This window comes from Peromyscus californicus, unplaced genomic scaffold (genome assembly GCF_007827085.1).
Source record: "Peromyscus californicus insignis strain IS unplaced genomic scaffold, ASM782708v3 Scaffold_15__1_contigs__length_86483966, whole genome shotgun sequence".
In the NCBI taxonomy this organism is placed as follows: Eukaryota; Metazoa; Chordata; class Mammalia; order Rodentia; family Cricetidae; genus Peromyscus; species Peromyscus californicus.
The window spans coordinates 63175073-63247161 of NW_026294447.1; the positions used below are offsets into that span (position 1 = coordinate 63175073).

Consider the following 72089-nt stretch of genomic DNA (forward strand, 5'->3'; position numbering starts at 1 on the left):
TCTCCTCATGTGCATTTTTGACACAGTAATACTTGATTGTATCATAGACTTTCAGACTATCCATGATGAGATACAGAGTGCTCTTTGAATTGTCTATGGAGATGGTCAATTGGTCCTTGACAGGATTTGGATATTTTATTGAAATACCAGTCTCACACTTATGAGATCCACTCAGGCCCCTGCCCTGGAGCCCGGCAGACATAGTGCATGTAGTAATAACTTAAAGTGAATCCAGATGGTACACATGGAGAGTTATTGTGTTACCCAAGCCTGCAACAATCCTCCTCCAGACTCCACCAGCTGGACCTCTCACTTGACACCTGCAGACACTGAGGATTCTTGTCAGGAAATTGTCACACATGTCTACCTTCCCTCTCACTCATTTCCACTCACATACTCAGCATGACTTCTCTGTTGTAAATTGCCTTTTAAAAGAGCAACAAGGAAAACCCAGCTCAATCCAATTCCATGGTGAGTGGTCTCTGTTCAGTGTTTACCATTGAATGGGCAGACCTGCGAATTCAACACTGGGGTCCTCTGCTGGAGATGCAAGTCAAGTTTGGACTGGTTTACCTGAGCAGAATGAAGCCCTATGTGCATAGTTTCCATCTATATATGTTCTCTTCACGTGGGCGCAAAAGGGAGGCTATACTCAGGGCAGATCTCACAATCATGGTGGGCACTGTAGGAATGACAGAATTCAAGAAATTCTAACCTGTAATGTGGTTGTGTCCTGCAAATATTCAACACCCCAACATCCCAAGTCACATTCATATCATTATAGCTTGTTAGATAACAGAGTTACATGCTTACAGTTCAGTAAAGAAGTTTGTGTCTTGGACAATAATGTTTATGGTTATGTAAAGTACAACAATGTTATGTTTCTTCAGAAGAATGTCTGAGACATGGGAGCATCATTTTCTGTTACTCTTCTCTAGAAAACAAAGGACGTAACAGGCATTCCTGCATTCCTTCCCACTGTTTTGACATTTCGAATTTCTCCCTTGAAAAATATAAACATCAAATATTCCCATGCCAAGTCTTTATCTCACTATACCCTACCATAGTTGGCTAACATCATATTGAGCCTGCTGCTTTCAGATCTGCAGAATCCTATGGTAAAAGTTGGTTAGCACATGACCTCAGAGTGTGGCCACATCAGAAGACTCCTTCATCACACCCATGCATCTGTCCTTGGATGTACATCTTTGGGTATACAGAAGACACTAAGGAGCAAGGAAAAGTATACAATATAGTTCATCACTCACAGATCTCTAAACCTGCAAAACAATCTCTTGGACTGTTCATTTAGATCAAGTAGCCTTTTGTGACATGAAACTACGTTGGTGATTCTTCTATCTACAAATAGGACAATGTGAGAAGTGTCCTAGGAGCCTGGGATTACCACTGGGAAGCATCAGGGAGGTACACATTTGTGAAAACCACACATTCTGGGACATCTTTCACTAAAAATTTGGCTCAGGGAGACAGGATCAAGACAAGGAGATGGTGTCTGTGATGAGAACCTGTGCCTTATGGACATCTCAGCCTCATTATTGTATATGTCATGGAAACATGGGAAATTAGTAATATTTAACGCCTCTCTTCATTTACTTTAGAGTAGCGATCTTCCATCCAGTGCTCTCAGCTCCCTCTCTCTCCTCCCTCTAAGGATTCCCATCTACTTTATAATCATAAAGAAAATACAAGAACTGTGGTGCTTGGATCTCAGGACACATCCATTAACACAGATTATAAAAGGAGTTAAACAAAGTCTCTTGGAAATAAGAGGCAATCACAACAATGGCCAGTCTCAGGCATCAGCCTGGCTGGACCACATTTCCAGTCACTGAGCTATTCACTAGTACACTTGTGGCTGTGAATCTGTTGTGGGCACGATGCTAACAGTCTCAGCTTCCTCTTAGTCAGGAACATAGTCCTCATGTAAGTATATTGACCTGGTGATGGAAGGGCAGGACAGAGAAGACAAAATTGTTTTGCAGAAGCCGCCTTGACTCCTCTCTGCAGTTTCCAGATGCTCCGTCTAATGGCTGAACTTATGAATACCCAGCCCCTTTTCTGCCATTTCCCCAGAGCTCATAGGAGATCATAGCATCCCAGCCTCTGTTATAACATCAGCACAGGTGAGACAAGTTTGAGGGAATCTGAGCACGCCTAGATCAGTTCTCAGGTGTCATCACTCTTTCACTGAAAAAAAAAAAGAACATTACCTGGTTTCCAATACTTAGCTGTTCTTTCATAGTGGTACCATCCATAGGATCTTAACAAGTCTGTGAGGAATCATTATTTTTTCCCAGGGACCTGATTTCAAACTTGAGTATACTTGACCTTCAGATAAAGAACCCAGTCTTGGATTTCGGTACAAGGACTACATATCTTGTTTGCTGGGGAAGAGTGTACATAAACCATAGGAAGGCTTCGGGAGGAAAGACAATGGATGAGCATGTTAAAAGAAAATTCCTTAGGCTCATTAAATTCAGGGAAACTATATGAGCAAAACATAACAAATAGATATTAAAGAAGAAAACTAAAGACCTGTCACCTCATTGTTGTGATTGCCTCTTATTTCCAAGAGACTTTGGTTAACTCCTTTTATAATCTGTGTTAATGGATGTGTCCTGAGATCCAAGCACCGCAGTTCTTGTATTTTCTTTATGATTATAAAGTAGATGGGAATCCTTAGAGGGAGGAGAGAGAGGGACAGGTTGAGTGGATTATGAGGTTCCTGCAGCTGCTGAAGCTCAGTGGGTGTCACTGCTGCGTTGCCCTCAGAGTCTCAATGATGGAGCTTCACACACATTTTCTTACCAGTTCCTCACCTGTGTCTGATGTGCACTTATCTTGTAATAATGAAGGTGAGAGTGAAGGTCACCAGGGTTCTTGGGTCTCTGACCCTGCCTTATTTCCTTGTTGGCTCTAACTTGAATCCCACACAGTGCTCTCACCATGGCATATATTGAGACTCTGCCCTGAGTTAGGGCTCCCTAATTTTCCGTCCCTTTGACTTTTAGAAGAGCTGAGGGAATCACTCCTTCCCTTTGTGATGCTTTGCATTTTGTTCAGATCAGAGTATATCATATATTTTTAAAAGTAACCCATAATGAGGCTGTGGAGATAGCTCTGTGGTTCAAGCTTTCACCACACACGGATTCTTGAGTAGAATCCGTACTTCTAGTTCTCCATAACTATAAAAACCTGAGTGGCAGCTAACAACTTCTCCACCGCTGAGATGTGGAGACAGTGTTTTCAATGTAGAACACTGGCCAACCCGAATAGCCAATGGTGAGATCTGGGGTCAGTGAATCATTTTGTCTCAAAAATATGGTGTAGGCTTCTAGAGAAAAATATTTCATTTCAACATGTACAGAAATATATTCACACACACATACACAGGAAATACACAAACACACACAGAGTGGGGTAAGAGTGAGAGAGGAACATAATAAATTATCACAGCACATCACAGTGGAAAACAGAAATTTGAATAAAAAATTTTGACATTTCCAGGATTACTACAGACTATACCCGCAGAGAGAATTCTTGACAGGATTACAAGAGGCAGCTCAGACTCAGAGGAGTCCAGCCCTCTATGCCTCTCTGAATAGGTTTTTCTATAGCCCAGATCTCTGTGTGACATCTGCGCCCCCTGCTGGTCCTGATCACCCTGCAGGGAGGCTTGTGTCTGAGCTCACAGTAGCATTGTATCACTGTGACTCTGGTACAGTAATACATGGCTGTGTCCTCAGACCTCAGACTGCTCATTTCCAGGTACAGGGTGTTCTTGGCATTGTCTCTGGAGATGGTGAATCGGCCCTTCACGGCATCGGCATATTTGATGTAACTACTATCACCACTAATGTATGCGACCCACTCCAGTCCCTTTCCTGGAGCCTGGCGGACCCAGGCCATGTAATAGCTACTGAAGGTGAATCCAGAGGCTGCACAGGAGAGTTTCAGGGACTTTCCAGGCTGCACTAGGCCTCCCCCAGACTCCACCAGCTGCACCTCACACTGGATACCTGCAAACAGAGAGAATTCTGGTCAGAAAACTGTCACAGAAGCCAAATCTTCTCTTTTTCATGTCCACACAGTGCACAGCATCTTTTCTCTACTAATTACCTTTTAAAATAAAGATAAGGAAGTACCAGCCGAGCCTCAAGTCCATGGTGAGTGTTCTGTGTTCAGTGCTAATCACTGAGTGGGAGGACTTGGAATCCAGAGCTGGGCTCCTCTGCCTGAGCTGCAGGGTCAGGGCTGGATTTCATGAGCACAGAGAAGCCTTATTTGCATATTGTCCGGCTATAGCAAGCACTGGAGGTGAACCTGGGGAGAAGGCAGTGCTGTCCCTGTGTGTCAAGACACAGGTGTGTGGGTTCACGCTGGTCCGAGGAAAGAAGACTAAGAGGCATCTTAAGAATGAATCTAGCCTTTCTTGGCTGCACCAGTGTCCAGCCTCGAAGGACCAAAGCACTGTCGCATCACCTAAGGCATTTTTATTTCTTCTAATTACAGTTTAGACAGTTAATTTCCATACTTTCAAAGCAACCTCAAAAGAGCTCCCATAGATAAAATGCCAAGTGCAAATTACTAGCTTTCTCAGGTACCACGGTTTTCCGGGTTTCCTAAACCAAGTATTGCATAGGCTTTTGATTCTTGGGAGACTCTGTGAACTTTGACTCTCAGACAAGATTCACATAGGGCAATAAGAGAAACAATTGGGATGGTTAAACAAAAGAAGGATTAGGGCTAGGTACTACTTTTTGGTGCCAGGGTAGGAGCTCAGTAGGAATGCAGCCGCATAGCCCTCAGAGATTATATAAGACATCAAAGACAATGATGACAGACATAGAAATGGTATTGTAGTTGTGTATGGAACCTTTCCTCACTTCATATAGCTATCTTTTGTGCAGGTGTTCAGAACATGCTGTGTTTCTACAATGTCTTGTCTTTTTAGAGAAATTAAAAGCACCACACACAGGTGTGTGTCTATCTAGGAGCTCAGTCTTTCCCACTGTCTGAGCTGGACACGGCTTCTCTCATATGTGGATCTTGGACATGGTCACACCTGTCTGGAGAGGTTAGAACTCCTTGCTTGTAACAGGAACACTTTGGAATTATCTGAATTTCACATATTTATGTGACACTGCTGTCATCAGGACATAAGAGGACTACAGATGTGATATCACTTGTCACTGCCTCTCTCCTGCCTTGTGGTTGCTATGAAGACATTCCTATCTACAGCAAACTCACTTGTTCTGCACCCCGAAATTCTCTCTGTGGTTCCTTTAAACTCCGAGTTTCCATTATCTTCTCCCATCTTTACACCAGGAAACACATGATTGTCTTATGTTGTGTTAGGAAAATTTTCATTCCCCAATTAATATAATTAGCATACCTGGGGCTTTTAATTAATTTTTAGAATGATGTTGTTCTCATTTAATCAGTTCTTTTGTTTCCTTCCTACTCATTCTCATTCTCTCCCCACACCCCACTTTTGCTTTCCCAGTCCAGCACTACCCTGGGCAAGTTCCCAGTGCCCCTCATTTAAGATGGCTTCCCTTCCTAGGGTTCCTGTTCTAGTTCCAAAACCTACACAACAGAAGCCAGATCACCTAACACATACAATCTACATTCTGTATATGACAGAAAAAGGCAGTGTTTGTCTTTCCCAATCTTGTTATATTGTTGGCACATTGATTTCCAGTTCCATTTGTGTTCTTCAAAGTCTCAGAGAACACTGAAGAAGAGGAGTCAGAAAGATTGTAAGAGATGGAGCATGAGGAAGAGTGCTGTGAAATTCTGTACTGGACATGACATGGTTCTCACATTCATGAACTCATCGTGGCTGTTGTTTTCCATGTAAGCTGTACGAAGAACAAAATCCTATTATAGATTAATTCCAGATCTTACCTTTTACTGAGGGTCTGTTGTATGTAGAGAGTTACTAGAGAGTCTCCATGCAGGAGCCTTCCCATGATAAATAACTTTTCACATATCTTATGACAAGCTAGACAATGTGGTCAGTGTTTGGTCTGATGTGCACACCTTGTGTGAGGTCTATGGTGAGTGTGAAGCTCATCCAAGACTCACTGACTATGCCTGATCTTCCTGTTTTACATGAATCCTATAATGTTTCAACTATGAAACCCAAATGAGACTCTGCCTTGAGTCTAGGGGAGCCCATTTTTTAGAGTCCCTAAGTTATTTCAGAATCTGTTCCTGGTGCCCACATTAGAGTTAGTTCTTCCCTGCATGATAGTTCCCATCTTGTTTGGGTCAGAGTACATGCTACATTTAAACATATGCACCCAGTTGAAAATATCCTTCTATACTTGAATAATTTAAATATGACCATACAACATACTTGTAGAGAGATTTTCTGAGAAACATTCCTGTGAAGTGGAGAGGCAGCCCAGATGTCGGGAGTCCAGCCCTTCATGCCCCTCTCCCTTGCTTAGGGGGATTCTGACGTCTCTTCTTTCCTACTGGCTCCTTATGGCCATAAGTACATCCTCCTCGTGTCTAGGCTCATACTAATATGTCCTCGGTGTGTACTGTTGATATACTAATACAGGGTTGTGTCATCAACTTTCAGACTGTCCATTATGAGCTAGCTACAGAGTGTTCTTGGAATTATCTCTGGGTATGGTCAGTTGGTCTTTGACAGAGTTTACATGTTTTTTTCTGAACCCCATTCTTACAAATGTGAGATCCACCTCAGACCCAGTGCATGTAGTAATTACTGAATGTAAATCCAGATGGCAAAGAGAAGAATAAAAAGGTCACCCCAGGCTGTAACAATCCTCCCCCAGATTCTACCAGCTATACCTGTCACTGGACAGCTGCAAATACCAAGGATTCTGATCAGGAAATTGTCACACATGTCCACCTTCCCTCTTACTCATGACCACTCACACCCCCAGAATTTCTTCTTTGTCATAAATTGTCCTTTATAAAAACAACAAGAAAAATCTAGCTCATCCCCAATTCCATTGTGAACGTTCTGTGTCTAGTGTTTGTCAATGAATGGGCAGATCTGGGAATCCTAGGGTACACTCCTCTACCAGAGCTGCAGGGTCAGGACTTGGCTGGTTTCCATGAGCACAATGATGTCCTGTTTGCATATTTTCCTGCCTGTGTATGTTCTCTTGTCCTGGGCTCAAAGGAGCCTATGCTCAGTGCAGATCTCACAATCATGTTGGACACTGTATGAATGATGGAATTCAAGAAAACCTAACCAGTAATATGGTTGTACTCTATAAATATTCAACACTCAAGCATCCCTAGGCTCATTTATATCACTGTTTCTCCTTACTTAACAGAGTTGTGTGTTTGTAATTCAGTAAGGAAGGCTGGTTCTCAGAAAGGCAGGTTTGAGGTTATATGTTGTGGTGGATTTGATTGCAATGTCAGTCTAACATTGGCAATAAAGTTAAACCTTGATTCAGAGGTCAATCAAAGTAGATACTGCATCTGGCACCCAGTGCATGCCCTTAGATCACACCAGTGCTGCAAAGCTGACACCACTGTGGCCAGGTTCACCCCTCACCCCAGACCCTTCCAGTCAGTCATGGGCCTTTCCTGCTGCGGTCTCTTTGAGGCAGTCTCTGGCCACAACCCACCCTCCTGGCTTTAAACACTACAGTCTACTGGGACAGAATGAGCAGTCCACCGCCAGCTGGCTCTGTCATTCAGGTCCCCCTGTGCCCTTGCACACCTTGTGCCTAAGCCTGGCCTTGCACTGCCTGTGCCCTCTGCCCAGTTGTGCAGTGCAGTGACAGCCAGCAGAGGTCTCCTTGAACTCCCTGGGCAGCTGTCCACCACTACTCATGGCAGGTGGCCTGGGAGCCTCCTGTACTGCATCCCAGCTCCATGGGCTTTTCCTACCCGTTTCCCTAAGTCTGCATTTCAGGAGGTCACTGCACCTCCCTGCACAGAGGAGCATCCTGCCCTCCCTGCCCACATGCTGAGCATCCCCACAGCAGCTGGTTACCCCTGCACAGTTCTTCCTATGCTGTCATCATGAGCAGCTCCTTTTTCTGAGACTTGGGCATTGGTAGGTTTCCTATGTTGCACTGTTTGGTAGTTATCAAACCACTTTTTAAAGGATAAAATATGAATTACCAAACTGACCATAATTATGATCAACATTATGTCAATCCCAGCTAAAATGGTTATCACTTCATTTAATTTTTGCATTTTCAAAGCATCCATTGTGGAACCATACAGAGTCTTAACTCTCTGTACCACAATATTGCTGCCAATTTTTAACATGAGAAAAGTTCTTTCTTTTTTGTATCCTAATTCCTCCTTTTAGTATTCTTACGTGTCTCTCCAGATCTGCTGTTTTCTACAGACATATAAGAAAAACGGTCATTTTGTAGTTCCAATTCAATTAAAAGTTCAAGCTAGCTTTGGCGTTGGAATGTGGTTTTCCCCTTCTTTAACTCCTAGCATGCTTGTCATAGGAAAAACCAAAGTCTCTGTCTCATTTCAGAAGATCCAAATGGTATGGAACAGAAGAAAACGAAAATTAAATGGCTAATCTATTGTCACTAATTTCCTTAGATTATATTTTGACTCTTTAAAACTTTTCTTAAAGCCTAAGTATCTTCTCAATTTATACAGTTAACATGCACACACACACACACACACACACACACACACACACACACACACATATGAACTTTATTTCATTATATTAATGGTTATTTAGAATACTCACTAATTCTAGAATAAGCTTTCTCTAAATTCATGTAAATGATTTCCGGCTTGAGTCTGAAGTAGGTTAATATGATAAATCCACATGAGTCTGTTTAAGGAGCATTAGGGAAATTTATTATGAAGAAGTATACTCATGAATACAGAATGGAGTAGATAGCTGAAGTTATCCTCTGATCTGACTGGGAGCTAATCCACCTTTCAGGCATTAGGGAGAAGGGACTCCTGACCCTTCTCCCATCCTTTTAAGAAGTCACATACAACAGCAAGAAACACCGCCTCTTTCAGGCCCTATAGCCCAAGGTCATGGGTGGAGCAAATATTGCTACATTTCCCCTTTTTGTCGAAATAAGAAGGTTCTAGACCTAATACAAATTATCTACAATAAGAATGATTATGAAATATTGTTCAGGAAAAACAAAAGGTAATAACATAAACAAAAATGGGACTACAAACCAACAATAACAACATCAAACCAGAAACCCATGATAAATGTCCAGAAATGTCCAAATCATAGGTAGAGGGTAAATTACTGAGATTACTCCAATAGCTGTCCTATCCTGGAGCTTATAACTTTAGTATCTGAAATAGTCTTTGCTAAGATATAAGAGGATTATAACTGTAACTATCTATTCTTCAACCCCATCAAAGACCTGAGAAGGAAAATAATATTACCTGTGAATACAGGAAGTGCAAGCAAGCAATTTCCAAAATTCTTGCAAGAATAGACAGAGATGGCAGCCTGAACAATCACCTAAAGTTTCTCAGCATTGGTGAGGCATCCAATTTGGCTACAGGCCTAGAATATCTAACAGACCATTTGCAGAAGCAGGAATTTTGAAAAATCTTCTTACCTTGTCTTGGCAGATTTCAGTAGTCGCTTTTCCATATTTCCTATTTGTCTGGAAAGGACAGTGTTCACACTGTGAGCAGTTGAGGTTAAAATGATGGCTGCTGATGAGACCATCACTCTTCAAGTACAAATCCCCTGAGCTATGTGTTATCCTGATGACTCAAATCTCTGGCAAGTGATAGAAATGAGTTCTACTTGAGAAGAATAATGAAACTGATCTCTTGGATGAGACAAACAGTATCCTAACCTTTAACAGGAGTAGTGATGATTCAAACAGAATGTTTATTAATCAAAATGAGGAATGTATTTCTGAAATATTAACATTTGAATCAAAGCCTCATTTATACTACAGAAATTCTCACACTGAGTTAGCTCCCAGCACTGGAAGTGAATATTTCAAATATTTTATTTTTAATTATGTGTATATGCTTCTGTGTATTTTAGTGCTAATGAAGGCCAAAGAGGGTCTCAGTCCTTTGTATTTACAGGTGGAATGAGGTGACCAATTTGAGTGTAAGGAACAATAATCATTCTTAACTACTGAGCTGCTTCTCCAGCACCTGGATTATCAATCATAACCTCACCTCTCATGTTTGCTGCAGCTATGTTCACAAAGTGCTGAATATCACAGGAATCTGGATAAACACGGAGGACATTTTATAAATGACAGCCAGAAAGCAAGAGAACAAAAGGACCTCTTATCAAGTGGAACCTAAAAAACTGGTCTCAGGTAAAGTTGTATTTAGGGCAGGGTGACCTTGGCTTGAATATTTTAGAGAGAAGCATAATCGGTTTCATGGGAAGGATTATTACAAATGTTAATAATGGATGAGTCATAACAACAAATTTTGTTTTTCAAAAAGGGAGAGAATAGATCTTACTAAGTATGCCCTCAAACAATAAAGCTAAGGTCATTCAACACTGGACATGCATTTGAAAACATCCTGTAAGACAGGGTGAATACAGACAATTTCAACTTCAATTAAATTAAAAAAGAAGCAGTTCATGTTATCATAAATGCAGGCCAGAAAGGAATGAACCCATTACCAAAACCTTGTTGGTTGTCCTAACTCATACAGTGCTCCACTGAGATTTCTTGAAAAATATCAACTCAAACCCATGTTTTTTATTTTACACCATTAGATTATGGAGACATTTAATTACTATATTTAAACTTTCTAAATTGTAAAAAAAATTATTACATTATTGTTTGTCACACCATGTGTTTCATAACTATAATGTGAATCTATGATTTACTAAATTTCTGGGGTCCTTTAATTACTTAGAATAATGTAGAAGTCTCAAAAATTTATAATTTGCCTGATGTGTAAATAATGAATAAGTTTATAAATCACTCAAACAATTAATTAATAAAAATGCTAATAATCTGATTTTAAGTGGGAAAAGACCATAGCAGATTTGAAGCTACAAGGAACTGTTAAATTTCATTTTTACATCTTCTGTGTCTGAATTAAGATCAGGTACTTTATCTGGAACCACTATCCTGACCAACTGAGAACTGGTGGGGTCTATCACTTATTTACATAAAATCTTTCACAGGATAATCTAGACATGTTTTGTAAAATAATTATTTATTATTTATTTAGTTGGCACTTCTTACTGAGGTGACATTTTCTTATGTGTCAAAATTAGGAAAAGGATGGAAGATGAATTGCTAGTCAGTCTTATTAATAAAAATCCAGGAGCCAGATATTGGGGGGAAAGTTGAGAGATCAGAGGAGCAGAAAGAAGTCAGCCACATTATTGCTGCTAGGAAATTCTCAATCAAAGGGAGAACTACTTCCTGTATACCCAAGCACATATGCCTTTCTGTGCTTTGCCCTTTTCATTGCTGGTGACTCTGGGTCCAAACTATTTTTTAAGGGTTACTTATTTATTTAAAGATTTTTTAAATTTTACCTGCTGCCCACTGTTCCCCCTCCTTCCCCTTCTCTCTCTCCCACTGCACCTCTCCCCATCCTACCCTCCACTCACTCCTCCTAGTGGGTAAGGGCTCCCTTAGATATTCAACACAAGCTGGCTTATCAAGTGGAGCAGGCCCAAGCCCCCTACTCTGCATCAAGGCTGAGTAAGTCGTGGCACCGTAGGGAATGGGCTCTGAAACATCCAGTTCATGCACTCTGGAAGAGTCCTGGTCCCATTGCCAGGGTACCCACAAACACTTCAAGCCACAAAACTGTCACCCTCCTTCAGAGGGCCTAGTGTGGTCCCATGCAGGCTTCCCAGCTGTAAGTCTAGTGTCTGTGAGCTCCCACTAGCTTGGATCAGCCGTCTCTGTGGTTTTTCCCATCAAGATCCTGACCCCCCCCTGCTCCTATAATCCCTCCTCCCTCTCTTCAAATGAACTCCAGGAGCTTCGCCAAATGCTTGGCTGTGGGTCTCTACATCTGCTTCCATCAGTCACTGGATGCAAGTTCTACGATGACAATTAGGTTAGTCACTGATCTGAGTGCAAGGGAAAGCTAGTTCAAGTGCCTTATTCACCATTGCTATGAAACTTAGCTGGGGACATCCTTGTGGGTTCCTGGGGATTTCCTTAGCAGCAGATTTCTCCCTAAACCCATAATGGCTCACTTTCTCAAGATCTCTCTTTCATTTCTCTCCCTCTCTGTCCCTCCCTTAACTCTGCCATCTCTAACCCTACTCCCCATCTCCTCCCCTCCATTCCTCTTCACAGGTAACAAAAGAGATCTTAAAACTCTCCCCTTCGTGGGGTGATCCATGTGTTAGCCTTTCAGAGTCCTCCTCTTTATCTAGCTTCTCTAGGACTGTGGGTTGTGGCCTGTTTATCCTTTTCTTTGTTTGTCTTTCTGGGTCTGAGTTACCTCACTCAGGATGAATTTTTTCTAGTTCCATCCATTTACCTACAAATTTCATGATGACATTGTTTTGTAACTCTGTGTAATAGTCCATTGCATAAATGTACTACATTTTCTTTATCCATTCTTCAGTTGAGAGGCATCTAGGCTGGAGAAATGTCTCAGAAGTTTAGAACACTGACTGCTCTTCCAGAGGTCCTGAGTTCAGTTCCCAGCAACCACATGGTGACTCACAACCACCTAGAATGAGATCTGGTGCCCTCTTCTGGCCTGCAAGCATACATGCAGGCAGAACACTGTATACAAAATATGCATATCTTTAAAAAATGTCAAAACCACTCTGAGATACCGTCTTACGCCTGTCAGAATGGCTAAGATCAAAAACACTGGTGACAGCTTATGTTGAGGAGGATGTGGAGAAAGGGAACTCTCCTCCACTGCTGGTGAGAGTGTAACCTTCCACAGCCACTCTGGAAATCAGTAGAGCAGGTCTCAGAAAACTGGAAATCAACCTACCTCCAGAACCAGGAATAACTCTTGAACATATACTCAAAATATGCTCAACCACACCACAAGGACGTTTGCTCAACTATGTTCATACCAGCACTATTCATAATAGCAAACTAATTTTTACCAAGATGAAAATTTTTGAAAATAGAATTTTTCACAAATGATAACCAAGTATACTCTTTTAAGTTCTCTTGGTTTAGAAGAAGGAAATAATGGATATTTATGTTTCAAATCTACTTTTGGAAAATGATAATATTTTTGGGAAGCTGTAGTTTCTCCATCACATGTTCATAAACAAAGAGGATAAATTACAAATTACTAAAAATTTCCAAGCTTCCTCAGTGGACTTAAAGTCAACAAGTGTCGTAATTTCAGACTCCTTTTAAAATATTAATTGATACACACACACACACACACACACACACACACACACACACAGAATATATAAAATTAGGTGCCATTCTGTCTGGTAATCAGAAGCAATTGGATAGCTTAGAGGGTGTGTGGGAAAAAATGTTCTAATATGTGCACACATAGAAGATTGAATAGGATATGAGAGTCCAGAGGGACCTCTAGAGGATATCCTTGGCTTGAAGAGGAAACCACAGGTTGTGACATTAAAACACATGCTCATTCAGCAGAGTCCAGAACTTAATAGCTTCTGAAGTGAACCTCACTGGTGGTCCTCAGAAGTCTCTGCTGGTCCTTGGTGCCCCCTATTGGTATCAGAGGTCTCCATAGGGAGGTTTTTGTGCAGGCTCACACTAGAGTTCCCTCACGGTGTCTCTGGCACAGTAATAAGTGGCTGTGTCCTCAGTTTGCAGATTGTTCAGTTTTAAGAAAACTTGGCTCTTGGAGGTGTCCCTGCTGATGGTGATCCGGGATTTAAGGGCTGAATTATACGCTGTGTTTCCATTATATCGTATTATTCCCATCCACTGCAGACCCTTTCCTGGAGGCTGGCGGACCCAGTGTACACCATAGTTAGTTAATGAGAACCCAGAGACCGTGCAGGTGAGAGACAGGGTCTGTGAGGGCTGCACCAGGCCAGGTCCTGACTCCTTCAGCTGCGCCTGGGACAGGGCACCTGGGGACAAACAACATCACCATCAGTCATACGTACCATAGATGACATGTATGGTCCCTCTCCTGAAACCCTGACCCACTTACAGCTTGGAAAGGTCACCAGGCAGAGGAGCAGCACCAGGACAGCCATGCTCTGCTGGAGGCTCTAGTGAGAAGAAGATGGGGCTTCTCAGCTGGGCCTGGGCTTTCATCCTGAGCCTGAGGGCTGCTTTGCATTGTGGGAGGTTCCTGAGAGGATAAAAGGAAGTGCAGGACAAGGCTTCCACTCTTCCCTCAGGTGACTGAGATTTGCCTCGTGTTTCCTAGATGAACTGGACATGGAAACTCAGGAACATTTTCCTGTTATTTTTCTGAATTTGCAATAACTGAGAAATGGGAAATAGTATGAATTACACTGTGCAGACCTGACAAACAAATTATGAGATTGTTTATACTAAGTGAATCCTTATTCACACAGTGCAGGCAGAACTGGGTACCGTGTCCTAAATGCATTTGTACATCTCTATAAATACCTGAAGTGGATTCAGGATGGAGTTGGACCTCTTAGTGATTAGAAACTTTGCTTAAGGAACAACTGAAAATTTATTATCTTGGTGTCAGTGGGATCAATCTTGTTCTCATACCTCATCTAGATAATAGCTTGTGAGGAAACACCTCACTAACATTATTACATCATGTGTTTATCTGTGAGGATACCCAAGAAACTGATTTCAACCTCTTCACCTGCTCACTTGTGAACACTATACCTGGAGATTAGATTTAATGTCTCTTGATTTATGTCAGTCTATCCTTCTCTATGTACTTTATACCTCTTTTTAGCATGTAACACAGAAAATCCCACGTTTCTAAATATGATTATTGCATTGGTAATGGGTGGGAAGATCAGCTGTTCATAATACTTCATAAAGCACTATAGTATTCAACTAGGCTTGAGGTTTATGTTAACTAAAGCAGAAAATAAGCCAGAGAAGCTGAAGTCAAAACAAGAAGTAGAGAAGAAGTAGACATGATCATGGGGACCCTGTGCCTTGAAGTGCTGATCATCATAGAGAACATGAGTGTGTAGATCTTTCCTCCATGCTTTGCTAACCTACATCACAGGGGATGTGAAGTTCAGAACTGGAGTCCACCTGTTCAGTTAGCACTCAGAGGATGTCTGTATTGGTACTGGAGATCTCAAATTTTGTGTCCCTTATTTCTGTGTGCATAGTCTTTGTACTCAGAGTGGCAGTAGTAGAGACAGGTCCTAACCTTAGGGAGTCAGCCATCCTGTGCAAGCTCTGATGGTCACCCACACTATGAGTGCTGTCTTCCCACATTCTTGATGCTCTGAGTGTTAGATGAATATTTTCAGACATTATTCTCAGTATGTCTCATGGTGGTCTATCTGATAATTTCATTGAGGTAACAAAAATTTGGGTAGGAGTATTACAGAAATAAATGTACATCTCTCATACCATATTAGAGAACTTGGTATAAGTCTTATCATTCAAGTATTTTTGTCTTTCGTGACTTCAGAGATCGTTTGTATCCATATTCTGTACTCCCTTGCGCCTTGGATTTCCCTTTTCCATGAGTTCCCTAAAGAAATTCACTAAGCAAAAGTTATTTACAAAGGGAAAGAGTTCGTGATAAATCCACCCATTAAGTATAATTACATCCTCTTTGAGAGGTGGATTCTTATTTCTAAGTGTTTGTTCAGTCATTTGTTTACTTATGTCTGGTGGATGCAGGGATACTCACTTAATGAGTCATGTTTTCATGACAGTATCCTGTTGTACATTTGTGTTGTGGTTGGAATTTCATCAACATAATACAAACTAGGTCATCAGGGAACAAGGAACCTCAGTTGAATAACAAGGCCTCCATCAGGTTGTTCTGAGAGAACAAATGTGGGGTCATGTTCTTGAGCAATGATTGGTGTGGGAGGGTCCAGGCTGATGGGGGTGGTGCCGTCCATGGGAGGTGTTCCTGGGTTGTGTAAGAAAGCATGCTGAACAACCATGGAGTGCAAGCCAGTAAGCAGAGTTCCTTCATGGTTCCTGATTCAGTTTTCACCTTCACGTTCCTCCTTTGATTTCATGTCCTGATTTTCCTACATGATGGCTGTAAGATTTAAGATGACATAACCCATTTCCTTCCCTCCTTGGTTTGATCATAATGTTGGTCACATCTGTAGAGAAAACACTAGGATAATTTCAAAGTCTTCTGATGAGAAGTTGGATGTGGGGTCTGCACAACTACAACCACAGCCACACATGCAGTTACACATCCAAATACACACACACACACACACACACACACACACACACACACATACACAGAGAGAGAGAGAGAGAGAGAGAGAGAGAGAGAGAGAGAGAGAGAGAGAGAGAGAGAGACTCCTGTTCACATGCAGAAACATATTCACAGGTAGATGGACTGACTTTCTGTCTTTCTTCATTTTTTTATTTTATTTTATTTTTATTTTGCAGTACAATTCAGTTCTACATATCAGCCACGGATTCCCTTGTTCTCCCCCCTCTGGCCCCCCTCCCCTTCCCCCAGCCCACCCCCTTCATTTTATAGGTTCACTCTGCTTGGCCTGGATTCACTAGGTAGACCACGTTGATATTGAACTGTGAGAGATTCTCTTGCCACAGTCTCCCTAGTGACTGGTTTAAAGGTGTGCACAACCATTCTCAACCATCACATACAGAGTTAAAAATATTAATTTTGTGAAAAATATTTTTCCATGCAAAATATTCTGATCATTATTTCCTTTATGTCATCTTTTCCTAGATCCTTCCTCTCTACAAATTGCCAATTCCACAACCAGCAGAGTTTTAAGGACATTTAAGAGATTGTCTTTGTGACATTAATTTTTGTATAGACAATGATTGGTTTAAAAACCCATAATTGCCAATACATTTTCTCTTTTAAAAATCGTTTGCTTTTGTCCCTACCCAGTACATGACTTGCATGTGTGGTTTGGCTGTTAGTCTGACATTCCAGGAGCCTCTGTTTACACACCTGTCTCCAGTGACTCTAAAATCAGCCCTAATTCTGTAGTCATGCCAGACCAAGGTAATAGAGCTCAAGTTTCTCTGATGTTAATTGCTATGTCTCCATGTGAAGTACTGTCTTGGAGCACAATAAGGACTTCACATACATCTTTGAAAACCAGAGGTGTAATCACATTTGAAGAGAGTAATATGTGGGTGTTTTAAGAGTCAATTTATCTAAAAAAAAGATCCCCATCAAGCTAAAGCATCTCCATCTAGGTCAATTATTCTGAATATATGTTTTACAAGAACTTTTGAACAAATATCTACACCACTATTTTTGTTTTCATTATGAGAATTAATATCAATATAATATAAAATTATATATTCTAGGTGGGCTTGTAAATGCTTCCGTAATATGTAATATCATTATTGTAAACTTTTGGAATATACAATATTTTATATATCATAAATATAATCAATTCTCATGTACCAAACGCCATTATAATTTAAATGAAAATTTCTCTGACTAAAATATACTTCAGTATTAAAAATAATCATGTAATTTATGTATTTCTTTTGTAGGTTAATATTTTTATTAATGTATAGAATGTGTTACGATAAAATTCAGGGCTGAGGAGATGGCTCAGGGTGAGGTGCCTGCCTCCCAGTATGAGTATCTCAGTTTGATTCTCAGCACTTAACTACAAAGCTGGGTGTGATGGTTTATTCTTTAGTCCCAGCACTGGGGAGGTAGTGACTGGAGGTTCTCTGAGTATTGACATCCAACCCTTCTATCTGAACATGTGAGCTCCAGGTTCTGTGTGAGACCCTGTCTCAATAAATAAGCTAGAGATCAATAGAGGAAGACACTCAGAATCTGCTTGTGACTTCCACATACAAGTGCAAACATACATATATGCACACACAGTCTCACCAATTAGCATTCCCATTCATTCAAACGTTGCCCTTCCCTGTGTTGAACACATAGTTTGTTGTTATTTAGAAGCCTGTCATGGATGCTGCAGACCTTAGCTGAATTGTTTCTTATGAACACAAGAGCAGAACTTTTGTAACTCACTTCATCATTGTTCCCTTTCCATTAAACACCACTTTCCATCTGCAATTCCCACCCTAGTTACTGCTGTTCCCCATCTGCCCATGAGATTGCCTCTTCTATGTCTAAGAATGTGAGAAATGACATTTTTCTGTGTAAAATTCTGATTTCTTTTTAAAAATTAGAATGGGTTCTTAAAGTTAATAACTTGCAGATAAAAGGCAAACAGTAACATAGATCTGTTTGCCTAGCCTTCCTATCTTTCAAAATATCACCTTTTTTTCCTACAGCTAATGTTTTAATTATAGCAGTGGGTTATGTAATCCTAAAACAAACACAAACCTCCCCACGTTCCTCTCCTTATGTCCAGCACTTATGACTTACTGTAACACAGCAGAGAAAGAGAGTGTAAATGATTGACATTCTGAGCATCAATCTCAAGAAAGTAGGGAGGACCAATGAAATCAACCAACCAAGCCGACAAGCAAAAAGAGAGAGGAGGAAGAGGAGAAGGAGGAAGAAACTGCATCCCTAGATGATGACTCCTACCAAGAGTCTGGTCAGGCTACTGAGATGTGTCTCAACCACTGGTTTTCTGAGAGTCACTGGGGTCTTAGACAGGAAGGGAAGTTAGGCTGTCTACAGAGGCTTGTTCAGGGGAATGGAGACCCAGTCCCTGAAGTCAATCACCTACTCACAGCCTCCCTGGGTGCCTGACCCTTAAAATTGGCTTTGTGGACAGATGGTGCTGTGATAACTTCTGAAATGTAAACAATGCATATTATGAGAAAATATGCATCTCTCAAGCAAACACACAAACATCCAAACATAGACACTCAGACAGACATACAAAAACAGAGACACACCTACACAGAGACACACATACAAGGACAGACAGGTATACATATATTAACATCCTATGACCTTAAGAACATTCTCTTATGATATCTGTCATTCATTCTACTTAAAAACAAAATACCCTGCTAGTTTATGATGTACTGTGATTATATTAGTTCATCCCACTACACTCTCTCTTTTCCCTTTCACTCCTGATGACCCTTCTGACTCTGCCTTCTCTCATGTCTCTCCCTTCCTTTCTTTCTTCATTCCTTCCTTCTTTCCATCCTTCCCTGCTTCCCTGCCTACCTCTCTTCTTCCTTTGTCCACTCACCCAGCATTGAGATTGCTGGGTCAGGTGGTCTTGTGTGTGTGATTCTCTCAGGGACCACCACAATATCTGCTAATATCATACCAGGACCATGTTCCTATGGACATTACACAGGGACCCCTTCCTCTCCATCCTAAGACTTGATTGCTTTCTCTCTTTGGGGAAATGGCATCCATTCCCTTGGTTACAAGGAAAATTTATTCATTTGGCTTTAATATCCATTTCTCTGGTGATTAGAGAAGTTGGCCTTATGCAATCTTTTCTTCCTACATGGATTGGTCAAGATGAAGGAGCCCAACCAGGGAATGGAGTGCAGGACGGTAATGAGAAGACATTACCTCTCAACTCCATGTTCCCTGAGATATCTGTTATCCTTCTGACTCAGATTAAGTGATAGAAATGAGTTGCCCTTGAGAAGAAAAATGAGAATGATCTATTGGTTGAGACAGTGTTCTAACCTTTAACAAGTAGTAATGATGTTTCAAAAAAACTAGTAAGCAATCTAAATGAGGAATATGTTTTTGAAATAGAAACATTTGAATCAAGGCCTTGTTTATACTACTCAAAAACTCTTAAATCATAATGCCTTCTGTGCTGGATGTCAAAAAAATTAAAGACATACTTTATTTTTAATTATGTGTATATGTTGCTGTATGGGTAGTTTAGTGCTCATGGAGACAAATTAAGCAAGAGTCTTCTGTGCTTACAGGTGCTTATGAGGTACTAAATACTAAATACTAAATACTAAATACTAAATTCTAAATACTAAATACTAAATACAGTGTGTCAGGAACTGAACATAAATACCCAGTTGTTTCCCCAGCACCTGGATGACTTACCAACCTTTTTTCTCTTGTTTTCTGTAGCTCTCTTCACAAGAGTCTACATACCACACTGAGTTTAATGAATCTGGAGGGCATTTTCTAAATTGCAGACAGACAACAAGAGAACAAAAGGACCTCTTATCAAGTGTAACCTAGGAAACAGTTCTTGGGTAAAGTAAAACTATGTCAGGGTATTCCTGGTTTGGACAATGAAAGTGTGAAGATTAATTAGTTAGATGGTAGGGATTGTCTCAAATAATGAGTTGTATGGATGTGATGACAGCTAATAACTACATATCCTGTTCTTCATATATGGCAAGAGTAGATTTTATGAGTTATCCCCCAAAAACAAAAACTGGACATTCAGCATGTAGAGGAATCATTGCTTAGAACTTTGAGTGAAAACTTATTTTCAACAAGACACAAATGTATAAAATAAGATCTGTCAAAAATGATAACCAAGTGTAAACTTTTCTGTGGTTCTTGTGGCTTAGAAAAACGGAACCATGGATATTAGTGTTTCCATGGTGTCTTTGGAAAATGACAGTAGGTCAGGGAAGCTGTGGTTTCTCTACTACAAGTGCAAAAGTAAAGAGGATGAATTAAAGATTTTTCAAAATTCCCAAGATTACTTACTGAACTTAACAGTCAACACATTTCAGCACTGTTTCATCCTTTTCAAATATCTGCATATATAAAGAAATCTATCTATCTATCTATCGAATGTATAAAACTATGTGCCCGTCTCTGGGATAACAAGAAGCAACTGGATAGCTTAGAGGGTTTGTAGGGAAAACGATTTGTTCTACTGTGTGAACAAATAGGATTTTATTAGAATATGACACTGGAGAGGGGCTGCTAGAGGATTTCCTTGGCTGGAGGTGAATCACAGGTTCTAAAACATGTGTGTAGCTAGAACTTTTCCTGTGTCCCACCTAGTCCGCAGCTGCTCAGACCCAAGTAAACACACAGAAGTTTATATTAATGAAAACTGCTAGGCCCTTAGCTCAGACCTACCACTGACTAATCCTTACATTTAAACTCAGCTCATTTCTGTTAATCTATATGTTCGCACATGTTTAGCGGCTTTATGTGTGTGTTCAGTTACATGCTGCTCCCTGGATGATGGGCTGGCATCTCCCCTTTTCTTTTCTAATGACACCCTCTGTTAGTAAAATAAGTTAGGAAGTGATTCAGGGACATTTTGGACTTACCAAAATAGAATAGATAATAGAATATTTTCTTTGAATTTGCCAAATGCAAATGTACTAGACATTGTTGATGTATTTATTGCTTGTATATATTGTATACAGTTATTGTACTTAATGTATATAGCTTTTCTTATATGAGTTATAACTATATTATTTTATTTTTTTATTAGAAAAGAAAGGAGAAATGTGGTGATATGTCATTTGTGCTGAAATGTGATATTTTATTTGTATGTTAATAAATAAAGTTTGCCTGGAGATCAGAGGTCATAGCCATAAACAGAAGTCAGGTAGTGGTAGTGGTAGCACATGCCCTTAATCCAATCACGTGACAGGCTGAGTCTCTGTGTGTTCAAGGGCACAGCCAAGAGTGTTGACACACGCCTTTAGTCCCAATGCCAACCATAGAGACCTGGAGGTCTGTATAGGCAGCCAGTGACAAAGAAGTGATGTGGCTGGGCTTAGAGCCAATGAGAAGGCACAATAGGAAAGCAATAAAAGTGCAGGTTAGACAGGAAGAGGTTCTCTTGGAAGCTACTGGTGGTGAGCTAAGGTTAGCTGGTGGCTATTGCTCTGATCTCTACAGCTTGCACCCTGTATTTGACTGTGTGTTTCTTATTTAATAAGACTGTTTAGAGATTCATATACACATGTGCACATGTCCAATAGTCCAGAACTTCCTAGATTCTGAAGTGACTTGACACTGGTCCTGGGAAGTCTTTGCTGGTCCTCAGCGCCTACTGCAGGTCCTGAGTGTGTCTCTAGGGAACTTTTTGTGCAGGCTCACACTAGAGCTCCCTCACTGTGTATCTGACAGTAATACATGGCTGTGTCCTCAGTTTGCAGATTGTTCAGTTTTAACAAAACTTGGCTCTTGGAGGTGTCCCTGCTAATGATGATTCAGGTTTTGAGAGCTGAATTATACTCTGTGTTCCCATTCCATGCTATTCTTCCCATCCAATCCAGATCCTTAGCTGGCAGACCCAGTGTACACCATTGCTGGTTAATGAGAATCCAGAGACAGTGCAGGTGAGAGACAGGATCTGTGAGGGCTGCACCAGGCCAGGTCCTGACTCCTTCAGGTGCACCTGGGACAGGACACCTGGGGACAAACAACATCACCATCAGTCATACGTCCCATAGATGATATGCCTGGGTCCCTCTCCTGAAACCCTGACCCACTTACAGCTTGGAAAGGTCACCAGGCAGAGGAGCAGCACCAGGACAGCCATGCTCTGCTGGAGGCTCTAGTGAGAAGAAGATGGGGCTTCTCAGCTGGGCCTGGGCTTTCATCCTGAGCCTGAGGGCTGCTTTGCATTGTGGGAGGTTCCTGAGAGGATAAAAGGAAGTGCAGGACAAGGTTTCCAGTTTCCCCTCTAGGTGGCTGAGATTTGCCTTGTGCTTCCTAGAGGAACTGGAGATGAAAACTGAAGAAAATTTTCTAGTATCATCTGGATTTCTAATTCTTGTTGAACAGGAAATTGCATACTTTGTACTATGCAGGCCTTGGATGAAAAGCACTGAGTTCACAAACATTGTCGACTCTGTGCAAGCAGAACAGGTTACCACATTCTCGATGCATCTGTATATTCTGGTAAATTTAAGCAGAGGGTTGAAATTTAGAATGATGTCAAATCCAGATTAAGGAACTACTGGAAATCTTCTGTTAGTGGAGGTAATCTGTTCTTCTTACTCACCTTCTTACTTCACCAATTTGTGAAGAAACAACTCACAAACATTTAGTGCATGTGATTATAAATGTTTATCTCAGAGGAGACTCAAGGTATTGACACTGATTCCATGTCAGTGGGCATACAGTGTTTACCTGCCCTTTCAGCAACAAGATATCTGGAGACTAGTTGGACTACCTGATGATTTTTGTCTGTCAGCCTGCCTGTCTGTCCATTATCTCCATGTACTTTTACATCACTCTTTTTTGTCTCTTTTCAGCTTGTAAAACACAACAAATCCTAAACAATGATGATTTCATTGGTGAGGGTTGGGAAGTCAGGTGTTTACAACACCTCATAAAAAAACAGTGCATGCAACCCAGCTTGAGGGTTATGTTAACTTAAGTAATACAAGAGAGAAATAACAGTAAGTGATGACAAGTGGTGAAGAAGGGGATGTGCTTGAACATGTGGCATCCTGTGCCTTGAGATGGGGATCACCACAGAGAACAAGGGATTGCAGGGCTTTTCTCCATGACTTGGTAAAGTATATCACCAGAGAAGGGAAGAGAATAGCTCAAAATAACCTGCTGAGTAAGTCCCAGAGACCATCCACCATTCTTTATAATTGGACACCCCACATTTTGTGACCTCCATTCTTCTGTTCATAATCTTTGTACTATGGATATGAGTGGTGGAGAGAGGTCTTAAAATTGCAGTGACAGACATCATGAGTAAGTTTAGATAGGCACTCACCAGTATGGGTTCTCTGTTGTCCTTGTTTGGGATGCTCTGAGGGTTAGAAGAATATTTTTCAGACATCAGGGTCAGTATACCTCATCTCAAGTTTGTCTGATATTTTTATTCTGGCTATAAAATCTTGGGAATCATTATCATTCTTACATTCTTACATTATAGTTGTGGAATTTGGTATGAGGCCCCTTACTCAAGTATTTTAATCTTTGCTTACCTCAGGGATTTTTGTGTAGAATACTGTACTCTCATGCTACTTGGGTTTTCCTTTCCCATGAAACTCTCTAGAAGGACTTCACTAAGAGAAAGTCATTTGGAAAGGAATGGTATTCATGGTAAAGACAAACATGTTTATAATTATCTTCTATTTGTGAGGTAGAACTTTATTTTTAAGTGTTTGTTCAGTCATTTATATATTTATGTCTAGTGGACGCATAGACATTCATTACTGGGTCATGTTACAATAATACCAAATTGTATGTTTGTATGGTTGTTAGAATTTTGTCTATGTAACACAAGCTATGGTCATCTGGGAAGAGGGAATCTCAGTTGGAAAGTATCCAACCTCATCAGATAGGCCTGCGGGAAAGCCTGTACTGATATTTTAGTTACACTGAAATAGCACAGTTAATGAGGAGAGAACTGGAGAATATTTACTTTGAAACAGGGAAAAAGGTTTTACTGATGAAGAAGCAGCCATTTTATGAACATTGAGGCAGAATAAGGTTTATCCAAAAGAATCTGTGAATCATTCATTCCTACTGCCATCTCTCCTCTGCCTCTCACTCCTGATGACACGTTCTGGTCCCTCCTACTCTCATGTCTCTTCTCTCTCTTCCTCCCCTCCTTCCCTGACTTCTTTCAAATTTCCTACTTCCTTATTTCCTCTTTCCCTCCTCCTCCCTCTCACTCACTCCCACGTTCTTTCTTCCATCACTTCCTTACATTCCTTTTTTTGTGAAGACGTTCAGCATGTTGCTACTACTATGTGTGCATAATTGTAATGTCTGCGCTTTGTCCACAAGACATCAACCTGCTCTGCCAATGTCCTCCTTGTCCTTCAGTTCCTGCATTCATTTAAGCATTTTTTCTTTGTTTCTTGTGATTCAGCAGACACAGTATTTACACACACACACACACACACACACACACACACACACACACACACACACATATATGTTTGGTGTAAGTCTTCAGCAATCACTTATTCTCAGTATTATGGCTGTCATTGATCCAGGCATTAAATGTCGAGCTTCAGAAAGAGGCTTCTTTGACCAAGGCTGATAACAGTTCTACTCTATGGGCATAAAACAAGTACTTACCAAACAGTTTAACTTTATTTTCCTTGACAAACTGCCAGTGATAGATTTCATTAATAGCACTGTGATCTTTGTACTTTAGATTTTGGACCATTTCTGTGTTCTCATTTTCAAAAACACCTTGAAAAGTCTTAATTTTAAGCGTTATTTGCTATGTAAAAAAATATTGAGAATCTCAGGTGGGTCGGACAAGTGCAGCCTGTCTCCTCTACATGCTGGACCATCTAACTGGCCTACTTTACTTTTGTGCGCATTTTGTACACGGATCCATAGCTATTGTGAGCTCCTGTGTGTAATTACCTTGTGAGGTCCAGAGGCCTCCATCTCACAGCATGCCTCCCCATGCTGGAATATTCTTCAACCCAGTCTTTAGTGATGTCCTTGAGCCTTGGTTGGAGGGATATGGTGAGTAGGGAAGTGGGGGATGTGGAGGCTGTGATGTAGACATTCTATCTGTGGACTGGCACTCACATAGTTGTTTGTTCTTAGCACTGAACAGTCATAGACTCTGCATTCAATGGTGGTTGCTGGGGGATATAGATACATAAAATGATGGAGAGTCATTTATTTGTGGATGTGGCTAATGATTGGTTGCCTTTGAAGATTAAGTGACTCCACTTCCCACAATCACATAGGTGATGCTAATTGGGTTTATTGTGTTATGAAAAGAGGACATGAAGTTGAGAGGGCTGGTCGTGGGGAATTGGAAGGAAAGAGCTGAGTGAGGACATGGCCAAGACACACTGCAACTGTAAATTAATTTTCAAAAAAATAATGATGAAGAAAAGTTTTCAAAATAGTATAGTTTATTAAAAGTCCATCACTGTGGAACATTAAAGGCCTCCTACTCCAATGCTCTGATGGGCAGTTGCTTCACCAGCAGTGGCTTCCTTCCCTCACAAATTGAAGTCCTTTAAATCTTGACCGTATCCATGAAGGCTGCAGTCATCTCCATCTTAATGCTTTTTTTTTTTAAGAAAAAAGTGTGTAACTAACTGTGTAACTGTTTGTGTTGAACACATCCTCAAATTTTCATGGAATCTGAGGTCCTCAGAAGCACTGGGAAGGTCCAGTTCTGGGGACAGGCTTCCTTATGTCCAATCTACCTTGAGGACAATTTCCTTGATCACTTCCTAGAACTCCCAGTTTTGAACAAAGACTCAGGAATGTTCCTCTCAGTTTCCTTCCTGTTGCTCCAGGCTGGCAATCTTTCTTTGGACGCTCACAGCTTCTCCTCGCTCTTCCTCTCATTTCTTTATTTTTCTAAAATGAAGCAAGCATGGATTTTTCTTTCCATCTTTCTTTCTTTCTTTCCTTCCTTCCTTTCCTATTGTTTTATTATAAAGAGACACATATCTGAAATGTATTTTTTTTTTGCTTTTGAGAAGATCCATGCTTTTAAGCAAAGATACGAAAAATTTGGTTATTTTATTAAAAATATTACTTAAATGATCATATTAAGGACCTGAGCCTGTAATGTCAACATGGAGACCAAACACACACCTCATCCTCATGGGAACAGATACAAAGTGAAGGGGTGTGAAGAAGAAAGCCTAAGGGAAAGAATGAATCTATGTGAAAAGGAAAACTCTTCAGTGCTGGTGAATTCAATGATCTGCACTGAAAAAGCACAAATAAATACATAAAAGGAAAGATGAATAGAAAAATGATTCTCACACATGTCAGCTCCCAGGATCACAGAAGAACCTATAAACTCCAACCAACAGAGTGATCCAACAGCTTTCTTAGAAAGGGAGGTGAGGCACAAAGTCACCTTACCTGCTGAGTAGGACAGACTCCTGAGGCTCAGGTATGTCACCAGCTGCATTGTTCTCCTAGTCTGCATGCAGGAGCCTTCCCAGGATCAATGGCGTTCCACACATCCCATGACAAGCTAGACCACTTGGTCAGTGTTTGTTCTGCTGTACACACATTGTGTGAGGACTATGGTGAGTGTACAGCTTTTCAGGACTCATGGATCACTGACCATGTCGGACTTTTCTGTTTAACTTGAATCCTATACTATTTCAACCATGAAACTGAGCTGAGACTCTTCCCCAAGTCTAGGGGATCCCACTTTTCAGAGTTCCTAAATTATTTCAGAATCTAATGTTGGTGCCCACAGTGGAATGAGTTCTTCCCTGTGTGATGGTCTCCATCTGGACTGGGTCAGAGTACACCCTATATTTAAATATATACATCATAGTTGAACATACTGTTTTATATTTGAACAATTCAAATATGCCTACACAGCACACGTGTGGAGAGATTTTCTGGAAAGTCTCTGTGATGTGCAGAGGCAGCCCAGACACAGGGATTGCAGCCATTCATGTACTTCTGCTCCTGCTCAGGGAGACTCTGAACTCGCTGCTTTCTCACTGCCCCTGAAGTTCATGAGGACACCCTGCAGCTGTGTCTAGCATGTCTCCTCATGTGCATTTTTGACACAGTAATGCTTGATTGTAACATAGACTTTCAGACTAGCCATTATGAGATACATTGTGTACTTTAAATTGTCTATGGAGATGGTCAATTGGTCCTTGGCAGGATTGGGATATTTTATTGAAAAACCAATTTCACATGTATGAAATCCACTCCAGCCCTTTCCCTGGAGCCTGGTAGATGTAGGTCATGTAGTAATCACTGAAAGTGAATCCAGGTGGTACACGGGAGTTATTGTGTTACTTAAGCCTGCAACAATCCTCCTCCAGACTCAACTAGCTGGACCTTTCACTTGATACCACAGACACTGAGGATTCTGGTCAGGAAAATGACATACATGTCTACCTTCCCTCTCACCCATGTCCACTCACACCCTCAGCATGACTTCTTTGTTGTAAATTGCCTTTTAAAGAGCAACAAGGAAAACCCAGCTCAATCCAATTCCATGGTGAGTGGTCTCTGTTCAGTGTTTATCATTGAATGGGCAGACCTGGGAATCCCACACTGGGGTCCTCTGCTGGAGATGCAGGTCCAGTTTGGACTGGTTCGCCTGAGCAGAATGAAGTCCTATGTGCATAGTTTCCATCTATATATGTTCTCTTCACGTGGGCTCAAAAGGGAGGCTTTGCTCAGGGCACATCTCACAATCATGGTGGGCACTGTAGGAATGACAGAATTCCAGAATTCCTAACCTGTAATGTGGTTATGTCCTGCAAATATTCAACATTCCAACATCCCAAGTCTCATTCATATCATTATAGCTTGTTAGATAACAAAGTTACATGTTTACAGTTCAGTAAAGAAGCTTGTGTCTTGGACAATCATGTTTACGGTTATGTAAAGCACAACAATGTTATTTTTCTTCAGAAGAATGACTGAAGCATGGGAGCATCATTTTCTGTAACTCTTCTCTAGAAACTGAGGGAGGTCACAGGCAATTGTGCATTCTTTCCCACCATTTTGACATTTTAATTCGCCCCCTTGGGAAATATCAACATTAAACATTCCCATACCATGTCTTAAATTCATTATACCCTACCATAGTTGGCTAACATGGTATTTAGCCTGCTGTTCTCAGATCTGTAGAATCCCACGGTATAAGTTGGGAAGCACATGACCTGAGAGTGTGGCCATCTTCTTCATCACATCCATGCATCTCTCCTTGGATGTATATTCTTGGGTATACAGAAGACACCAAAGAGCAAGGAAAACTATACAATATAGTTCATCACTCACAGATCTGTAAACCAGCAACATACTTCTTGGGCTGTTCACTTAGGTGAAGTATATATATTTCATAGCTCTTGTGACATGAAACAATGTTGATGATTCCTCTATCTACAAATAGGACAATGAAAAGGGGCCTGAGATGACTTTTAGGAAGCATCAGGGAGGTACACATTTGTGAAAGCCACAAATTCTGGGACACCTTTCACCAAAATTTAGCTCAGGGGACACAGATTCAAGACAAGGAGATGGTATCTGATGAGAACCTGTGCTTTATGGACAACTCAGCCTCATTATTGGACATGTCATGGAATCATGGGAAATTAGTAATGTTTAACTCCTCCCTTCATTTACTTTAGAGTAGCAAATACATCCAGTGCTCTCAGCTCCCTTGCTCTCCTCTCTTTAAGGATTCCCATCTACTTTATAATCATAAAGAAAATACAAGAACTGTGGTGTGTGGATCTCAGAACGCATCTCAGAACAAAGCTTTTTAAAAAGAATTATCGAAAGTCTGTTGGAAATAAGAGGAAATCACAATGGCCAGTCCCAGGCATTAGTCTGGCTGGACCACATTTTCAATTACTGAGCCATTCACTAAGCTTGCTGTGTCTGTTAAGCTGTTGTGGGTACGATGCTAAATGTATCAGCTTCCTCTTAGTCAGGAACATAGTCCTCATGCAAGTATATGAAACTGATGTTGGAAGGGGAGGACAGAGAAGATGAAATTTTTGTAGAGCCAGCCTTAGATCTTGTCTACAGCTTCTAGATGCTCTGTCTAATGACTGAACTTATGAATAAACAGCCCCTCTCCTGCCATTTCCACAGAGCTGATAGGAGAGCATAGCATCCCAGCCTCTGTTATAACATCACCACAGGTGAGACAAGTTTAAGGCAATCTGAGCTCGCCTAGATCAGTTCTCAGGTATCATCATACTTTCACTGAAGAAAATAACATTCCCTGGTTTCCAATACTTACCTGTTTTTTCATAGTGATGCCATCCATAGGATCTTAACATGTCAGTGAGGAATCATCATTTTTTCCAGTTCTCTGTAGGATCCAAACTTGAGTTCACCGAGCTTCAGATAAAGAACCCAGTCTTGGATTTTGGTACAAGGACTACATATCATGTTTTCTGTGGAAGGGCATATATAAGCCATAGGAAGGATTCTGGAGGAAAGACAATGGATGAGCATGTTAAAAGAAAATTCCTTAGGCTCATTAAATTCAGGGAAACTATATGAGTAAAAACATAACAAATAGATATTAAAGAAGAAAACTAAAGACCTGTCACCCGTTGAGTGGATTATGAGCTTCCTACAGCTTCTGAAGCTCAGTGGGTGTCACTGCTGCATTTTCCTAGAGTCTCAATGATGGGGCTTCACACATATTTTCTTACCAGTTCCTCACTTGGGTCTGATGTGCACTTATCTTGTGATGATTAAAGAGAGAGTGAAGATCATCAGGGTTCGTGGGTCTCTGACCCTGCCTTATTTACTTGTTGGCTTTAACTTGAGTCCCACACAGTACTCTTACCATGGTAAATATTGAGACTCTGCCCTGAGTTAGGGCTCCACAATTTCGAGTCCCTTTGGCTTTTACAGGAGCTGAGGGAATCACTTCTTCCCTTTGTGATGCTTTGCATTTTGTTCAGATCAAAGTGTATCATATATTTTTAAAAGAAACCATAACAGAGCGGTGGTGGTGCATGCCTTTAATCCCAGCACTCGGGAGGCAGAGGCAGGCGGATTTCTGTGATTTTGAGGCCAGCCTGGTCTACCAAGTGAGTTCCAGGAAAGGCGCAAAGCTACACAGAGAAACCCTGTCTCGAAAAACCAAAAAAAAAAAAAAAAAAAAAAAAAAAAAAACCCATAGAATGGCTGTGGAGTTAGCTGGGTGGTTCAAGTTCTCACAACACACGAATTCTTGAGTGGAATCCGTACTTCTATTTCTCCATAACTACAAAAATTTGGGTGTGGCAGCCAACAACTACTCCACCTCTGAGATGTGGAGACAGTGTCATCAATGTAGAACACAGGCCAACCCGGATAGCCAATGGTGAGATCTGGGGTCAGTGAATCATTTTGTCTCAAAAATATGGTGTAGGCTTCTAGAGAAAAACATTTCATATCAACATGTACAGAAATATACTCAAACCCATACACAGGAATGCACACACACACACACACACACACACACAAACACACACACACACACACACACACACACACACACACACACACACACACACACACACACACACAGAGGGTGGGGGAAGAGTGGGAGAGGAATCCAATAAAATATCACAGCACGATCTTGCTCCGGACTTCCCTTTTGGAAAACTGGTGAGTACCCTTCCTTGCCCCAGACCCCATCCCTGGGCACCAGCCACTCCAGGGAAGACCTACCCAACTTGGCCCCAGGTTCTGGCCACCGGGCAGGTTCCCTGCTAGCCCCACCGGGAAGGATCCCCTTCTCCAAGACCCCTGGCAGGCCCTGCAGTCTCCACGCCCTGCCCCCACGCCCATCCGCCTGAGCCCCAAGCCTCTTCCTGAGACTTAGAGGCCGGCCCCCAGCTCCCATCTTGCTCCGGACTTCCCTTTTGGAACACTGGTCTGGCTGAACCAAGTGTGCGGATAAGGCCAGTAACGAAGCACAAGGAGATGGGCAGACGTCAAGGCAGAAACATATACAACAAAATGAATAGCAATACAGCATCACCAGGCCCTAGCCCTCCTCCAACACCTAGACCTGAACATCAGAAATTGGAAGAAGCAGAAGAAAACAGCCTTATGAATGACATCATGAAGAAGCTAGAGGCTTGTGTAGAGGAAAAGACAAAAAAATGTGAAGAACGCTGTAAACAACTAGAGGAAAGGGCAAACAAATTAGAAGAAATCAATAAAGTCCTGGAAGAAAACAATAAAATACTGAGAGAAAATCAAGAAAAATCAGTGAAACAAATGAAGGAAACAGTCCAAGACCTGAAAAGGGAAATAGAAAAAATGAAGAAGACACAAACAGAGGGAATGCTGGAAATAGAAAATCTGAGAAAACGATTGGGAACTTCAGATGCAAGTATAATCAACAGAATGCAAGAGATGGAAGAGAGGATCTCTAGCGTTGAAGATACAGTAGAAGAAATACATTCATCAGTGAAAGAAAACACTAAAGCCAACAAAGTCATGAACCAAAATGTCCAAGAAATTTGGGACACCATGAAAAGACCAAACCTAAGAATAATAGGGGTCGAAGAAGGAGAAGAATACCAACTCAAGGGCACAGAAAATATATTCAACAAGATCATAGAAGAAAACTTTCCCAACTTAAAGAAGGAAATGCCTATGAAGATACAAGAAGCTTATAGAACACCAAACAGACTAGACCCCCAAAAAAAGTCCCCTCGCCACATAATAGTTAAACAACTAAACGTACAGAATAAAGAAAGAATATTAAGAGCAGCAAAGGAAAAAGGCCAAGTGACATATAAAGGCAAACCCATCAGAATAACACCCGATTTCTCAATGGAGACTTTGAAAGCCAGAAGAACCTGGACAGATGTAATGCAGACACTAAGAGACCATGGATGTCAGCCTAGACTAATATACCCAGCAAAACTTTCAATCACCATAGATGGAGTGAACAAGACATTCCATGACAAAGCCAGATTTAAACAATACTTATCCACAAACCCAGCCCTACAGAAAGCACTAGAAGGAAAATTCCAACCTAAGGAAGTCAGATACACCTTCGAAAACACAGGCAACAGATAAAGCCACAGCAGTAAACCCCAACGTATAGAAGTACCCACACATCACCACCAAAAAATAACAGGAATGAACAATCACTGGTCATTAATTTCCCTCAATATCAATGGACTTAATTCACCTATAAAAAGACATAGGCTTACAGAATGGATACGAAAGCAGGACCCATCTTTCTGCTGCATACAAGAAACACATCTCAAATTCGAAGATAGACACTACCTAAAAATAAAAGGCTGGGAAAAGACTTTCCAATCAAACGGTCTTAAGAAACAAGCGGGTGTAGCCATCCTGATATCCAGCAAAATAGACTTCAAACTAAAATCAATCAAAAGAGATCAAGAAGGGCATTACATACTCATCACAGGAAAGATCCACCAAGATGAAGTCTCAATTCTGAATATTTATGCCCCAAACACAAGGGCACCCACATATGTAAAAGAAACATTACTAAAGCTTAAATCACATATAAAACCCCACACATTAATAGTGGGAGACCTCAACACCCCACTTTCACCACTGGACAGATCTCCCAAATTGAAACTTAACAGAGAAATAAAGGACTTAACTGATGTCATGACTCAAATGGACTTAATCGATATCTACAGAACATTCCATCCTAACAAAAAAGAATATACCTTCTTCTCAGCACCCCATGGAACCTTCTCTAAAATTGACCACATACTTGGCCACAAAACAAATCTAAACAGATACAAAAGAATTGGAATAACCTCCTGTGTTCTATCAGACCACCATGGTCTAAAGTTGGATTTCAACAACAACAAAAACTACAGAAAACCTGCAATCTCATGGAAACTGAATAATACCCAACTGAATCACCAATGGGTTAAGGAAGAAATAAAGAAAGAAATTAAAGACTTCCTAGAGATCAATGAAAATGAAGACACCACATATCCAAATTTATGGGACACTATGAAAGCAGTACTAAGAGGGAAATTCATAGCACTAAATGCCCACATAAATAAGTTGGAGAAATCTCACACTAGAGACTTAACAGCATACCTGAAAGCTCTAGAACAAGAAGAAGCACAGTCTCCCAGGAAAAATAGACGCCAGGAAATTATCAAAGTGAGAGCTGAAATCAATAAAATAGAAACAAAGAGAACAATACAAAAAATTAATGAAACAAAGAGTTGGTTCTTTGAGAAAATCAACAAGATAGACAAGCCCTTATCCAAACTAACCAAAAGACAGAGAGAGAGCATCCAAATCAACAAAATCAGAAATGAAAAGGGGGACATAACAACAGACATTGAGGAAATCCAGAGAATCATCAGGTCATACTTCAAAAACCTCTATTCGACAAAACTGGAAAACCTAAAAGAAATGGATAACTTTCTGGATAGGTACCACATACCTAAGTTAAATCAAGACCAGATAAACTATTTAAATAGTCCAATAACCCCTAACGAAATAGAAACAGTCATTAAAAGTCTCCCAACCAAAAAAAGCCCAGGACCAGATGGTTTCAGCGCAGAATTCTACCAGATCTTCAAAGAAGAGTTAATACCAATACTCTCTAAATTGTTCCACACAATAGAAACAGAAGGAACATTACCAAACTCCTTCTACGAGGCTACAATTACCCTAATTCCTAAACCAAACAAGGATACAACAAAGAAAGAGAACTACAGACCGATCTCCCTCATGAACATTGATGCAAAAATACTCAATAAAATACTGGCAAACAGACTCCAAGAACACATCAAAACAATTATCCACCATGATCAAGTAGGATTCATTCCAGGGATGCAAGGGTGGTTCAACATATGAAAGTCCGTCAATATAATACACCATATCAACAAACTCAAAGAAAAAAACCATATGATCATCTCACTGGATGCAGAAAAGGCATTTGACAAAATCCAACACCCCTTCATGATAAAGGTATTAGAGCGATCAGGAATACAGGGAACATACCTAAACATAATAAAGGCAATTTACAGCAAGCCAACAGCCAACATCAAATTAAATGGAGAGAAACTCAAAGCAATTCCACTAAAATCAGGAACGAGGCAAGGCTGTCCACTCTCCCCATACTTATTCAATATAGTACTTGAAGTTCTAGCCAGAGCAATAAGACAACATAAGGAGATTAAGGGGATACAAATTGGAAAGGAAGAAGTCAAGCTTTCCCTATTTGCAGATGACATGATAGTATACTTGAGCGACCCCAAAGATTCCACCAAGGAACTGATACAGCTTATAAACACCTTCAGCAACATAGCAGGATACAAGATCAACTCAAAAAAATCAGTAGCCCTCCTATATACAATGGACAAAGAAGTGGAGAAGGAAATCAGAGATACATCACCCTTTACTATAGCCACAAATGACATAAAATACCTTGGGGTAACACTAACCAAGCAAGTGAAGGACCTATATGACAAGAACTTTAAGTCCCTGAAAAAAGAAATTGAAGAAGATGTCAGAAAATGGAAAGATCTCCCATGCTCATGGATAGGCAGGACAAACATAGTAAAAATGGCAATCTTACCAAAAGCAATCTACAGATTCAATGCAATCCCCATCAAAATACCAACACAATTCTTCACAGACCTGGAAAGAATAATACTCAAATTCATATGGAAAAACAAAAAACCCAGGATAGCCAAAGGAATCCTGTACAATAACACAACTTCTGGAGGCATCACGATCCCTGACTTCAAGCTCTACTATAGAGCTACAGTAATAAAAACAGCTTGGTACTGGCATAGAAACCGACATGTGGACCAATGGAATCGAATTGAAGACCCTGACATTAATCCGCACACCTATGAACATATAATTTTTGACAAAGAAGCCAAAAGTGCACAATGGAAAAAAGAAAGCATCTTCAACAAATGGTGCTGGCAAAACTGGATATCAACATGTAGAAGGCTGCAAATAGATCCATATCTATCACCGTGCACAAAACTTAAGTCCAAGTGGATCAAGGACCTCAACATAAATCCAGCTACTCTGAACCTGCTAGAAGAGAAAGTAGGAAGTAGTCTTGAACGCATTGGCATTGGAGACTACTTCCTAAATAGAACACCAGTAGCACAGACTCTGAGAGAAACAATCAATCAATGGGACCTTTTGAAACTGAGAAGCTTTTGTAGAGCAAAGGATACGGTCAACAAGGCAAAGCGACAGCCTACAGAATGGGAAAAGATCTTCACCAACCCCACATCTGACAGAGGACTGATATCCAGAATATATAAGGAACTCAAGAAATTAGACATCAAAATGCCCAAAAGTCCAATTAAGAAATGGGCTATAGAACTAAACAGAGAATTCTCAACAGAGGAAACTCAAATGACCGAAAGACATTTAAGGAATTGCTCATCATCCCTAATCATCAGGGAAATGCAAATCAAAACAACTCTGAGATACCACCTTACGCCTGTCAGAATGGCTAAGATCAAAAACACTGAAGACACCTTATGCTGGAGAGGATGTGGAGCTAGGGGAACTCTCCTCCACTGCTGGTGGGAATGCAAGCTTGTACAACCACTTTGGAAATCAATATGGCGCTTTCTTAGAAAATTGGGAATCAATCTCCCCCAAGATCCAGCTATACCACTCTTGGGCATATACCCAAGAAATGCTCAACCACACCATAAGAGCACTTGATCAGCTATGTTCATATCAGCATTGTTTGTAATAGCCAGAACATGGAAACAACCCAGATGCCCTTCAACTGAAGAATGGATAAACAAAATGTGGTACATATACACAATGGAATACTACTCAGCAGAAAAAAACAATGGCATCATGAGGTTTGCAGACAAATGGATGGATCTAGAAAAAATCATCCTGAGTGAGGTAACCCAGACTCAGAAAGACAAACATGGTATGTACTCACTCATAGCAGGATACTAGACATGAAACAAGGATGAATTGTCTGCTACTCACATCACCAGGGAGGCTACCCGGAAAACAGGACCCCAAGAAAGACACAGGGATCGCCCAATGACAGAGAAATGGAATGAGATCTACATGAACAGCCTGGACATGAGTGGGGGTAATGAAAGGCGAGGGTCGAGGGAAAGAGAGCTTGGGGGAGCGGGAGATCCCAGCTGGATCAACAACAGAGAGGGAGAACAAGGAATAGGAGACCATGGTAAATGAAGACCACATGAGAACAGGAAGAAGCAAAGTGCTAGAGAGGCCCACAGAAATCCACAAAGATACCCACACAACAGACTGCCGGCAATGGTCGAGAGACAGCCCGAACTGACCTACTCTGGTGATGGGATGGCCAAACACCCTAATTGTTGTGCTAGAAACCTCATCCAACTACTGAGGGATCTGGATGCAGAGATCCACGGCTGGGCCCTGGGTGGATCTCTGGGAGTCCAATTAACGAGAATGAGGAGGGTTTATATGAGCGAGAATTGTTGAGACCAAGGTTGGATAAAGCACAGGGACAAATAGCCAAATGAATGGAAACACATGAACTATGAACCAATGGCTGAGGGGTCCACACTGGATCAGGCCCTCCGAATGGGTGAGACAGTTGATTGGCTTGATCTGTTTGGGAGGCATCCAGGCAGTGGGACCAGATCTTGTGCTCATTGCATGAGTTGGCTGTTTGAATCCTGGGGCCTATGCAGGATTGTTTGGCTTGGCCTGGGAGGAGGGGACTAGACCTACCTGGACTGAGTCTACCAGGTTGACCTCAGTCTGTGGGGAAGGCTTTGCCCTGGAGGAGATGGGAATGGGGGGGGGGTCGTTGGGGGGAAGGTGAGGGGGACGGGAGGGGGGAGAACAAGGGAATCCGTGACCGATATGTAGAACTGAATTGTATTGCCAAATAAATTAAAATAAATTAAAAAAAAAAGAATGCCCTGCAAATGCAATTCACCAACCTGAAATTGAGATTTATGTTTTTGTGAGAATTTAATAAACATCAATGCACTTAAGTGGTAAAAAAAAAAAAAAATATCACAGCACATCACAGTTGAAAACAGAAATTTGAATTAAAAATTTTGACACTTCCAGGATACACAGACTATACCAGTAGAGAGAATCCTTGAGAGGGTTACAGAGAGGCAGCCCAGACACAGAGGAGTCCAGCCCTCTATGCCTCTCTGAACAGGCTCTTCCAGGGCCCAGATCTCTGTGTGACATCTGCGCCCCCTGCTGGTCCTGATCACCTTGAAGAGAAGTTTGTGTCTGAGCTCACAGTAACATTGTATCACTGTGACTCTGGTACAGTAATACATGGCTGTGTCCTCAGACCTCAGACTGTTCATTTGCAGGTACAGGGTGTTCTTGGCATTCTCCCTGGAGATGGTGAATCGGCCTTTCACAGCATCCGCATAATTGGTGGTACCACCACCACTACTAATGTATGCGACCCATTCCAGTCCCTTCCCTGGAGCCTGGCGGACCCAGGCCATGTAATAGCTACTGAAGGTGAATCCAGAGGCTGCACAGGAGAGTTTCAGGGACTTTCCAGGCTGCACTAGGCCTCCCCCAGACTCCACCAGCTGCACCTCACACTGGACACCTGCAAACAGAGAATTCTGGTCAGAAAACTGTCACAGAAACCAAATTTTCTCTTTTTTCATGTTCACACAGCATCTTTTCCCTATTAATTACCTTTTAAAATAAAGACAAGGAAACACCAGCTGAGCATCAAGTCCATGGTGAGTGTTCTGTGTTCAGTGCTAATCACTGAGTGGGAGGACTTGGAATCCAGGGCTGGGCTCCTCTGCCTGAGCTGCAGGGTCAGGGCAGGGCTGGTTATCATGAGCACAGAGAAGCCTTATTTGCATATTGTCTGGCTATAGCAAGCACTGGAGGTGGACCTGGGGAGAAGGCAGTGCTGTTGCTGTGTGTCAAGACACAGGAGTGTGGGTTCATGCTGCTTTGTGGAACAAAGACTAAGAGGCATCTTAAGAATGAATCTAGCCTTTCTTGGCTGCAGGGGGTCCAGCCTTGAAGGACTGAAGCACTATTACATCGCCTGAGGCATTTTTATTTCTTCTAATTACAGTTTAGCCAGTTAATTTCTGTACCTTCAAAGCAACCTCAAAAGAGCTCCCAGAGAAAAAATGCCAAGTGCAAATTACTTGATTTTTCAGGTACCACAGTTTTCCAGTTTTCCTGAACTAAGTATTGCATAAGCCTTTGATCCTTGGGAGACTCTATGATCCTTGACTCTCAGACAAGATTCACATAGGGCAATGAGAAAACAAATGGTGTGGTTAAAAAAAGAAAGGATTAGGGCTAGGTGCTACTCTATGGAGCCAGGCTAGGAGCTCAGTAGGAATGCAGCCGCACGGCACTCAGAGATTATATAAGACATCAAAGACAATGATGACAGACAGAAATGGCCATGGTATTGTAGTTCTGTATGGAACCTTTCCTCACTTCATATAGCTATCTTTTGTGCAGGTGCTCAGAACATGCTGTGTTTCCACAATGTCATGTCTTCTTAGAGAAATTAAAATCACCACACACAGGTGTGTGTCTATCTAGGAGCTTAGTCATTCCCACTGTCTGAGCTGGACACGGCTTCTCTCATATGTAGATCTTGGACAGGGTCACACCTGTCTGGAGAGGTTAGAACTCCTTGCTTGTGACAGGAACACTTTAGAATTATCTGAATTTCACATATTTATGCGAAAATGCTGTCATCAGGACATAAGAGGACTACAGATGAGACATCCCATGTCACTGCCTCTCTCCTGCCTCGTGGTTGCTATGGAGACATTCCTAATCTGCAGCAAACTCACTTGATCTGCACCCTGAAATTCTCTCTGTGATTCCTTTAAACTCCCAGTTTCCATTATCTTCTTCCATCTTTACACCAGGAAACACATGATTGTCTCATGTTGGATTAGGAAAGTTTTCATCCCCAATTAATATAATTAGCGTACTGGGGCTTTTAATTAATTTTTAGAATGACGTTGTTCTCATTTAACCAGTTCTCTTGTTTCCTTCCTACTCATTCTCATTCTCTCCCCACACCCCACTTTTGCTTTCCCAGTTCAGCACTACCCTGGGCAAGTTCCCAGTGCCCCTCACTTAAGATGGCTTCCCTCCCTAGGGCTCCTGTTCTGGTTCCAAAACCTATAAAACAGAAGCCAGATCACCTAACACACACAATCTACGTTCTGTATATGACAGAAAAAGGCAGTGTTTGTCTTTCCCAATCTTGTTATATTGTTCGGCACATTGATTTCTAGTTCCATTTGTGTTCTTCCAAGTCTCAGAGAACACTGAAGAAGAGGAGGCAGAAAGAATGTAAGAGGTGGAGCATGAGGAAGAGTGCTGTGAAATTCTGTCTACTGGACATGACATGGTTATCACATTCATGAACTCATCATGGCTGTTATTCCCTGTGTAATCTGTACCAAGAACATATCCCTAGTGTAGATTATTTCCACATCTTACCTCTGGCTGAGGAGCTGTTGGATGCAGATAGTTAGTGGAGCGGGAGAATCCTTCCTTTTTGAGACTTTGGTCATTGGTAGGGTTCCTATGTTGCATTGTTTGGCCCCCTGCACATTCATATGTGGACAGCATTAACTAGTCTTAAGAAAGTCATGAAGTTGTGGTAGCCTTTTGTGGGGGAAACTATGGGTTCAATTCAAGGAGAAATATGGTAGAAATACCATCATATTTAAATTTATACATGTAGAGTTCACAGTTCTTTAAATGAAGAAAAATAGCACCTACTTAATGGCTGGTTTAAAGTAAAAATATCACCATAGAAAATGCTTAAGGAAGACTCTACCAAATGTAATAAAAACTGGTACACAAGGTGACCCCAGAAACTGTAATGTTGATGAAGGTTTTTACTATACTTTATTTCAAGTTCTATACTGTAGTATCATCATAATAAAAACAGCATGATACCAGCACAAACACATACATAGGGGGTGGAAGAGAGAGAGAGAGACAGAAAGAAAGAGAAAGAGAGAGAGAGAGAGAGAGAGAGAGAGAGAGAGAGAGAGAGAGAGAGAGAGGACACATGTAATTGATATGGTAGGTGGTGCTTCTGGATGTGCCTAGGGAATAGTAAGCAGTATCAAGATTCACTCCATGGGTTTTCTTAGGCATCTAGGGGCATCTGTCAGGTAGAAGGCAGGCCGTTGGACATCTGGAACATAGATGAACTAACAGAAGTGGTGCAGGGTAAAGGATGGGCTTATAGATGGTTTGGAGATGTTGACAGGGGTCAGGAAGAGGTGTAAATTTACTATTTTGATTTCCTGGTTACATGGGAAAACTTAATGGTCCCTGGATGGTGAAAACATAACCATAGGGACTCTTAACAGGGAGGACCCAAGAGAAGGGTCATGGAATATTGGGGCAGTGGCAGGTGGGGCTTCAAAAATCCCTTAGGGGAGATGTGCTGGGAGTTAAATGTGCAAGGTCATCCATCATATGGTGTCCTGGTTTAGTGGACAAGTGGAGCACCATTGATAGTCCATGGGTGTGATTTGGGGAGGGATGAATAAAGAGGGACCAGGAGAAGAAATACAAGCTCCTGGTTGGACAATGGATGGGGATTTAGGGATTCTGTGATGATAAGTGTGCTGAGAAGGAGCAGGGGTGTTCACTGGGCACCCAGGCCTATGGGACAGTTATAGGATTCCTGGGAGGAGAGGAGGGCAATAATCATTTGTGATGATATTATATTCCCCAAAATATTGTGCACCGTGATAAACTTATCTGGGGTCAGAGAACAGAGCAACCACTAGATATCGGGGCCAGGAAACGGTGGCACACATGTCTTTAATCCTGTCACTTAGGAGGCAGAGATCCATTCTGTTCTCTGTGAGTTTAAAGCCACACTGGAAACAGCCAGGCATGGTGACTCATGCCTTTAATCCCAGGGAGTGATGGCAGAAATTAGAAAGGTATATAAGGCGTGAGGACCAGGAACTAGAGCTGGTTAAGCTTTTAGGCTTTTGAGCAGCACAGTTCAGCTGAGAGGCATCCAGTCTGAGGAAACAAAATCAGCTGAGGAATTGACAAGGTGAGGTGGCTGTGGCTTGTTCTGCTTGTCTGACCTTCCAGCGTTGACCCCAGTACCTGGCATCAGGTTTGATTTTATTAACAAGACCTTCTAACAATTCATGCTAAATCATACATTTGTGTTTTATGTATCTATTCGAAACACCTTTAATTAGGATTTACTAAGTATCTGCTGAGTTTCAAGACATAAAAAACAAAGTGCTGCATATACTAAATCCCAACCCTAGAAAACAAAGACTTGTGGTCAGGAAGGCGGAGACAAACCATCCATGAGTTTAGAAAACAGAGACCAGAATCCGCTTCCATTAGAAAAATTCAGTCTACCTTTTGACTGAAGGGAAAAGGCCAGGAGAACAATTTATCATTTAGGATTGAATTACCACTTCCTTGGTAATTAGAGACCTTGATTTTATGCAACTTCTTCTCCCCACATGAACTGTCCAAAATGAAGGGTCTCAATAAATGGATGGAGGACAGGAATACTTCTACCCAAGAAAAGATTATTTCTCTTTTCCATGATCTATGTGTTATCCTGTGATCCACATCAAAGACAAGTAATGAAAATGGGTTGGTCTTGAGAAGAAAAATGAGATTGCTTTTGTAGTACCTTTCAATTATTTCTATAAATATAATCAAAGGACATACTCAAGATGAGAGAATTTAAAGGGAATCCCATACTATTGGGGCTTCTTTTCTATTTCACAGGAGGATCCTGTCTGTACAGTTTTTTCTCATGTCCTGATTTTCTTACGTGATATACTGTAAGTTGTATAAGCAGGAAATAATTTCATTTTCATGTTGCTCTTGGTTATTGTGTTGGTCACATCAATAGATAACAAACTAAGACAATTTCCAAATTTGGGGAATATTCAATATTCAGTAATTGGGGACCAGGTACTCTTTCCTACTGTCTTTACCTACTCACCACTGTATGTCACCTAGCCTAAAGCACCAGGGATTCACCAAACATTTATGTGGTTTTACTGTTCATGCATTTCAGACAAGACTGAGGGATTCCACTATCTCTCAAAGAGATAGGATAGTCATCCCAGACAACCAGGCTTGACCTGATTCAATGAGAGTAGAAAGAAGATGATGAAATTCAAGGATGCCTGTGATTTCCAACCTTGTCTCAGTATTTTTGCAGGACCATCATTTCCCCATTTCCACAGACCTCTTTTACCTAAATTGTATCAACTCCTGCCAATCCAGGGCTTTCTCTGCACAGTGAAGACATTCTCATCAGTTTGGGGCAAGAGATAAATGTCAATGCACAGGAACATTGTCCTAGTCTGTTTGAAATGATACAAAGAAATACTATAATATTTGTATTTTTGAAACAGCATTTATTTGCTATAATACGGAGCTAGAAATTCCAAGGCAAAGATTCCTGAAATTCCAGTAGAGTCAATGCAGTTTTTGTCCTTCATCATGAAGCTCCTGTGTTGTCATGTGATACAAAGGACAACAGATCTCTGAAGACTTATACAAGGACACTGATCACAGCCCACCCCAGATTACAGTGTCTCATGGGCTGGTTTTTCAACATGTGAGTGTTGAGCAACAGAACAGACAGAGCTTGGCAGCACCCCTACAGCTTCTTCCCAGAACAATCAGTCTCCTGATGTAAACACTGGCGAGGATTCACCTATTGCCACAAAAACACTTTCTCTGCTTGCAGCAAGTATTGAAGATGTGCTTAACATAACAAGGCATTCAGTGAAATTAAAACAAACCTACAACAAGTTACAGTAGTTATGCTACAAGTAATTGTGGCATAATTTGTCATTCTATCAAATATTAACTGTATGTAATTATCACTTTACCTGCAATTTCATTCTTTAAATATATTCAAATTAATAAAATCAGATAGTCTCTTGTGTCTGCAAGTTCTTGTTCATGGTAGAAATATTTACAGTAGGCAATACATAGGAAAGTCTTAGCTATAGCTCAGAGAAATTACTGACAAATAACAGTTGATACATTAGTATGTATAACATATGTAAATAATGGACATCATTAATCTTTGCTGAAAGAAATATATCCTAATGGTTTCAACACCCCTGAGGTTTTATGTTGTTTAGAATCATCAGAGCCCAGAGCAGGAGTGACCTAAGACATCACTTACATGTGCAGTTAACACAAACAGAAATTAAGAGGACAGTGGTACTTGCAGTGGGATGTATGGGAAGAAAACAGTAGCAGCTATTGATTAAATTGTTCAAAGTCTCAGTTGTGCAGATGGGAAAATCCTGGAGTGCCACTGTGGAACATATTCTCAGTAGTATTTATTCTACAGAATATGCTGGAAATGCTCCATGGGATATAGTTTACATTTTCATGGTGCGAATTTGGTTTTCAAAAGGTTGTACTGACTTGGTGCAGCTGAGAGATATAGGTCACTGGGGGGTCTGTGTGCATATCCTAGTGGTATGCTCCAGGACTTTGGAGCTATGTTTCTGACACCAAAGTCCTGGAGGATTCCCAGAGAGCTGTTGGCCTTCACTATATGTTGGTTGCCCAAAGAAACCGGTTCTAATATCTGTGCAATAGTACTGTAGCACTAGACAGATGAACTTGACAGAGGAATGAAAGCAAAAAGACAAAAAGTTAAGTTTCTTTCTTTCCTGGGCCTTTGTATGGGCTGTCACCTGACAGTGCTGCCAGCCTGCGTTTGAATGGGGCTTTTCTCAGTAGTCTGACCAAGAAGATGTGAGGAACCAGAGAGATTATGAGGAAGACGGAGTTGGGGAGGGAGGCAGAGACACGATGTCAGTATTCTCTATGAAATTTTCAAAAATTAATAGAAATGAGGGAAAAACATAGCTACAAGCTGCAGGAAAAGGTAATGGAATTCAGATACTATCACAAAAGCTACTACTTGGAAAAGTCAAGGACTTTTTTGAAGGTCAAGCCATGGCTTAAGCAGTCTTGGTGGTATTTTAGCTTTTGTATATATATTAGCTGGTTCCTACAGTGATTTTCTTGTAATGCTATGCTTGCTTCCAAGAACTCCTAACAGTGTATTTATCTAAAATACCTTTCAATCATCCAAGGCCAAATGACCTCCTGAACTAAGGTAACACCCTTGTGGAAACAATGCCTGTTCCCTAGGTCAGATGGATAGCTTTATTTCTTGTGCAATCTGAGACCCTCCTTTTCTATCACTAACATTATGGACTCTTAACTTCTAAACTAACTACTTCTAGGAATGTAGGCTGAGCACCTAGATCCTCTTCTTGATATACTAACTGATCATTAGCTCTCAACTGACCTCCTCCTTTAACCATTCCATTTTCAGGTTGTAAAAGAAAGCCTGACAGTCATTGCCTGAGGAAAATTTTTACCAGCCTTTATGACCCTGTAAGAATTCAAGCCTGGTGACCTTGCTCTTGCTTGGGTTTATAACTGAACACTTGACTTGAGAAACTTGAGAGGTCTTAGAGGTATATGGAGATGGAGAGGAAGATAGGAATGGAGAACTTGAGGACAAGATGGAAGATGAGGAATAGCCAGATGGGAAAGTACTAGATGGGGAAGAACAAGATGGGTAAGAAAGAGATGAGAAAGACCAGATTGGGCAGAACTAAGATGAGAGAATTAGAACTTAGAGGGGACAGCAGATAAAGGTTGAGACAAATCAGGCAAGAAAGGAACTAGGCTTGAGTACAGAACTGTAGCTGTGGAAGGACAAAGAGCTTGGTGTGCTGAGATTCATTCCCCAAAAATAATTTTTGCCATTTGTATTTTCTTTTCTGAGCCCCTTGGAAGTATATTATTAAGGCTGGTCCTATAATAATATTCAAGAGAATACCTCACAGGAATGCCCACTGGTGGATATTTTAGTTAATTCTAGGTCCTTTCAAGTTGACAACCCAGATTAGTTATTACTACAGGCCAACCTCAGCAGTAGTCACCTGAAGAATGCTGAAAAGGTTCCAAGGGGTAACATTTAAGCTTCCTACAGAGAAATGTGCAAAAGGAACTATTGAAGATTAATGATAAAGTTTAGACATTGTAGTGACAATAGTTTGATGTTTCTTGTGTGTTTACTGACATGGAATCATCAGTTTGTACATAGTAAACTTAGTTGTGTTCCTAGCTTATTAAGTCAGTTAATATGGAGTGATGAATGTCATGTCAGATGGTGCATAGATATGTGATATATAGATGGTAGGTAGGTGGGTGTATGGCTATATTCTAAATATATATAGAGATGGTAGATACATAGTTAGATCATAGATGACTGGATATATGATGAATGTGTGGGTAGATAATATTTGTATTAATCAGAACACAGGCATAGATGATTAGAGATCATTTCTCTCTGGTCATGCTGTGTTTGTGGAATGATGCTCTTCTTTCTTTACATATTTCTCTTAAGACAGGATGCACAGACATATTTATTCAAGAAATATTTGCTTAAAATAGAGCTGACCTCACCATGTCAGTAAGTTATCACATGGCAAAAATGACTGCACCCTCAGATGGATCTGTGTGTCCACACATTCCCTCAACTATGTCCTAGCTCATACAGCAAACACCCAGCCATTTGCTGCAATTGATCTGTGTGAACAGGTGAGAACAAAGAGCAGAGAAAAGTCCCCAATCCTTTCTTCATGTCTGTTCTGAAGTTCAATCCCCAGGCTTGCTGTCTGCTGATTGCCCCCTGGTGGCCCAGAGCTCCTCTGCGGAGAGGTTTGTATCTGGGCTCACACTGAGTCCCCTCCCTGTGTCTCTTGCACAGCTACGCAAAGTGGTGTTACCATCTGTAAATGGCTGGTTGTCTCTGTCTGTAATGTTTCTCATGTGCCACTTCATTTCTTCCCTAAAAGAACAGCTGTGGGGTTCCTTCCACAGCCCATTGATAGCATGCTTAACATCTTTTGGGCTCACTTACAGTTGTAGATGGTCAAGATGATGATTTGTGCTTAAGCTGTGTAATTCTGATGTGTGTGTGTGCGCTGAAAAGGAGATGTAGCTGAGTGGGTAGAATGACATAGACAACTTAGTTGTATAGAAAAGAAACATGTATGTAGGAGAGATCTAAGTGAAGGAAGAGATGTGGCTATATGGCAAGAGTTAAGTAAATGAGATGTGTAGCTCTGACTGTGTGGAGATTTGTACCTGTGTGGAGACAAGGAAAATGAAGGTGTATAGAAAAGAGATGGAACAAGGCAAAAGAGGTATGTGGCTATGTGGAGAATGTATGGAGAATGTAACAGTGTGGAATGTAACTATGTGGAGACAGGTTTTCAGAGAGACAATTTTGTAAGATGAAGTAAAAGAGAAAGTTACCATCAGAGAGAGTGTTTCTTTATTTTCCCCTAAGTTAGACATACTCTAGCCCTCACTGCCTTCATGGATTTTTTTACATACCCTGGAGGTAGGCTTGGAGCAGGCTCTCCCAAAGTTACCCATAATGTTCTCCCTATGGGGCAACTCTATCACCTCCTCCATGCCAAGAGACTGCCTCAGTAGAGGGGGTGGGAAGCATGTAAGATGGGAAGGAGTGCCATGCTGTAGAACTCCATGACAAGGCTAGCAGACCAACTTCAGTTCCTTGTTTTTGTCTCATTCGACTTGACAAATGGTATCTCTTTGCTTTGAATACCCATTTAGTCTTCTCCAGTGATAACAAACAGATGGTTTCAAGAACAGGGTGGAGGATAATTCACAACTCACTAGCCTTTCCCTGAATCCTATAGGTGCCACAACCCAGGGACATCTGAGATTCAGACCAAGGACCTGCGAGTCGGATATCATCACAGAGACCAGAAAACTTACCTGTTGGTGAACCGGTGTAAATAACTCTGTGGTGGACCCTAGGGAGGAAGGAATCTACAGGATGAGAGGAAAATCCTGTATGCTTTTAAAATGTATTTAAATACCTCAGGAGGGGTAGAGTATTTTATCAAAAAACAAATCAATTACACACCAGGAAACAGAAGACCAGAATAGATCCTAAGACCTGCAAATTCCATTGTGATTTGATAGCATTCCTGGAAAGGGAAGTGAGGTTCAGGGTTGGCTTTAGCAGTGTGTTGGCCAGGAACCTCCTGTAGGCCCCTGAGGCTTAGCTGCTATCTTTAGCTGCATGGCTTCCATAGCGTCTTTACCAGAGCACAGCCAGGATAAATGCTGCAGCTGATGTGCATGTTTTAAGTGAAGACGATGGAGAGAGTGGAGGAAATCAAGGATAATGGTTTATAGGTCTTTACAGGGTATTTCTGCATGATCTGTTGGGTCTTACAAAAAACCTGAATTCTGCTCTAACTGGAGAATCCCACTGAAGCTCTGCCATGAATCTAGGGGAGCCCACTCCCCAGGATCCCTGAGTCTCTTCAAGATCTGATCTTGGTGCCCACAGCAGAGTCACATCTGTCCTGTGGGAGGCTTTCTATCTTATTTAGATGAGAATGTATCTTGTATACAAAATAAACATTACAGTGGAAAACAGGACCTCAAAAATATTCAGATGTATTAAAGATTAGTGCAGACTAACATCGAATAGTTCAATGAGAAACCATTCTGTGATGCACAGAGCTAGCCAAGTCACAGAGGAACCAATCCTTCATGGTCATGTGTACCTGCTTTTATTCACACTCTGTGTGTGCTCTGTGCCCACTGATGGTCCTCACCACCCTGCAGGAAGGTTTGGGTCTGAAGTCTATTCTCCAATTGTGTATTACACACTAGTAGTACATATCCATGTCTTCTGCTTTTAGAGTTCTCATTTTCAGGTACAATCTGTTATTGGAATTATGTCTAGAGTCTGTCAAGAGCATCTGACTGTCTCCCAGGACCATGCTTATGTACTCCCTGTGCACATCATAGAAGGACCTGCATGAGAAGTGGGCCTCTGTGCCCTGCCCTATGGGACTTGTCATGGCTGTGTTGGTGTGGTTGTGGTGGTATCATGGCAGTGGTGGCATGGGGGTGTGGTGGTGTATGTGTTCTCTAATACTAGGTAACAGCTGGACAGTCTCTATTTTAGATGCAACAATGAAAATTGCCTTTAAACCTGGTCAAAGTCTTCTGGGATGTAGTAATGGTTATATGTGGATCAACAGCAACATACACAACATTATAGATATGAGTCAAAGGAAGGGCATTATTCTGGCTACTTTTATGTCAACTTGGCTATAGTTTTCTGACAGGAAGCAATCTCAAATGAGAAATTTCCTCCATAGGTCAGGCTTTAGGCAAGCCTATAGGGCACTTTTTGGGAGAACTCAGCCCATTGTGGGTGGTGGTCCTGGTTACCATAAGAAAGCAGGCTAAGTAATGAGGACCAGTCCAGTACACAGCACTCTTCCATGGCTTCTGCCTCACTTTCTGACTCTAGGTTTCTACCCAGTTTGAGTTTCTGCCTTTGCTTCCCTAAGTGGACTGTGATTCAGCATATGTAAGCCAAATACCCCTTTCTTCCTCAAGGTCATTTTGATCATAAAGTTTCATTACAGCAGTAATAACTCTAATACAAGCACACAAGGGCAAGGGTTAGGAAAGACACATTGATAAGAGAAGACATGGGGTTTTATAGTGTGGAAAAGGACCATGGACACCATTAAATGTTTCCAAATTCCAGAGTGACAGACTCTGTAGTAAACCTCAAGGCAAACAATGCTCCATCAACACATATTATAGTGAAGCTTGTTTTGAGATAATAAAGTCATCTACACCTCATTTAGAAAGAAACACTTTTTAATGCTATAGACTCAGGAAATATCTGTAGAATTACTACTTATGGTGATGTCAAGTGAGGTGCTGACTGGGTACACTGTAGTAGTTCCTCCTTGCACTGAACCTGAAGTCAGTGTGTCCCGAGCACCCCCTACTGGTCAAGATTACTTCTGAAAGGGGACTGATGTCTGAGCAAATAGGAAAGTCTCCTTGTTTTCTCTTGCACAAAACACTTGCGTGTGTCCTCAGGACTCAGAGAGAGCTAGCTCTTGCATGTAATTCTGGAGATGGCAGCACAGTTCTTGACAGATGGGCAGTATCCATTGTTACTACTGTGGCATCTGTACCCTATGCATTCCAGCTGCTTTTACGGGATCTGATGGATCCAGTATCAGCAGTAACCAGTAGTTGTAATGTTCAATCCAGAGGCAGTAAGGGAAAAGATAAGGGACAAGGTCTGTGAAGGCACCAGCAGAAAAGGTCCAGACCCTTGTACCTGAACCTGGAATAGGATGCTGTACTGGGTGGTTTTGTGTGCCAACTTGACACAAGCTACAGAGTCATCAGAGGAAGGAACCTCAGCTGAGGAATTGCCTCTTTGATATCCAGCTGTAAGGCATTTTCTCTTTTAGTGATCAATGGAGGAGGGCCCAACTTATGGCAGGTTGTGCTATCCATGGGCTGCTGGTCCTGGGTTCTATGAGAAGGTAGGCTGAACTGAGCAAGCCTTGGATAGCAAGAGAGTAAGCAGCACCCCTCTGCATCAGCACCCCCCTCCATGATCCTGCCCTGTGTATATTCCTGTCCAGACTTTCTTCAGTGATAAACAGCAATGCTGAAGTGTAAGCCAAATAAACCCTTTCCTTTCCAACTTGTTTTTTGGTCATGATGTATAAATCACAGCAATAGAAACCCGAACTAACAGAAATTGGTACCAGTATAATGAGGGATTGTTGTGACTGACCGGACTGTGTTTTGGGGAAGATTGTCAAAGGACTTTCAACTTTGGACTATCAAAGCCATTGAGTGTTGCGAACTCAGTGGAATGTTCTATGGGATCTTGGAAGAAAAGGATGTTAAGAGCAGTGCAGAAGATGCAGGCCTGGCTTGCAATGTTTCAGAGGAAAGTTTAAAGTCTCTATCAGGGCCATTTGTTATTTTGAATTAAGATCCTGTAGTTCTGGTTATCTGGGGCTGTTGTGATTGATAATCAGTTGTCATTACCAAGATACCAGCACCACTGAAGTGAAACATTTACCCTACTAAGACAATTGATGCTTTTTAGCTGGAGATAAGAAATTAGCGATGATTAAGAAGAGACCAGCATCACTGATGAAATTCTCTGGGAAGTGTTTTCTGAGAGTACACAGAAGCTGTGTTCCAGAGGTGGCCAAGTTGTACATAGTGCTGGCAACCAGACTTAGTCATGTGTAAGAGTTACCCAGGTATTACTGATTTTGAAGGCATGAAGGGGTCATGGAGAACAGCTGAGGCCTTTTACTATGAGAGGTTAGGAAAGGCCCTTGGTGTAGGTGCAGGCCAGATGCAGTAGAAAACCCCAATGTTTTGGAGATGCCAGTCCCATGGGATGGCCATTAAGAAAAGCAATAGCAATAGAATGGAGCCAGCTGTAGCCTAGAAGAAGCGCTGTGTGTACTGCAGAGGGCAGATCTGATGAAGTGACCCAAGCCCTTTGGAGGAGCCCAGAAGGTCTTTGGTGGATCCCAAATATTGGACAGTTGAAATTTTGATTTGCATTGATTTGATTGTGACTGTGCCCTGATTCTTCCCTGTTGAAGTAAGAACATATGTTACTGGAGCCCACAGTTGAGAGACTTGAATATTTAAAGATTTTGGATTTTCAAAGAAATTGACTATTTTAAAGGAACTGAAATTTTATGTGTTTGAATTTGTAAAGACTGTGAGACTTTTAAAGTTATTTAAGATCATGGGGATGAATAAGAAAGGAAGGGTTGTGGCATAATAGTAATGTGTTTGTGTGTCAAGTTGACAAGGGGTCAGTGGTACTTGGTGGTCTTGTGTGTCAACATGACATAAGCTGTAGAGTCATCAGAGGAAGGAGCCTCAGCTGAAGAAACACCTCCTTGATAACCAGCTGTAAGGCATTTTATCATTTAGTGCTCTTTGGGGGAAGACCTGCCCATGGTGGTGGGATGATCCCTGAGCTGCTGGTCCTAGGTTCATTAAGATAGTGGGCTAAGCAAGCCATGGGAAGCAAACCAGTAAGCAGCATCTGTCCATGGCCTCTGCATCAGCTCCTACCTCCAGGATCCTGCCCTTCATGAGTTCCTGTCCTGACTTGCTTCAGTGATGGACAGCAATGCTGAAGAATAAGCCAAATAAACACCTCCCCACCCCAACTTGCTTTTTGGTCATGGTATTTCATTGCATCAATAGAAACTCTAAGACAGATGCCTAGGAGCAAACTAATTCAGTCACTGTAAAGCAAGATCATATAGAGAATTCATAACAGCTGTGTGGTGGTATTGTGTTCCCCAAAATATTGTGCACCCTAATAAACTTATCTGGGATCAGAGACAGAACAGCCACAATATTAAACATGAGGATAGGCAGTGGTAGCACACACCTTTAATCCTAGCATTCCAGAGGCAGAAATCCACATGCTCAAGGACACAGACAGGCATGGTGACACATGACTTTAATCCCAAGAAGTGTGCCTTTAATCCCAGGGAGATTAAAGGTATATAAGGCGTGAAGACCAGGAACTAGAAGCATTTGCATGGTTAAGCATTTGGCCTGGTTAAGTGTTTGGCCTGATTAAGCTTTTAGGTTTTTGAGCAGCACAGTTCAGCTGAGAGCCATTCGGATATGAGGACACAGAGGCTTCCAGTCTGAGGAAATAAGACCAGCTGAGAAGTTGGCCAGGTGAGGTTCGCTGTGGCTTGTTTCAGATCTCTGATCTTCCAGTTCACCCCAATACCTGGCTCAGGTTTGATTTTATTAATAAGAACTTTTAAGATTCCTGCTACACAGCTGTGGATAATTTGAGAAGCCATCAGATTTGGTAAGATGCTGGGAGCCATCCCTGGCAGTGGATAGGTCCCAGCAGAGGATGTAAGGAGTTGACAGGGAAAGAAATGAGTCAGGCATGATGGTAAAGAGAATCTTTCAGCCTGACTGACTGTTGTTCCAAAATATAGATCATATAATTTTTGGTGAATTGGCAATGGGGGACTCTTCATAAAGCAAACAAGGAATCCATCAACACATGCCTGCTCACTTCTATTGCAAACACTTCCCATACACAGAGAATAAATATTTTCTCTGAGAAACAAATCCGTACATTTTATGAGGCATGAAGAACATTATCCTCAGTCATTACCTACCACCCTATGGTTATAAGGGCTCCCTTTACAATGATATATTAGATCCATTTTAAGTCAGAGTCCTTCACAGGCTTAGCCATGAAAGAAAGGTATTACAGTGGTACTGGGTCCTATCTGAATTCCATTGTGACCAGGATTTGGTAGCCAAGAGGTCTGTGCCTTCCCGCACTGAAGAAATAGCCCAGTTGTCTATAATCCCCATCCCTAAACCACTCACTTCTCCCACAAGAAGGGCATCTATTGGAATGTGGGGACTGATGCAATGGTCACAACATTTGGCTAACACATGGTTTACTGATGGCTCAACAACCACTAATGGAACCAAAACTAAAGGGAAAGCGGCAGCCTGTAGACCAGAGGATGGAATAGCTGTTACTGAGGGAGGAACCACCAAATCAGCCCAACATGCTGAAGTAATAGCAGCACTGTTGGCTATAAGACAAACATAAGAAAGGCAAAGGGAAAATCTATATCTTCTCTGATTCAGGGTGTGTGTGCAGTGGTACAGCTATATTATATCATCATCAAAATGGAATACCACTAACTGGGAGACAAATGGCAAAGATATCTGGTCATGGGAGATATGATGGAAATGGCAAAATTTACCCCCTAACAATAAAAATAAGGGAAAATGGAGAATCAAATTAATCCAGGACAACTCTATGAGAATAACTATTATAAGGATTCCATAGCCAGATGGTGGTTCACCCTTTTAATCCCAGCACTTAAGAGGCAGAGACAGGCCCATAAGAATTACAGTGTCTTAAATTTAAAAGCTGCTTGCAAAAGGTAGGCTGAAATTCAAAGTAAATGTCCTTTGTGATCTAAAAGTACATACACTTAAACCTTGAATTTATATATAAAATGAAAGGGGAATATAGGTATATTTATCCACACATACTAAATTTAGTTTCAAAATTTCAAAAGAATTTTTTAATCTAAAGGTAATACTTTTTGTGTTGTGAAAAATAATTTTCCCCTCAGCAATACATTGCCTGCCAAAAAGGAACCCTCTAGAGTTAGGATTGGGACAGAGCTCTGATTTCATTTTCCCAAAAGTATAAAAACATCCAAATAAGGAATCCAGACAAGTAAAATATCTAAAGAAAAAGGATGGATCATCAAGAAAAAAATGTCCCAAGAATAAAGAGTAAATTGGCAAAATGGTATCGCCCAGCTCTGTATGACTGGCCTGTAAAACCAGCTCGAGCCCCAGACTAGTGTTGGCACCCTACCTACCATCGAGCCAGGATTGCCAATAAGTTGACAAACACCACCCAAAGATTAGCTTAGGACTACAAACTGCTCAGGACATAAACATTGCTGAGTTCATATGAGACTGAAACACACATTGTACAAAACTTTCAACTCAAAAATACTTAGTCTTAAAACTGCCAAATACAAAAAAAAAAAAAAAAAAAAAAAAAGATTAAAAAGCCGGGCGGTGGTGGCGCACGCTTTTAATCCCAGCACTCAGGAGGCAGAGCCAGGCAGATCTCTGTGAGTTCGAGGCCAGCCTGGGCTACCAAGTGAGTTCCAGGAAAGGCACAAAGCTACACAGAGAAACCCTGTCTCGAAAAACCAAAAAACAAAAAACAAAAAACAAAAAACTGCCAAATACAACCAAGATGAACGTTGTGGCAAGCTTGACAGAAATAGCTTCATTGTTGTAGATAGTTTTACTGTGTTAGAGATAAAAAAACATTTCCTTCTTATTTAGACAAATATTGAGAAAGGTTGCAGGATATTTGATCACACTGTGAACCCAGAGATTGTGCTATTTACTGCAAAAAACCTGCTTCTAGCTGTGGTGTGGCTCAGCCCTAGCACACACCTTTAATCCAAGAGCTTTCTGCTTGAATATTGTAAACAGGATTAAATAAAATCAACCATAGGTCAAGAGGCAGAGCAAGCAACCAGTTGACAGTAAAAAACCATAGAGAGTAAGAAGTGAGGGACACCAGTTGGAGGAGTTTTGTTTGAGACAGTGTAGGAGAAAGGTCCCGTTCTGGGACAAAAGTGAAGGAGGAAGCAGTTAGGTACCTTCTCTGCCTCTCTGAGCTCCGAGGCTTTATAGGTAAATTCGAACACTTGAGATTATTTAAAAACAACCCAGATGATTTAAAAAGAATGGACACTTTTAGTAAGTACTCTATTAACAATAGTGTGCATGATTTTAATATTGGCCCAGGAACAATATAATCTTAGATGAGAAAATATGCAAATGCTGTAATGAATTGTTGAAGGATTTGTGATTTAAAACTGATGTAATTGTAAAAATTAACAGGCCCACATGTGTCAGTCATGAGTATATTCTGATGCATTTTACATCAAAAATTGTGATATCTTAACTATATTGTGGAGACACATCTCAGCCATTAACTGAATTAACTTTTGAAGGACCATCTCCTACAAACATCCAAGAGTTAGTTTTGCATTTTAGGTTCATAGGGTCTCTGAAACACCCGTTTTTAAACATGTATGTGCACAGACTATATCTAAGGAATTAAGGATGGGAAATTCATCGTTTTTTCGCCTTAATTAAGAGCTATTACTTTTAGTCATGTTCACAATCAAAATACATCATTTACTCAAGGTCTAATTCAAAGTGATAAGGAAAGTTCAGTCTTTCTGCCTGCCAAGACAGGAAGAGAGAATGTGACAAAGATTACCTTCAGCTGACATCAACTGGGATGTGCACACTGGTGACTGACTACTTCCTGGTCTGAGAGCATAAAATATATCTGCAGAGGAATCATTATTTGGGACTTCGATATGAAAGGATATTTTTACCAAGAGGGAAATAAATAAAAATGGAATCTGTAAAAAATGATAACCAATTAAATTATTTTATGTCCTCTTGGTTTAGAAGAAATAAACAATGAATACTTATGTTTTCAAGATGTCATTGAAAACTAACCTTTATGCAGTAGTTTAATGGAGTAGTTTTTCCATCATATGCACAGAAAAATAAAGAAGATCAATTACATATTATTCAAAATTCCTAATGAAGCTAAAGTTAAGTGTCATAAATTGCAGTCTCCTGTTGAAATATATGTATATATAATGGAATGCACATACATGGAACATCTAAAGTTATATGTCAATTTTTCTGATAATAAGAAGCAAACAGATAGCATAGACAATTTGTGAAAAAATCTGTTTGTTCTAGTATGTGAATGAATAGGAAGTTTATAAAAAGTGAACATGGGGACGGACCCCTAGGGGATTTCTTGGTGTAGAAAGGAAACCATGAGTTCTAACAATAAAAAAAAAAAAATTTTCATGCAGCATAGTCCAATAACCTAGGTTTTGAAATGACTCCTACTGGTGCCGTTGTAGTCCCTGTCGGTCCTCAGCGCCCCCTGCTGGTCCTGAGAGTCTCTGTAGGGAGGTTTTTTGTGCAGGCTCACACTGGAGTTCCCTCACTGTGTCTCTGGCACAGTAATAAGTGGCTGTGTCCTCAGATTGCAGATTGTTCAGTTTTAAGAAAACTTGGCTCTTGGACGTGTCCCTGCTGATGGTGATTCGGGTTTTGAGAGCTGAATTATGATCTGTGTTTCCATTATACCTTATTCTTCCCACCCACTCGAGACCCTTTCCTGGAGGCTGGCGGACCCAGCTTACACCATAGTCAGTTAATGAGAACCCAGAGACAGTGCAGGTGAGGGACAGGGTCTGTGAGGGCTGCACCAGGCCAGGTCCTGACTCCTTCAGCTGCACCTGGGACAAGGCACCTGAGGACAAACAACATCACCATCAGTCATACATCCCATAGACGACATGCCTGGTCCCCTCTCCTGAAACCCTGACCCACTTACAGCTTGGAAAGGTCACCAGGCAGAGGAGCAGCACCAGGACAGCCATGCTCTGCTGGAGGCTCTAGTGAGAAGGAGATGGGGCTTCTCAGCTGGGCCTGGGCTTTCATCCTGAGCCTGAGGGCTGCTTTGCATTGGGGGAGGTTCCTCAACAGATAAAAGGAAGTGCAGGGCAAGGCTTCCACTCTTCCCTCAGGTGACTGAGATTTGTGACTTCTTAGTGGAAATGGAAATGTATACTCAGGGACATTTTTCTGGTTCTGTGTGGGTTTCTAATCTCTAATAAATAACAAATATTATGAGTCACACAGTGCAGACCTGTCATGGGAAACCTGGGAATGTTTACAGTGAGTCCACACTGATGCAGTGAGGGCAGAACAGGCTACTACATCCTCAATGCATTTGTGTATCTCTAAAAATTCCAGAACTGTTTTTAGAATGGAATTAGGATTTCTTATTGATCAGAAATCATGCTTAAGGAACAATTTAAAATTTATTCCTTTGGTGTCAGTGAAGTCTTCCTATTCTTATTACTCATCTGGTGGATAACTTGTGTGGAAGCAGTTCATTAATTTTTGGTGCATGTGATTACATGTGTTTATCTTAGAGGAAACCCCAGAAACTGATGTGGATCCCATCTTACTGCGCTCACACTATTCACCTTCATACTTCGGGACACCATACCTGGGCACTTGTCCTTCTACTTCTTTATTTATGCCAGTCTGTTTTCCCTTTGTGTTTTTACATCTCTTTCTGTCTCTGTCTTCAGCTTGTAGCACATTAAAACCAAAGTTCCTAAATATGATTATTGTGTTGGTGAGGAAGGGAAGGTCAGCTGTTCATTACACCTCATGAAAAGAAGTAGCATGCATCCAGGCTTGAGGGTTATGTTATCTAAAGTACTAAAGAGAGAGTAATAAAAACAGAGAATGCTAAGTGATGTCAAGAAGTGGAGAGGATGGCATGCTTCAACAATGGGAACTGTTTTCCCTGTGGTGAGGATCACCATAGACAACAAGGGATTGCGGGGCTTTCTCCATGCCCTTGGTAATGTAAGTCACCAGGGAAGGGAAGTGAGGAGCTGGATCCAAGGTGCCCAATATCATCCCAGAGATCATCACCATTTCTCTTGTGTTAGCACCCCACACTATATTTCCCCCGTTTCGTTGTGCATAATCTTTGTACTGTGCTTGACAGTGCTGGAGAAAGGTCTTCACATTGTGGAGACAGTTATCCTTGGCACGTACTGATAGGAAGCCACCACCAGGGGTGCTGTGTCCCCTTTGTCCTGATGCTCTGAGGTTAGAAGAATATTTTTCAGACATTCTACTCGGTATGTCTCATTTTGGTTTTGTCTGATAGTCTCATTTTGGTTATAAAATTTGGGGAAGGAGTATCATAGAAATAAATGCATATTTCTCATACTATATTTGGGAACTTGGTATAAGTCCACTATTTAAGTATTTTTGTCTTTGGTAACTTCAGAAATAGTTTGTATTCATGTTCTGAACTCTCTTGCTCTCTGGGGTTCTGTTTTCCATGTGTCCCCTCTGTGCATGTGTGTGGATCCAAGCACTGAACATAGGAAACCTACCAGTGACCACTCACTAAAAAAATGACTCTACCCCATGTCCAGAACAATACATTTCCAACTGCTCCTCTGTAAGAGGTAGGGCCTAGAAATCATCATCCCTAACTACACCAGGTTCCTGGATGGCCAGGCCTTAGTTAGGTTTATACAGATAAAAACTCCATGATTAGTTCATGACGGTGATAGCCATGTCATGTACAGAAGACAGCATTTCACAGAGCTCTTCTACAAGCTCCACCCCCTACATTCTTTCCATCACCTTTTGTTCAGTGTTATCTGAACCTGGAGGAACTTGAATGAAAGTGGAAATCTTATATCAAACAATATAATGAAGATTGGTAACAACAAATAGTGCCATATAGAGAATCTAGATTGTGTGTTCCAGACTGTGTGTCTGTGTTTGGCATTCTGGCTTCTGTTTTGTAGGCTTTGGAACCAGAATGGAAGTCAAAGCAGGAAAAGACATCTGTAATGAAGGGCAAGAAGAACAAAGTGCAGGGTAACACTGGGGATTTGACAGGAAAAAAAGTTGGGTGTAATGAGAGAAAGTGGATGAGTATGAGGGAAGCATGAGAACCCGGGGAGCAAAAACAAAGTCTTCTGAAATTGCCATGATTATGTGTGCTCTCATAAAAATTATCTAAGTGACCCAGTTATACTGAATGTCTAAATTTGGAAACATGAAAACTAGCCTAACACAACATAGACACAGTCATGTGTTGCCTGATATAAAGATGAAGAAAGAGAAGGGTGGTAGCACATGTTTAAAGAATCATAGGGGAATGTCAGGATGCAAAAAAGTGAGTTTGCTACACATGTGAATATGTCTCTAAAGCAAACACTGAGTGGTAGACAGACAGTAACAAAGGATGTGTCATGTGCAAACCTCCTATGGCCTGAGGACAGCATCTCTTAGAAAAGTCCCAAGTGTCCCAGTCACAAAGAAGGACTGCTGTTCATCTCTCCAGGCAGGTTAACCTGAATCCTATTCTATTTCAATCATTAAACTCAACTGAGGCTCTGTCCTGCGTGAAGGGGAACTCACATTACCAAGTCCCTAATTTATTTCAGAATTTGATCCTGGTGCTCACAGGAGAATCATTTCTTCTCTGTATCATTGTCTGCATGTTGTTTGAGTTACAGTAATCCTACATTTAAATATATACATTACAGTTGAAAACAGTGTTTTATATTTGAACAATTCAAATATGACTACACACCATACTTGTAGAGAGATTGTCTTTGAAACTTGCAAGTGATGTGTAGAGGCAGCCCAGAAATACAGAGTCCAGCCTTTCATGCCCTTCTGCTCCTGCTCAGGGTGACTCTGACTTCCCTGCTTTCTGATTGCTCTCTTTTGGTCATAATTACACCCTGCTTATGTCTAGGCTTCCACTGAGGTCTCTTTAGTGTGCATTACTGACACAGTAATACAAGGTTGTGTCACTGACTTTCAAACTATCCAATATGTGGTACAGCATGTTTTTGGAATTGTCTCTGGAAATGACTGGTTTATCTTTGACAGAATTTGAAAATTTTATTGAAACACTAGTTGTACATGTATGAGATCCACTCCAGCCCCTTCCCTGGGGCCTGAAGACCCAGTGCATATATTAATCATTGAAGATGAATCCAGAAGGCACACAGGAATTAGAGGGCTGTCCCAGTCCCCAACAATCCTCCTCTAGACTCTAGTAGTTGTGACTCTTACTGGACATCTGCAAATACCAGGGATTCTGATCAAGAAACTGTCACACATGTCATCATCATCTCTTGCTCACACACCCAGCATCTCTTCTTTGCGGTAAATTGCCTTTTAAAAGTGAAACAAGGAAACTCAGCTCAACCCCAATTCCATGGTGAGTAGTTTGTGTTCAGTGTTTATCACTGCCTGGGCAGACCTGGTAATCCCAGGCTGTGCTCCTCTGCAGGGACTTCAGGGTCAGGGCTGGGCTGGTTTTCTTGAGCAGAATGATGTCACATTTGCATGTTTTCCTGCTATGTGTGTTCTCTTGACCTGGGCCCAAAGGAGGCTGTGCACAGGGCAGATGTCACAGCTATGGTGGACACTGTATGAATGAAAGAATTCAAGAAAACCTAACCTGCAATGTGATTGTGCCCTAATAAAGCTAAACCTTCATTCAGAGGGCAGAATCTGTGTTCAGCTGGCTAGAATATACCAGATAGTTTTCTGGCTGACCAATTGAGGATGGAGAGACACGGGAAGGAACAGGGAGGAACTGAAAAAAGTTTCAAAGGTCTTTTCCATCTGGGAATGTGGAGAGGAGAATCAGCTGATCATTTCATTTACTCTGTGAATCTATCAGATTTATGCCCCAATATCTGCCTCCTGAATTTTATTTATTGATAGAACAATAAAAGTAGCTCCGTAGATCATACCAATGCTTCAAGGATGCCACAATGCAGCCAGCTTCTCCTACTCATCCCAAATCCTCAAAGTTAGTCAAGGGCCTTTCTTGCTGCAATCGCTTTGAAGCACTCTGTGACTACAGCCAACTCCCCCAGCCTTAGACACCACAGGCAATTGAGCCAGAGTGAGCAGCCCACTGCCTGCTCACTCTGTCATTCAGGCCACCCCATGCCCTTGCATTCCTTGTGCACTCAGCCCAGCTGTGCACTGCCTGTGCCTTCTGCACAGATGTTTGGTGCAGTGACAGCCAGCAGAGGTCTCCTTGCACTCCCTGGGCAACTGTCCACCACTACTTGTGATAGGTGGCTTGGTACCCTCCCACACTTCATCTCAGCCCCATGAGATTCTACTACCCATTTTCCTAAGTCTGGTTTTCAGGGGCCTCACTCTACCCCCTGTACATTCAAGTTCTGCCTTCCCTGTCCACATAGTCAAATAGTCTCCCCTTTCCGCCCACACAGCTGAGCATCATCTCAGTAGCTGGATACCACTGCATAGCTCGGCCTATGCTGTCACCGTCAGCGGATCTGATGAGACACCTGGGAATTATTATAGAGGGAATGAGGATTAAAAAAGAAGAAAGACGTCTTTCTCATGTTAAGAATGCAAAGCCATGTTTATGGTACAGATATTTAGGGCTCCATATTAGTCCACGATGGATTCTTTGAAAATGGAAAAATTAAATGAGGGGATAACCAACATAGCTGGGTTTGACATAATGTCAATCACAATTATTACCACTTTATCAGTTTGGTAATTCATATTTTATGCTTTAAAAAGTGGTTTGTAAACTGCCAAAAAATGTAAATTTGACTGATAACATACAAGCCTTAGAAAGATTTACTATTGATAAGATACAAGCCTTAGAAAGTTTTACTATTGATAAGATACAAGCCTTAGAAAGATTTACTATTGATAAGATACAAGCTTTAGAAAGACTTACTAATAAAAATAGCAAAATTTTGACTGAAGATACAAGCTTTAGCTGTTTTGAAAAACTAAAAAAAAAATACAAGCTTTAGAAAAAGTTACTAATGAAAATAAAAATGCAGCCAGATGGTGGTGGCACATGCCTTTAATCCCAGCACCCGGGAGGCAGAGGTAGGTAGATCTCTGTGAGTTTGAGGCCAGCCTGGGCTTTGGAGTGAGATCCAGGAAAGGCTCCAAAACTACACAGAGAAACCCTGTCTCAAAAACAAAAAAGAAAAAAGAAAATAAAAATGCTCAGACACAGACAGAGGCATTTACACAAGAATGCGTTGCACCACTGTATGATACATCTGAGGAGGGGCAGCCCAAGGTTATTAGAAAACCAGCCTTTGTTTATCTAGTTACCACACAAGAATGACCACCATATGATAGGCACCACCAAGTTTATGGAGAAGTTACCTGGAATCCTGTAGAAAAGTTGGATTTGAGGAGATTTAAGGAAATGGTTGTTCATTGATATGCATTCAGCATCTTTGAAGCAGACATTAAATTCATAGGCAACTCAGAGGAGAATTATCCCTCAAGACTGGAAAGATTTAGTTACAGCAATAATGGAAGCTTGTCCTCAGTTAAAATATACATGATGAACAGAGGAAGCCAGGTTGTAGGACAATGAAGTAGGGCTAGAGGCACTAACATTTCCAAGATCAGCCTCTGGTTGAAAAACAATAAGCTGTGTTGCAAAGACAGTGAATTTGATGATCATAGTTTAGCAGCTTTAAATGCTTGGGACAAGGTTGAAGAATCAGGAAAGAAATCTGAGTCATTTATTAAAATTATACAAGGTCCAGAAGAAGCCTTGACTTTTATTTTAAATGCTTTAATTTTTAAATGCTTATACTTAGATTTGAGAAGCAATTTCTAGAAATTTCAAGAAAAATCAAAAGATCAGATGTTTTAACTGTAGTAAACCAGTCATCTGAAAAGGGATTGTAGCCAAAGCATTCCTAGAAACAATGTTTTTTCTAGAAATAATCCAAACAGAAGACCTCAGCCTTCTGGAGTATGCAGAACTTGCAGTAAAGGCCAGTAATGGATTAATGAATGATGATCAACAAGGGACATGTAAGGTAACCTTTCATCAAAAGGAAATGCCTTGGTGGAGCTCTCACTGGACAACAATTCAAATTTGATTTAATTTTTCCCTGTCAGTATAGGAGAGACTACTTCACAGAGCAATTAAAAGACCTAATGCTTGTTGTTAAAAATTATACTCTTATGGATGACAAAATAGCTTCAGTAAACAAACCAAAATATTTATGACAGACCATAAAACAAGCATTTCGTCAAACTTCCATAAATGAGCAAAGACCAAAGCTAAAGATACAAATAAATGGCATTGGAATTTGTAAAAATCATTTCACCAGTATCTTGGCATCCAGAGTGATCTCTTCAGGAGGTAAATATTCAGCTGCTAGGAACTGGAACTTTATCTCAGGTAAATTAAGTACAAGATAGATTGATTGTATAAAGCCAGAAGGACAGGTAGTGAAATTAAAGTAATATTTGGCTAACATAGCAACGGATTTATGGGCCCATGATTTGTTACATCAATGGATCACAGATTAACAATTCCTCCAACCTCAGAAACAAACCATAAAATAAAGTATGCTTCTGAAAGACTATTAAGTGCATTATCAAGGACAGTCACCAGTCACTCAGGTTATACACGAGCAGGGCACAACAGCTGCTGAACTTTCAAAGATTCCAACAACCCTATTTTGAAATGGTTAATGAAAAACCTGTGTATACAGAATATGTTTGACATCAGAAAAATTATAGGCATTATAACAGGTGGTACAGATGTTAAGAATGATAAGCAGTGCTGGTTACCAGCACTGGCTGCCACACGGAAAGGTCATGAGCCACAACAAAACCCAGTATCAGAGCTTTATTGGGAGCGGAGAAGAAGAATCAGGCCTGGGGGAGTTGCACAAGTGGGGAGGGGAGAGAGAGAGAGAGAGAGAGAGAGAGAGAGAGAGAGAGAGAGAGAGAGAAGAAATAGTGGGGGGAAGAGAGAACAGAGAAAGGAGGAGAGGGGTCTGTGTCTGGCTTTTTAAGGGTTCCCATGAACATTCGCAGGTGGGCTTATGGAGCTATACCACATATGCGCTGATTGCATGACCACGCCAAGCACACATAATCACTAGCACACACTGATGATGTAAGACACAAGACCCCTTGCCTAGCTTCTGAACTGCGCATGTGTGATCATGCAGCTGGAGCACGGCAGAATCCCAAAACAGGAGCAGCTAAATATTCAACATATTGAAGAATCAACCAGTCTTTGAAATTTTCCTATATTTGTCATTAAAAAGACATTTGGAAAATTGAGAACATTAACAGATTTAAGAGTCATAAATAAGGTGATTCAGCCAATGGTCTCATTACCATAAAGGTTGATAAAGATTAGGTTCGAACAGGACAGACCTTTTGATTAGGAGAGGTGATAGTTCATCAAACAGTATGGCCATTCCATCTCAATTAACTGGTAAGACTAACAAATGCCTTTCATTTGATCAGGCATAACCTGCCAAAAAGGGATACTCCACAAAGGTAGGGTTGGGGCAGGGTTTTGGTTTTGTCATTCCAAGGTAATGAGGGTATCTAACTAAAGAATCTGAAGACCACTGGACAAATAAGATATCTGAAGAATAAAGATAAATCATCCAGAGAAAATGTCCCAAGAAAAAGAGTGAATTGGCCTAATGTTATAGCACATATCCAACAGAATAAAATTTAATAAATCTTTCCAAATGTGTGTTTCTGCTGTTCTCTACAGATATATAAGGCTAATGGTCTTTTTCTAGTCCCAATTCAATTAAAAATTAAAGCTGGCTTGGAGTTGTAATGTGGTTCTCTCCTCTAAACCCAAGCATGCTTGTTAAAGGAAAGTACAAAGCCTCTGTCTATTTCAGAAGAGCCACCAGGTATGGGACAGAAGAAAACCAAAATTAAAGAGCTGTTCCATTGTCACTGATCTCATAATCCTTTGGTTTTATTTTGACTCTTTAAAACTTTTTTAAGGTATAAATATTGCCTCAAAATATATAAGATTTATATGTATTATATATGCTTTCTTTTATAATATTAATGTTCACTAAGAACATGGACTAATTATATAAATGTCTTCATGTAGCTTCCTGTACATGATTTCAGGCTTAAGACTGAAGCAGGTAATTAGGAATTAAGCTTCTGTACCCAGGTGTGCAGCTGTAAGTTTTCTCCTGTCCTGCCAGGCCTTGTTGTCAGGACGAATCTCTCCCTCCTGTGTCCTATAGCTGCTTGATCACAAGTAAACATACAGAGGCTTATATTATCTGCAACCTGTATGGCCTATGGGTCAGGCTTCTTGCAAGCTAGCTCTTATTTCTTAAATTAACCCTATTAATCTATGTTTTGCCACTTATGGCTTTACTGGTCTGCTGCCTTCTTGCTTCTCCTTTGGCAGTGGCTGGCGTCTGTCCCACCTCTACCTTTTGTAGCTGAAGTTTTCCTGCCTGGCCCACAGTCAGGGCAAATCTCTCTCACCCGCCAGTCCCAAGCCGCTCAAACCCGATCAAGTAAACACAGAGACTTATTTTGATTACAAACTGTATGGCCGTGGCAGGCTTCTTGCTAACTGTTCTTACAGCTTAAATTAATCCATTTCCATTAATCTATACCTTGCCACATGGCTCATGGCTTACCGGCATCTTTACACGTTGTTTCTCATCATGGCGGCTGGCAGTGTCTCTCTGACTCAGCCTTCCACTTCCCAGCTCTATTCTCCTCCTTGTCCCGCCTATACTTCCTGCCTGGCCACGGGCCAATCAGTGATTTATTTATTGACCAATCAGCAGCACATTTGACATACAGACCATCCCACAGCACCTCCCCTTTTCTTTTCTTAAAAAGGAAGGTTTTAACCTTTACACATCTCCAAAGTCAGCTTGGTATATTTGGGAATTTGGGCGTAGCTTCTCTTACTACTTCCTGCTGGAGGGGGGCACTGTATCTTATGGGGACACAAAGAATATTTTTAGGGTTATGGAGTAGTCCATGAGGGTGTATCGTCTGAGCCAGTTGCCTTGAAACGGTTCTGGATGTTGGATCATCTGGGCCATGGTGTCATCAGAGACCTTTCAGGTGGTCTTGGCTGGTCAAACCTGATGTGTCTTAATCTGGAACAAATCCATAGCCTCTGGCTTTCTGTGGAAACAAAAGCAGAGCCTCCTTTCCAAAGCAACATATCCTTACATCCAAATTTTAAAGTCAAGGTACCTTTAAAATATACATTTTGGCATAACTCAACAGCTTTTGTAATCAAATGTTTTTCTGCAGTTAAAAATCCCAAAGACAACACAATCCAGATTCTCTGTGTGAAACTCATCTTCACGTGGCTTATTTTTTATATTAATTTTACTGTCTCTTTAAAGACTTTATTTCTTAAAACTATGTATTTGTTTCTATACTGTATATATCACCTTTTTTTGTCTCTTTTAAGCCTACGTATATTTTACACACATTTTAAACTATTACATCTGAATCTGTCTTATTGTGAATCTGTTGCTTTAAGCTGCAGCAGCTGTGGCTGCTGGCTCCGCCCACCTCAGCTTCCCAACATGGCGGCGGTATGCTTACCGCCAGCTCTGGGAGCTATCGTGGGTCTATGCTTTTATCCAAGCAGCATGTAGCCCAGAAACCTCTTTTTTTGTTTTGTACTAGCAAAGACTAAATCCACCAAGCAGCTTAATGTGCCACTTGCAGAGGCCTCATTCCCGCCATACTGCAGGTCGAGCATGCACGCACGGTAGGAACCCGCCAGTAGCTCAAACCAGCAGGCTGCCGCTAACTTGAAAGAGACAACTAGGAACTGTTTTTAGCTCCGTTTTAGAATCTTTTTTCTCAGTTTTTAGGTGGAAACTCTTGCCACCACGTTGGACGCCATTTGTAGCTGAAGTTTTCCTGCCTGGCCCACAGTCAGGGCAAATCTCTCTCACCCGCCAGTCCCAAGCCGCTCAAACCCGATCAAGTAAACACAGAGACTTATTTTGATTACAAACTGTATGGCCGTGGCAGGCTTCTTGCTAACTGTTCTTACAGCTTAAATTAATCCATTTCCATTAATCTATACCTTGCCACATGGCTCATGGCTTACCGGCATCTTTACACGTTGTTTCTCATCATGGCGGCTGGCAGTGTCTCTCTGACTCAGCCTTCCACTTCCCAGCTCTATTCTCCTCCTTGTCCCGCCTATACTTCCTGCCTGGCCACGGGCCAATCAGTGATTTATTTATTGACCAATCAGCAGCACATTTGACATACAGACCATCCCACAGCAACCTTTCTTCTTCCTGTCTCTCTCCTTAGATTTCCTGCCTGCCTTTAAGCTGCCTTGCCATAGGCCAATGCAGCTTCATTTTCAACCAAGCAGAGCAACACATATTCACACCATACAGAAAGACATCCCACAGCCTAGGTGTATGTAATAGATTGTGGTCCTTTATCCCTTCTGAGATCTGCTGCTTATGGAATTTAAAATGTTCAAATTTTCTGCAGTGAACCATGACCATTCCTAACAGTGACCTTTGAAATCTCCCAAAGGATGATGAGGCCACACAATGACGATTACATCTGGATTTTAGTAATGCCACTAAGTTGACAAATATAACCCAAAGATGAACTTTGGATTATGGACTGCTCAGGATACCTTCAAAACAGTCAGCTAAGAGAATCAATTTAGCCTCACAGATGACTCCAGTCATGATTCTGGATAAGCTTGTACTTTCTCATCACACCGAGACTGGAGAACAGCTAGCTCTCCCAGGACCTGATCATTCTCTCAATTTTCTCAGGGTCCCCTAAGATGCAGCTACCTCCAGATAGCAGAAAGTAATTTTAAAAACATGATGGCCAAATTCCCAAGGGGGGTGGGTGAATTTTGGTCACTTGTTGGATGTTTGTCATTGCTTAGGGGTGTTGGTGGAAGCTGTTATTGGTCTTGGCCAAGGAGAAAACTAAACCAAGGTGATTAGATTCAGGGGTCTCTTTCTGAAAAGAAAAAGGGGGATATAGGAATCGTAGGATGAAAGGGTAGATTTAAACTAAAGAGCAACTACTAGTCTCAAATATTTCATATTGGTATGGATTTTTCTATATACAAATTTATGATTATTTTTATTATACCATATTACATGTTTCAATTTTTTTGTTTCAGGTATTGTACATATGCCACGCATTTAAAAATGTAATGTAAAGTTCTTGAAAGATATTTAGGATAATAATGACAGGTTAGTAGTTAGTCATCTATAACAATCACAATTGTAGTCATGTTAGATATGATTTCAAGGTCAAGCCAAGATATATTTTAAATAGATATATGGTCTTCAAATACTTCAGAGACCTACAGAATATGGCATTTTAAATCTCTTAATAACATCATTATTTCTATGACAGTGTGATGTATTTGCACTTGGCAGCACCAATCTACTCCAAAAAGAGTGGTCATCTTTGAAGAACCTCCATATACTATGCTGATATTGTGCCCCCAATATACTGAGCACCCTAGTAAACTTATCTGGGGTCAGAGAACAGAACATCCACTAGATAGACATGGAGGCCTGAAAATGGTGGAGCATACACACCGTTAATCCTATCACTTGGGAGGCAAAGATCTAGCCGGATCTCTATGAATTCAAGGCCACAATGAAAACCACCAGGCATGGTGACACACGCCTTTAATCTCAGGAAGTGATGTCAGGAAGCAGAAAAGTATATAAGGAACGAAGACCGGGAACTTAAGCTTTTTGAGCTTTTAGCAGCAGTTCAGCTGAGATCAAATTAGATGTGGACTCAGAGGCTTACAGTTTGAGGAAACAAGATCAGTTGAGAAGTTAGCAAGGTCATGTTGGATATGGCTTGTTCTGTTTCTCTGATCTTTCAGCATTCACCCCAATACTTCACTTTGGGTTTGTTTTTATTCAAAGACCTTTTAAGATTGATGCCACAATATATAGTTTGCTTTCATTTTAACAAAGTTAGCCACTGGGCAAGAAACTGCCCTTGCCTCTACTGCTGACAGCATGCTGTTCAAATTGGAGAAGCAGGACACAAAAGAAGTTGACTGCTGACCTTTGTTATAACAAGGTAGGACATTCTTCAAAATTTCCTGCTTCCACATAAAAGTCTGTCAGATGTTCTGGGACTGTAGGGAAAGATGGATGACCCAATGTTGCAGAAGAAACTTGGAGTGACTGACTAGGCAGCCAGATGTCTCTGTCTTTTTATAGTTTTAGAAGTTGTTTGCTCTGCAATTCCTGTTTATTAGTTATTATTATATTTTTCTTGAGTCTCTTGATGGGGTTGAAGACTAGATACTTATAGTTACAGTTTTCCTTAATTGTGATAGAAAGTAAATTAGGTACAAACCTTTGGAATCACTAAGAGAGGATAAATAATGGAGTATATTATCAGAATTTGCCAAATACAAATGGACTGGATATTGTGAATATAATTCTTACTTGATAATTGCTCTTATTGTATATGGTTTCATTTTGTTAAAGTTAATACCTTTCCTTTTTATTCATACAATACTTGATAATTGTTCTTATTGTATATAGTTTTACTATGTGAGAGTTAGTAATCTTTCCTTTTTAATTAGACAAAAAGTGAGAAATGTTGTGGAAGATTAGTTTGCACTCTCACTCCAAGACTGCCAATAAAATTAAACTTTGATTTAGAGAGGATGGAGTCCACATTTACCTGGCAAGAATAAACCATAAGGTGTTTGGCTGACTCTGATGAAAATAGAGAGACACAGGAAGGAATAAGGAGGGGTTGAGAAAGATTTGAAGGATTTTTTCAATCTGGAAAGGTAGAGGGAAGGGTCAGCTGATTGTTTCTCTGAGGCTTTGTGGATCTGTCAGGTTTATACCCTAATATCACACTCCTAAGTTTCTTTTATTTATAGAATAACAAAAGTAACTACTGTATACAACAATGATAATTTTCTTCAGGAGAATATCTGAGGCATGGGAGCATCATTTTATGTAAATCTTCTCTAAAAATTGAAGGAGGTCACAGGCATTCTTGTGTCCTTATGACATTATTTGGCACTTCAAAGTGCTCTCTTGAGAAATGTCAACATCCAATATTCCCATTCCATGTCACAAAGTAACTATATCCTCACACATTCGTCTAACACTGTATTGAGCCAGGTATTTTCAGATGACATAGAATCCTATGGTATAACTGGAGGAGCACATGACCTCAGAGTGTGGCCACATCAGGAGCCTCCTTACTCACAAGACCCATGCATCTGTCCTTGGATGTACATCATTGGGTGTACAGAAGACACCAAAGAGAAAGGAACATATATAATATGATTCATCACTTATGGATTGGTAAACCAGCAACACAAACTCTTGGACTGTTCACTAAGGTCACATATATATATTTCATAGACTCTTGGGACATGAAACAATGTTGATGATTCCCCTATCTATACATAGAACAACGTGTAAAGTGAGACTGAGGGGCCTGATATGAACACTAGGAAGCATCAGTGAGGTTCTTGTATAATATTATAAGGACCAGCCTTAATATTATACATCCCAGGGGTTCAGGAGAGAGAACTACTAACGGCGAGGACTATTTTCAGGAAATAGAATCTCAGCACACCAAGCTCTATAGTCCACTTGCTTTAATTCCTCTGGCATAACATCCTTTATACACAGCTTCAGTTCTGTTCTCATGCTTAGCTCCTTTCTTGACTGATTTCTCTCTTTTTATCTACTGTTCCCTCTTAAGTTCTATCTTAATTCTCTCATCTTAATTCTGCCTCATCTAGGTCCTTTTCACCTTGTTCTTACCCAGCTAGGGCTTTCCCATCTGACTCTTCCTCATCTTCCATCTCATACCTCCAGTACTCTTTTCTAGCTCTTCAATCTAGTTCTTTCCCATCTCAGTTTGTTCCTTTCAAGTTCTTACCCGTATAGTTCTTCCATTCTCTTTTCTCTTCTCTCTCTTGTGCCCTGGAGTCCCAGTATATAAAGGGAGGGTTCGAGCTAAATTGTGTAACTATTACTTAACATCCACCTCTCCTAGGCGGTGTCTCCTTGTGGAATTTACCTTAAGTCAGGAGATTTGCATGTGGGCTGTTATCATTGTTAGTTCTCAGAATTTGGGCGCCCACCTGGGTGGTGTTTCCTGTAGCCCTTGAAAGTGGCTAAGGGAGATAATCTGATTCCAGAGAAAGCCTTTCCTGAGGCTGTTCTCCAAATACCTGGAATGTGTATGTCCAGAGAGTGATCAGTCCACACTGTTAGCCCTTCTTAGGGAAAAGTCAATTGGGAAAACTATGAAGGCACACATGATTTTCATAACAGAATACAGCTGATATATAACAAGCCAAGTAACACCAAAAACTCCTTGGGATTTGACTTCCTCTGGAGGAATTCTCTGATTCCTCCAGGTAGTGACTTTGCCATAACCAGCTGAGTTCTTATGATATATTCCTGTGGCCTGCAGCATGAGGTAAACATTTGTTACACACACACATTTCGGTATTCCTTTCATCAACAATTGAGTTCAGGGACAAGACAAAGAGATGGGTTCTGTGATTAGACCCTGTGCCTTGTAGACAATTCAGCCTCATTACTTGACTTCTTTTGGAAACATGGGGATTTTTTCATTCCTCTCTTCATTTACTTTAGAGTAGCAATATTCCATCCAGTGTTCTCAGCTCCCTTAGTCTCTGTCCTCTAAGGATCCATATCTATTTATGATTGTACAGAAAATACAAGAACTTTGGTTCTTGGCTTTCAGTGGACATCCATTAATAAATATTTTTGAAAACAGTTAAATAAAGTCTTTTGGAAATGAGAAGCAATCACCACAATGGACAGTCTCGCACATCAGCCTGGCTGGACCACATTTACAGTTACCAAGCCATTCACTAGTGCAGTTGTGTCTGTGAAGATTTTGTGGCCATGATATTAAAGTCTCATTTTCCTGTTAGTCAGAAACAGTCCTCACACAACTCTATGTACCTGATGATGGAAGGGCAGTACAGATAAGACGAAATTACTTTTTAGAAGCAGCTTCGGCTACTGCCCCATTCCTGCCATTTTCCCAGAGCTTATAGGACCCCAGAGCATCCCAGCCTTGGTAATGACATCATCACAGATGAAACAAGTTCAAGACAATCTGTGCATGCCTGGATCAGTTCTAAGGAGTCATCACACTTTCACTGAAAAATATCATTCCCTGTTCTGTAGCTGGAAGAATCTGTCCCACCCGCAGGTACTTGAATAACCAGTCAAAGGATTAATATTAATATTAATACAAATTGTTTGGTCTATGACTCAGACTTCTTGCTAGCAAGCTCTTACATCTTAAATTAACCCACAATTATTAATCTATGTATCACCATGTCTCATGGCCTTACCTGTTTTTATTACATCTTGCTCCACTGGCAGCTCTCAGTGTCTCCCTCACTCCACCTTCCTTCTTCCTGTATCTTTGCTTGAATTTACCCCCTGGCTATAACCCGTCTTGCCATAGGCCAGAGCAGCTTCTTTTTTAACCAATGTTAGCAACACAACTTCACAGCATACAGAAAGACCACACCACACCACAGCAGAGTTCTTTCACAGTGACATCACCCATAGGATCCCAACATGCCAGTGAGGAATCATCAGCTTTCCCAGGTTCCTGTAGAATCTAAATTTGAGTATGTTGGAGCTTCAGATAAAGAACCTGACCCAGATTTT

General features: G+C 41.1%; 1 protein-coding gene and 3 gene segments (V, D, J or C); all 4 read right to left on the reverse strand.

Annotated features, from left to right (window-relative positions):
• Nucleotides 1-3570: 3570 nt before the first annotated feature.
• On the reverse strand, nt 3571-4216 carry LOC128110366 (immunoglobulin heavy variable 3-11-like). The segment is given in 2 exon segments: nt 3571-4040; nt 4141-4216. Coding segments are annotated over 2 exon segments (516 nt in total).
• Nucleotides 4217-12517: 8301 nt separating this feature from the next.
• LOC128111017 (Ig heavy chain V region PJ14-like) lies at nt 12518-14161 on the reverse strand (the record flags this gene model as incomplete). The annotated part of the segment is given in 3 exon segments: nt 12518-12541; nt 13725-14032; nt 14116-14161. Coding segments are annotated over 3 exon segments (378 nt in total), but the record flags the coding sequence as incomplete, so codon positions are not given.
• Nucleotides 14162-22216: 8055 nt separating this feature from the next.
• Nucleotides 22217-38160, reverse strand: LOC128110367 (uncharacterized). Its single transcript, XM_052738140.1, has 4 exons — nt 38062-38160; nt 37614-37969; nt 25018-25165; nt 22217-22374 (listed from the first exon to the last, which is right to left on the reverse strand). Exons 1-4 carry the CDS (start codon nt 38105-38107, stop codon nt 22217-22219), a joined length of 708 nt encoding a protein of 235 aa, XP_052594100.1. The 5' UTR covers nt 38108-38160.
• Nucleotides 38161-55829: 17669 nt separating this feature from the next.
• Nucleotides 55830-56378, reverse strand: LOC128110368 (Ig heavy chain V region PJ14-like). The segment is given in 2 exon segments: nt 55830-56242; nt 56327-56378. Coding segments are annotated over 2 exon segments (459 nt in total).
• Nucleotides 56379-72089: the final 15711 nt, after the last annotated feature.

Bases quoted from the DNA above. Each gene is read 5' to 3' on its own strand.
- LOC128110367 (XM_052738140.1), bottom strand. From the start codon at position 38,107: ATGGACTTGATGCTCAGCTGGTGTTTCCTTGTCTTTATTTTAAAAG. The intron at 37,970-38,061 runs GTAATTAATAGG...CTCTGTTTGCAG, and splicing joins CCTTGTCTTTATTTTAAAAG to GTGTCCAGTGTGAGGTGCAG. The intron at 22,375-25,017 runs GTAAGTACTTGT...GTTTGTCCCCAG, and splicing joins AAATAAAGTTAAACTGTTTG to GTGTCCTGTCCCAGGTGCAC.